We start from the raw sequence: 72,089 nt of genomic DNA on the forward strand, positions 1-72,089 counted from the left end.
ACAATGATCTAAGGATCTAAATACATAATAATACATTTTCTGATGAGGGTGTTGTAATTGTTAATCTGAAAATTTAGGCTGAATGTCTGAAGAAATAATAATAATAATAATTGCCTAATAATGATTGCCAAATAATAATAGCCAAATAATAATAATAATAATAATAACAATAATAATAACAACAATAATAAGAAGAAGAACCGAATAATAATAATAATAATAATAATAATAATAATAATAACTTAATAATAATAGATGTATGACAAAAGAGCAATCCGGACTACTTTTAGTTTTCTTTCACTATTTTTCTCCAGGCCTATATTGCCTTTATATAATACTCTGTCTTCCTTTATCGGCTGTGTCCTTACTAATAAAACCAAGTAAGTCCGTTATACACAAGCCGTTTTACACTAGGTGCTATAGCCTACTGTAAGCTTCATGTCAAAATAAAGTAACAGAAGCAATAACACGAAAATGAATGCTTTCGAAATGTTGAAATATTCCATTCAACAGGTTAAATTCATTTCTGTGCTCCTGCAGAAAGCCATTCCCTATTTCTTTAGAGATAAATTGTGTTTTATAATAGAAAATAGGCTGTATAGAAATGATGCCCGCCCCTATAGCCCCCGTTGTGTTATCCAGTCTGCTGTGAGAAAATGGCCTATTCTTAAAAAATGAGCTGAACAGTCTTTAATTCGTCAACAGGCGGCCAATTACCAGAAAAAGCCAATACATGTATTTATTCACAAAATGAAATATTTGAAGTGAGTGAAATAATTATGTTGAGGATATTAAAGTTGTAAAATATGAGCTTAATTATTACAAGGGGGAAAAGACCACTTGAGATATGTGAGAGCACTTGAACATCTTAACAAACCATCAGAATAAAAAGCTTAACCTCGAGAATATGTAGCTTTAGTTTCTAATTAAACCAAGTTGCAGCAAAGTAAAAGACGAGGCTCTGCGAAAACCTCTGATGGGAGAATGGAGATGACTCAAAACAGATCTGTAACTTTAACCTCGGAACCTAAGCCGCGTATGAACCAGGCCTACTGACAGACCGTTTTTTATGCTTTAAAAACGAAAGAGAGGCAGACGATCTAATAGCGCACAGATAGAATAAAATCCGCACGACAGCCCTAACACAGGCCTGTCTTGTGTTTGAGGCCATTTATATTTTTAAATGTTGGTATCGTAGAGCCAAAGCTGGACGAACGGCCTAATGTCCTTGTTTGTTATTGTAAGAGTCGACTTGTGATAAATGGACAGATAATCTGATAAAAAAAAATGGCCTACACACCGCAAATCTATTTCCAAAGTCTCTTGCACAAACTCTAGTTTTTTTCAAAACCCATTTCCAAACTCTCATGCACAAACTGTCTCATTTTAAGAACAGACCCATCTGTTTATCGTCATTTAACAAATTGCCCAAGTCCCCAACGAAATATCACAGTAATATTCCTATAAAGACTCGTCTCTCGTGCTTGTGTCTGTGTTGCTTTATAGTGAGTTTATAGTGACTTTATCGCACTTTATGGTATTTTCTTATGATATCACGGTGATATTAACTCTAATATTCCCATAGGAACTTGTAGGGATAGTTTGTGATAGTTGCATATAAGTCTAAAACTTATTTTAGGATTACTATAGTTCTTTTTCAGGTTGAAAATGAGTGATCTGTTTTGTAACAACTCAGACTTATAAGGGAGACCAAAGGTCATCCATCGTCCTTAGATTTCACTGCAGTATATATCCAACTTGGTTTGTATAGTAGTGGAATTTGAGCTTTTATTTCTTTCTAATTCCCTCAGATGTGAGACCCCAGATGTTGGGGTCACTCTGGACATAAAAACTAGCATTGGAGTTCAGTGTAGATTGCTGTTTGGGGACTTTCTCGTGTTTACAGATGCATATTTCGCTCTTCAGTTGTTGACTCTGGCATGAAAGCTCAGTCTCACATTAGAACAGGCAAATAAAATGAATGATTTAATGACTGATGTCATTGCGTGCAATGGGAAAGAGAGTAACCCCCGTGTTTTTTATGCATGCAAAGGGATGAAATAAGGGACCACTTACTCATGAAATATTGTTAGTTTATGAAATAATAATACTAGACTTTTTGAAGCTTTCCCTCGCCCTACATATGGGTACAAGTGATAAATCTTTAGTATAAAAGGTCTAATGATTTAATTGTCAGCAGCTCTCTAAATCACCTTTATGTATGGTGTTAGTTCAAGGCAATCTGTCACAGGATCCTGACGTCTCCCTGGATGGAATTACTGCTATAGACCCACTTAAATATTTAAAAACCATCACATTTACTTTTAAAATGTCTGAAAAAAATACTCTTTAAAGTGACAGTGGTGTGATTTTCTGAACATGTCCTCATCTGAGAATAGCCAGTCCAACTAAGATTTAGTCACATCCTCACACTGTGAATTTCATGGCAAATATGAATAATTTTCAAAGCAGGACTTTACCTTTCAGCAGGACAGCAGGTGAGGAGAGGCATGTGGATCCATCACCTGAGACCTTAAGTCTCTCTAGGTCGAGGCCTAATAAATCAAGCAACAGGTTATTGCTGACCCAGGCCTAGCTATAATGATGCTTTTAATATAACAGATAGTTAATATAATTCTTATGCTCAGTCCTCAGCATCAGAACTGGAAATATGCCCAAAGGGAAGAGCTTCAGCGAGGTAAAAAAAAAAAAGAGCGTGGAGCCATTTTCAAGACAGCACCGCCACCATTGCGCCCCTATAGGAGCGGATGTCGTAAACCATGACAGGCCATCATGCTGAACCCTGGAGGTTGGCATTGACATTCAATCTCCACACAGGTTGGGTGTGTGCTCACCCCCCTCCCATTCTCCAAACTGTAACAGCTGGCTCAATCCCTCCCCTTTCACCCTCTGATATGAAACACTGTATCCGGTCGGACTCTTTACGAGGATGTTAGCCGTTTCAGGTCTCCCAGCCTTGGCTAAATCCCATAGCCCCTTTTATGAAGGGAGGATGGCAGCGTGGGGGAAAGCGGGCTTGTTTCTATGAACGCGGTGATGGAAATGTAACCAAACACCAAAACTAGGGGTAAGGAGCGGAAGGGGAGCATATGTTGACTGACAGGTGCAGAGGTGCTTTGCTAAATAGAGCTTATTGGACGGATGGTCATCTGTGCTTAACGCGAGCGTGTCCACTAAGGCTATAATTGCAACTTAAATCCATACATTAAGTGTATGCTGAGTCAGCACCTACATCTAATGAGGTGTGATAGTGGGCAGTGTGTGTGCAAGTGACTGAAATCTAGAGCATAATCGGAGTGAGGCCTTTACATCAAGTACACAGCCATCCATGCATAATTTATAACGCTTCTAAATTGGGTTTTAAGGGAGTATGGAAAAGGCAAACGAGCTATGGAAAGAGTCTAAACAATCAAGTAAATGATGACAATAAAGACAACAGTGTAATCATGAGACGTTTATTGCCAGAGAACATTTGCCCTTGTGTTTCTTACAGGGGTTAACTATTCTCTTGTTTTGGTGCAGATGAACCGTGTTGAATTAAAGCATTACGCAAATGAATTAAATCCATCAGTGAGTTTGCAGAGTAGCACAATACAATGAGGCCTGTTAGCTATAGATACAGTCAAGTAACATGGACCACGTGAAAGTCAAGCAATGTCATACAATCGTTACAGATACTCAGTACAGTGCCTGAGCTGCTTTTGAATTCGTTCATATTTGTTTTATTTTCATAAACCGACTGACAAACCTTGAATCAACATACTGTTATCTTTCCATTACATAACATCTTAAGGTCCATCGGATGTCCTCCTGTTCTTTAGATCATTCTGCATTTACACAATGCATCAGGTTTGCTTGCAGATTGTGGCCCCTGTGCAGATCCATAGCAGCAATTTACACTGTACAACATTATTTAACATCAGTCATGTACAACATGGACAGGGACTAGCGGGCACCTATATAAATAAATATAGAATATGTACACACATTGAAATGATTACAACCTGATGTAACTCAGGGATTTAATAATTCAGTGTGTTTTCTGTAATCAGCTATTTTCAGCCAAGCCAATTCCAACCCACTCCCTGATCTGCAGTGAGCACCATAGGTTCAACTAAAACACACTCGTACACAGGTCAAATAATGTGTCCATCTCCCACCCTGCAATCACGATACCAGTGGTAGGGGGAGACACTGAAGGAATATCTCCATTAAAATGAGGGTGGGTGTGTCTGGAGGTCTCGGAGGTGTTGGAGGCATCTTATGAATCCAGTTAGCTCTGCAGAGCGATAGGCAGGGAAGCAGCAGGCAGAGCCGGGGCCTCCTGGTCCTTGCGGCCCTTCTTGCAAGTGAGCGCCAGGAGCAGCAGCATGGGCAGGTGCCAGAGGCTGCAGAAGAAGAGCTTGCGGGCGCTGCTGCGGTCTCCCTTGCGGTAGAAGCGGAAGGCCAGGTAGCTGATGTACAGGTTGATGGGGAGGGAGACCATGGGGAAGGTCCAGGTGGTGACGTCCAGCACGGGCCCCAAGGCCGACAGCCCGATCAGGCCCACGCTGTGGCGCAGAGCCACCCTCTTGCACATGCCAGGGTGCGTGACTGACATCATGCGGTAGCCGCCCCGGGAATAGTCCTCCCTCAGGTTCCAGCTTAGGGCGTTGAAGTGGGGGAACTGCCAACTGTACAGGAAACCCCCCAGCAACAAAGCACCTAGAGGGAGAGAAGGAGAAACAGAGAAAAGAATGGAGAAGGGTCATGATTTGGCTAAAACAAAGAGTCACTGAACATCTTAGCCATTTCCTCTCCACCTACAATTTCACAGAGGCATCATGTCATTAGGTAAAAATAAAAATGCCTAATTTGATAGTCCAGTTGAGTCAGAGAACAACAAGTATATAAACTGACAGGAAGCCAAGACACAGCGCTTTGTTTCCAGTGACTGTGGCTTGTGTTTCACATCCTGTGTGGGGGCAACAAACAGGCCTGTGGGCTTGTGCTCATTGCAAGTGCTAATCAGAGTGAGCCAGCACTAGCCGTAACAGGAGACCCCACAACACAGAGCCGCCAGCAGAGCGTCACATACAGGTTTTCTTTTGTCTTACTGTGCTTGTCTTGCATTTAGCAAACATGTGCATAAAATCCCTTAGGGAAACAACAGTGTGGCAAGGCTTTGGCATGGCGCTGCGACTGGAAACCTCAGCATAACCTAAACACAACTGCTCCAAGGAAAAAAAAAAAAATTGAGAGGCCATTGAGAGGACCTGGGAGAGGACAGTCTGCCGAGGGTAGGGTGGTTTAAGAGGGCTTGTATGGATGCATTCACTGTATTCATCTAGGCGAAATCTTTTGATAACCCCCAGTTCATTCAGAGGGCATGCTCCTCTGTCCCAAGGCAGAGGCACAGTACAGGCCAGATTTTTTAGAAAGTGGTATGAATAGCATGAGTTGCTATGGATTCAGCGGCCCTCTAAAAATAAGTGGAAGTTCAATGGCTATAGAGCTGCTTTCATTTCACACATGAAAAGCCCATAGATTCATGATTAACTTTTTGTTGAGAGAGCTCACAAAATATTGGCAGCATAAATGTAAACTTGTGTGTGCATTTCTCAGACATGGCAGTAACATGCTGAAACACATTTCACAGTTGCCATAACAGAACACTTAACATGTCTACCAAACAAGCTGGAGACCCCCCTCAGTCTTCCTTCTCCACTTCTGTCTCCTCGCTAACAGCGCAGCAGGACTCTGGGCCGTATGTAAATAAAGCTTTATGTAGTGCGGGGTCAGGCCTGGTCAGAGGGGTTCTGGTGAACCGAGTGAAGTGCAACACGGCTCACACAAAAATGTTAACTAGAGGTTAGTAAAGAAACAAAACGATGTGATTTGGCTTAAGCCTCATACTGGACTTGTGATCCAGCAGCCTATTGCAGGCATACTGAACTCCGATCGACTTATGAAGTTGTAAAACTGGCCATCAAAGAAAAAAATAATGTTAATTCTGGATTACACATGCAAAAATATTTATCTATGCCTACTGCTGGACTGTAATGGCGATAATACGAATACGAGTTCTGCTTAATAATATCAAACAGCACTTCTGAGCAGTGACCATGCAGCTTTTGATTTGATTACCATACCCAGTGGCTGGCTAGAATATCTTGAGTTGCTGTTGAAATCCAAGTTTATCAGTGTGACTTCACCACAAACCCAAATACCACTGCAGTCTAGGGAGCCAAATATGGATATATGAACCTTCTAACACATTACGGCAGCTCTTTGACCTACAAATGGTCTGAAGACTGGAAAGAAAACATGGGTGCATCAGTGCCTCTGCTGAATTTCCCTGCTAATATGCTGGATTTGTATCACATTATAGACTAACACATTTGAATGGTGAGAACAATGAAACCTGCGATCAAGTGAATCATGATTGTGATAGTGTGCGTGCACGAGGGTGTGTGCATGTAGACCCGAATGTAACTTGTACCTGGGCTCAGAGTGTCTGTGAATGTGATATCTGTGTTTGTGTGTGTATGCATGTGTGCGCTGAGACCCCATGGCCCAGCTGGTGAGTCGTACCTGGATCCAGAGCGCCTGTGGCAGCCGTCCAGCCCATGACGGGGGGTATGGCACCCACCACCGCCCCCACCCAGGTATTGGTGATGCTGAGCCTCTTGAGGGGCGTGTAGCAGCACGTGTAGAGGAGGATGTTGAGGGCGCCCAGGAAGCCCGTCAGGGGGTTGACCACCAGCGTGAGCAGGGCAATCCCAGGAACTCCACAGGCCAGAGCAAAGGACACTGCATGGAGGGGACTGAAGGGGAAGAAAGAGAGACAGAAAAGGAAGAGAGAAAAAACAAAACGAAAAACAGAGGCAGATGGAGAAAGAATGAGAGAAAGAGGGAAAGGGAAAGAAAAAAACAAAGACAAAGGCAAGTGTAAGAGGGGGGACAGATGATAGACATTTTTTAAATAAAATACAAGTTACAATGCACAAATTCAAGCACAGAAAAAAAGTATATCGGCAATCCATCACCAACATGGGAATTATGGTATGATAAACTTATGTGGGCTTGTGCAGAGTACAGATAAGACGATGATAGCTCCACATGCTGAAGACACACACATGCAGCCCCATGGGGGCCGCACACTTAAAGTCAGCAGCCGAGCATGGCTGAGTCTCAAAACGGGAGGCTTAGAGGAAGCTCATCTGATAAGAGTTTGTCAGGGATAAAAGTAGCCCTGCAAGACAAAGAGCATGTGCACACGACGGAGATCAAAACTAGCTGAGGAAAACCACAGCGGCTCAGGCTTTTAGCCGGATGAAGACTTCCTCCTCCTCCTCCTCCCCTCATCTTTTATTGAAAGCAGTGATGGCGAGGTCTGGTTCAAATTCGCCAGTAAATGCTCCATAAATTAAAGAGAGGGGAGATTAAAATCTTGACCAAACGCAGGCCTTTTCTTCAAAAAGCAAACAGGGCTTTTATTTTGGTGGTGTGGCCGGGCAGGGAGATTGGTGCATTAATGTGATTAGTGGTGTTATGTCTGTTTTATGTGGGCTGAGGTGGGGCCGTGCAGGCTGGCTATGGGCTGTCTACAGTCTGACTGTGGCTGACTCAGTGGGGGTCAGAGCGGGGAGTGCGTCACACAGCCTGAGGTGGGGTTACTGTCCTTTGCTTACAGTTTGACACAGCCGCAGTCATAACGTCAGGTGGGTAATGTCAATACAAAAAGCTGAAGATGTGGCCATCTGGTTAAGCCACAATCAATGCCAGGACTCTAAAATGTAAAACATGAGGGATTTACCCATTATGTTAAAGAAACAGAATTAATCTACTGAAAACTTAGTTACCTGTGAAATACCCAAGTGGTCAGAGAGGGCAAGGTGACAGGAAACTGTGGGAAACAACTACCAGAACTTTACAAATTTGTGCATCAAGATATCAATGCCAAAGGAATGTCCCACATGGATTGAAACACAATGGTTTCGGGGGCTGGTCGGTGTTGGGAGAATAAAAATGATCAACTGCTCTTATTTTATTACCAAGTTCAGAACTATCCAGTATCATCACATGCTGCGACCTCAAACTATGTTCAACATCCTACCACAACAAAGAACGAGTTCCTGTCATCCAGATTTCACCAAAAGCTTGTCTGCATTGCCTTAATCAAAAGACAGTAAAGATGGAAGAGATGATACTCTGTCCTGCTGATACGTGATTATAATCCATTTCCGATGCTGACATCATACAAGGCAGATAGACTCCCTCCATCAGTAAGGACAGACTTGGCTGAGGAACATCATTTAGCCTACACAAAGACTCATCCTGGAGAAGATATGGAGAATGTGTAGAATGTGGGCTTCTGATGGCTTGTTTGACAGGGCAGTCCAGCCTCCCAGCTGCTCTCTGTCTCTACACAGGTTGTGTGTGTGTGTGTGTGAGAGAAAGAGGGAGACAGAGAGAAACAAAGAGCGAGAGAGATAGTGTATCTGTGTCATATCCTTTCACTTACACACACACACACACACACACACAGAGTTCATTCTGTCATGTCAACAGCCAGGGACAGGCTGAACACCAGAGAAAAGAGGCTGTTTAGTCAATGAGAGAACACCCTCAATCACCAACTCAACAGCACCAGTGTCCACTTTTAAACAGCATGTCAATGGAGAATTCCTGAAGCTGGGCAGAGATAGCTGCAGGTCAAGTTCCAGCACCTAGCATCTCTTCAGCATTATGGCATAAGACTTATGGATATTCAGCCCTCAAGCGGCTCCGTTGCTAGCATATGTTGGGACAGTAGGCAACAGAGGCAATACGCTCCTTCTAGTTTAACCTTGTTTGGATTGGATTGATAGTGGAAGACATTCCATCCTATTCTATCAACAAATCATTTGCCTTTGTTCATCCAAGATAAAAACGAAAGGAGAGATAAGGAGCTTAGGTGACCCTTTTTCCGGTAAGAATGAAGTGCAAAGGAGGTGGTTTCCTGGTACTGACAATGGGTGGAGAGGATGTGTGGTTGGTGTGCATGTGCTCATGAATATTTGTGTGTCTGCCTGGCGCTCAAGGGTGGCAGTCTTCCACAGGGGCAGGTAGAAACGAGCATATCCAGTTACTGAGTCAGATTTAGAGGAGCGTGGCAATGCAAGCAGTTCACTGAGCGCCAATAGAGAGGTTATCAGTCATCTAAACAGTGGAGTTAGCAGAGTAGAGGAGGTCAGGTACACTACACACACACCCCCACCCCACCCCTCATTGGTCCATACCCTCCTTCCTCCCAACCTGGCAACAAGCTCGCATTACACCTGACAGGTGTGGAGGGGAGGATCAGCCCTGCTGGCATGCTATTTCTGTTATTGGCAGCTGTGACTTCCCTCGCTGCCTCTACTCTAAATACACAGCTATTGGTCTGTTCACCATAATAACTAATGGTGGAATGGAGTGTAAATTGATCTGGGATGTGTGCTCAGCACTACTGTTTTATTTACGGTGTACTCTTCATTATAATATCACCTGCAAATACGCATAGGCTGTTATTACAGAGTGGTTAGCTCATGTTTCACCACTGGAAAAATGTCCCTCAGCAAGACTAGATAAGGATAAGGACAGTTGGCAAGACAACAGTAGAGAACTTATTCACTCATTCCTCCAGGCTACTTCGGTAGCCTAGTGTCTCTGTCATGTAGTGTGCTGTGCTGGCAATACCATGTTGCTGCTTCTGCATGGAGTTGAACCCCAGCTCATGCTGTGCTGTTGCATCTCTCTCCTCCTGTGTTCTCTCCAGTCATTCTTCATTGTCTCCATAAACTAATAAAAGTGCTGAAGGTACATTGTCAACTCTTCTTTCGTAAACAGAGCTGCATGAGAAAAAGGGGCAGATGTTAAATAAGCAGAAAGACAGCAAACTGTACCTGATCTGTCCTCTGACGAGTGGACGGTTCTTTGTGCGGTTCATGTTGGAGTCAAAGGGCACCTCGAAGTACTGTGGAGACAGACGGAAGAGTTTGTTACTGCAAGAGGCACACAGACACGAATACAATGACACGCATAGTCACAGAGACACAGACACAAGAGGCAATCAGACAAAAACAAGGAAAGACACTGTTTCTCTCTCTCGCCATGCACACACACACACGCACATAGTCTCATCTTCAAAGCCGGAGGCGGCCAGGGCAAGTCAGCTCTGTAACCAATAATCCTGTCAGCCGGCCATCATTCCCAGAGTCTCCTCTCTCAACCCTTCTCGCAGACACAGAGCCACACAACCCAACACTGCCTCTACTGCTGCTCACTGTCACTTTCAGAATGAAGCATAAAGCTGAGGCATGACATCTCCATATCAAAGTCTTGTAAGATAATATCCCCACATACTGTTGGCAGCAGTGAGAATTCATCACGATGGGTTTTCATGCAGTATTTATGTAGACATGCAGCATCACTATAGTTTAAGTCTCACTTTTTCATGCGTATTCCCGCACTGCTACTCACAGGCACAGAGGTGGTTTGGAAACTTCAAATTTCGTCTTTTATTTTGAGCCATTTTAAGGTACAAAGAATGAACTGACATTGAGTTAGACAGACTAGTATAGACTAGTAGACAGATTAGTAGAGTTTTGTGTTACAATATTTTGACAGAGCTGTCTGAAGATACAAATAGCAAGGAAGGTGTGAGTGAGGGAAAAAATAAAAAACACCACACTACTCAAGTAATTTTAGATTGCCAATGAACAAACGTTATGACCTATTTTGCATATTTCCTAACCTGTATGGTCTATGATGTTAGTCCTGTCAACCTCTACGCATTTGGCTTATCAGAAATGGTAAGAATTAATAACAAGACTGATAGCATCACTAGTGAGGTAGTTGTACCCTGAAAGTGCCCATGGGGTTACAGGCCTTGTATTAATTGGATGCATCTATAATGGCCACAACAGTACAAAATGAAGGCTATATGCATGGTAGATGCATATAGATGGGGGACTTCTATAATAGCTGCTTCGTCTTCCTATGCAAAATCTGGAGAGAGACAACGTGAGGGGAGCAACTCGGAGACTGAAGTGGTGCAGGGTGAGCAGAGATTTGCTATGGCCATGCCTTGCCATAGCAAATCTCCGCTCACCCTGCACTTGTGGAGTAAGTGGACTGGAAGTGGAAGGTGGGGGCAGTGAGGAGTGGGCTGGAAGGTGGTGGTGGGGGTGTTCTGGGTTACAACTATGTGAAAAACTACTTATTCTCCTGTTTTATGATCTGCTCTGGAGGAGTATGCTTCAAAGTGCCCCCATGAGATTGGCAATGTGTGACTAAAATGCAAACACATGGGGTGCTTAAACGCAGGAACCGGCTAATCTGGGAGTGTGTGTGTGTGTGTGTGTGTGTGTGTGTGAGTGAGTATGTATGTAGAGACATGTGTGTATCTGTTTGCCTGCATAAGAGCCTTTGACTAATGAAGAAAACAGATAAAGCACTCAGACTGGAGAATATCAAGATCCATAACTCCTGATATATAGCACACATAAAATATCTAATAAACAGATAATCCACTTCTCTCTTCTTCAACCCCCACTTTCCGAATTTACTGCCCACTTGACATCGGAAAGCCTTCATATTAAAAAAAAAACAAAAAAAAAAACCTTGCGGATGGTAATACATTTAATATTGTATCCATTTATATTTTGAAGAACCTTGGGGAGTGGGCTGTACCACTAAGTTGCACTGCGGGGGAGTCAGTCTCAGCATTAAGTGTGACTGTGGTGTGAGCCTTGTTTGCCTGAGCCATTGGTGAGCCCCCGCAGGGAACCTGGCCTGAAATGGATCAGAGTGACCGCTACGGCTACTTAGGAAAGCTAAAACCGCCTTGAAAATGTCTTCAGTCAAAGTACAGTTGTGTAACAGTGCAAAGTTCACCTGTGGTCATTTTGAGAACGGCACAGCTTTCCAAAAAAAAATCCCATTCTACTAGTCTGAATATAACATTAGCATTAGAAAAGAGAGAGAGAGGAAGAGGGCCTCTTTGATAGTCATGCCTACAGCACCTAGAAATACGGGTAAATATGATGTCTCCTCATTTGGTTCCAGTTACTTCTGGGATTGTAGTGGAACTAAAACCCCCAAACCACCCAAAGTGATAAAAGTTGGCGGTGGAATAAGCTCTCTCCATGTGCTCAAAAGAAATTCCTCCGCTTCCCCTTTCCTCCTTAGCTCCAGCCGTAGTGGAGCGCTAGCTAGCTGGGTCTGACCTGACTGGGCCAGGCTGATGCACAGCTGTGTCTGCGGCTGTGGGACCCCGAGGCCCGGGCTGAGGTGTTAATTCTATTTCCTGGGTCAGGAAACGCGTCAGGAGGTCAGGGGCCGCGGGAGAGAGAAATGCAGTTTGTGGCCAGGCCAGAGCAGAGCCACGTTGAACCAGGCCTCAGGCAGGGCCAGGGCGAAGCTCGCTGCACCACTGGTCACATAAAAAACAAGAATCCACTTAGTTTCCAATAACACTATCCTGCACGTGAAAAAAAAAAACGATACTGTGCATAGCAGTGCTCTGTGCACTTTGCCCCTGCAGACCTATAAGGTACCACTACAGGGGGTAAATAAGAGAGAGAGCAAAGAAGAGAGCTGAGCAGGGAAGAGAGAGTGCCTCAGCACACACAATCTGCAGTGTTCATCTCCCAGACTGTTTGGACTGGGCCTGTCCCGTGTGTACCTTTGATTTGATGTGGCTGTCACAGTCACTCAGCGAACCCACGGCGTGTGCTGTGTCGTCATTTCACAGTTTGTCCGGTTCTGCTCTCTTTCCTCCCTCTCCCCCTTTTAAGTCAGTGAGTGCCTCATCTGGTTTGCATCAGCGGCCCTCTCAGCCCATGTCATTATTTCCGCCCAACACTACCATGTGTTGCAATGATGGCATTAAAATGATTGGGCCATTTGTATGTGTGTGTGTGTGTGTGTGTGTGTGTGTGTGTGTGTGTGTGTGTGTGTGTGTGTGTGTGTGTGTGTGTGTGTGTTACCACAGGTAGGTCTACAGGTTGCCATGGTTCAGAGTGCATATGGTTATTAAACTGATGGAGTGCCACATCAGCTCTTTAGAGCAAACCTTCACTAGAAGATACTAGTCTTACAGTCCTGCAATTGAGATCTGACAATCTGGTTTCCACTGTGGGCAGCAGGGTCCAACAGGGCCAGCCAAGGTTAACTCATTATTCATGTTACTCAATTTCCCACATTTTTGAGCAAGGCTACAGTTTCAACTAAACAAATGATGCTTTCAATATTGTGTTATTACCATGATGAGTTGGCCCTATGTTGGGAAAATGGCTCATGTAGAAACTTAAGACCACAGATTGTCCACTTCCTGTCTTCCTCCAAGAAAGAATGCAGGCAAGAATGGAAGCTAGAGAATCCCACTACTAAATCCTGGCTTGACAGGTAAACTAGTTATATCAGTCAAATTGTGACAAAAATTAACTGCCAAATTCTTCATAAAGCAAAGATGAGAGCTGCATATTTGACAGAGTTACTGCAGATAGTGTAAATATTCTGAGGTGTTGCTGTCAATATTCATACCCACAGCCTTTTGTGCTCAAGAAGGCCACTAAATATATTCTTAAACTTTCAACTCAAAAAGCCTGAAATCTAACCAAAGTAAAAACTCCAGCGTGAAAAAATTATACACATCCCCAAATGTATTAAATGCTAATACATTTCAATGTCAGAAGCTTCATCAGTCACATTTTCCTATTTTTTAGTATAATAGTATTCAGTAGTACGTCACAATCTACAAAACAATAATGGCTAATGATCCAAGCTGGTGGAGCGCTTCGTTGAACATCGCTACCGAAAACCGGAAGTAATGGAGAGGCTGGCTGCTGCTTTCAATTATGAACACAAACACACACACACAAAACCCATAACTGTAGGGACAATTATCTGCCAGATGATGAGGACGGAAAACAGGCGAGACCAAAGTGAGAAGCAGAGGAGGGGGGGGGTACAGCTGCCAGATCCTCAGGGCTATCAAAGACAGAACGTGATCCACCAGCCAACCACCAGAGCTCAATTGATAACAGGCTGCAGGCAGGCATTTCCTGTTCCTGTGTGGAAGCTGAGGAAGATAACTGGGCTTTGTACCATGATATAATTTATAGTGATGTGAAACTACACAGAATGTGTCTGTTAGACAGTTTTAATATTAAACGCAGAGGCTGTAGGATTTAACTGCAGTGCCGTTATGATGACAAAGTGTGTAAAATGTTTAATGCAGCTGAGTAGCTGTCATGACTCTTTGAGGAGCTGGCCTGTACAACCATTTTAGTAAGGAGAATGGACAAGAATATGACTCCTCCATGTGCACAGACATCCCATTTCAATTCAACAAAACACTGTAAAGAAGGGACGGGCCCCTCCCTTTTCTTTGGTACAGTGTTGAGTATCCAACCTCATACTTGTGTTTCATTGCGCACCAGTCGCTCCTTGCACTCCCCTTGGGAAAAGGGTTGCCCTACCAACCCCACATGACAAACACACCTCCAGGCCGCCTGCACAAACAATAATGGGAAGGCAGTGAAGGTCGGAGGAGAAGAGCGATACGGTAACTATACACCCGCCATTTACTGTGTTTACTCGAGAGGCAAGAGTGTGCCTACATACAAGCACAAGAACACACACAGCTGAGCAGCTGTACGGCTTTGGCTCACAGGACATCAGCTGGCCTAAACATCGTGTCTCTCTCGCTCTGCCGAGGGAAACCCAGGTGCATGGCTAAACCCAACAAAAAGACCAAGTCATCACTTGTCAGAATGTCACCTGTTTGCACACTGGAGCTGAATGGCAGGCTCAAACATCCACAGTGGTGGGCGGTGCTCCCATGCATGCTAGCCAGGTCTACTTAAGAAAGCACACGAGAGCTCTCAAAAGCCCGCTTCAAAACCGACTGAACTCTCTCTGATCAACACAAACAACCAAAGATTTACATAGATTAAGCTTTCCGCAGTCAATTCAATGGCTCTGGCAAACGTACAAGACGTTCTGAAGCCAAATGAAAGAAAAGAAATGGGGAAAAAAACAGCCCAGACATGCAACGTGACGAGTCACGACACTAAACCACTGATGAGACAGATCAAGGTTATATCAAGGTGTTCCTAGTGCAGAAATCCAGTTGCTGCGCTGTCATAGACGGGCTGTTGATGTCTTTTGAGTCAAGTGAATAGTCTTGGAGCTATGTGAGCAATGCTGTGGTTTTACACTACTGCCTTGAAGAACCTGTTTACCAGTCTTCCAAAGTGCTTATTAAACTGTGAACAAGTAGCGGGGGCGGGGGGCGGGGGGCAGGGGTTGTCAATCGCGAGGTGTTTAATACAAAACCAAGAGAGCACCCAAGGAAATGTGAGAAACAGAGGTGTGGAGAGTAAAGGGATAGGGGAGAACGTGAGAAAGGATGGAAGAAGGAAGAGATAAAAGGAGAGAGAGTAAGTAACAGAGGAGATACGGGCGAAGTAGGAAGAACGGACATGGGAAGGAAAAAGGAGGAAGAACAGGTGAGAGGGCAGAAGAGATGAAGGGAAAGGAGGGTGCAGAGAGGGGAGGCAGGGAGGTTGGATGCAGACAAAGACTGTGCAGTGTGATATGAAACACCTCTAGGGCCTTTAGCATCATCCTGGCAAGCTGACATTTGGACAGGGAGAGTGTATATCGCCCGCTTGCAGCTCACACAAACACACAGTGCAAACTTCAACATGGTATCTGCAAGCTAAAACATCTGAGAAATACTAAACTGATATTTTAACTTACCCTACTTGTTCTCATTGATCTAGGTTTTTCCAATGAACTGTCATAGTCCTTCATAAATATGCCTGGAAACTCAAATCTGACATTGAGGTAGTTAGAGAAAGAGTGTTGATTACATCTCCCTCACTTCATCCCTGTCGCTGAGAAAAGGACAATATTTATTTCACACTATCTGCAGTCGGGGGGTGAGAGATAAAACAGGAGACAGGCGTCTGGGTCTGGAATGCTGCATGTGGACAGCTGGCAGATGTTTCGGTGGTTCCTAGTCCAGCCCCTCTGATCCTGAGACGTGATGAAATGATAGGGGATCACTTGGTGTGATCCGGACATGAAAAGCCTGAGTTGTTTGCACCCTGGGCTACATAGGAGAACTCTAGAGAAAAGGGGACCAACAAAACCACATAACCTTTGAACCAGACATCTCTCCCCCTATTTTCAGAGGTCCTCACGGCAACACATGCATGTAGTGAACCATTTTATGTTTAGCCTCAGACCCCCAAACAGATGTAGCTAGCCAAGTTGCAATCTCTCCTGGTCTACTAAATCCCTCAACCATGGAAGTGCATTATACTGCTGCTGTGCACTAAGGTCTCATTTGGGTGTTCCTAGGCACCACTGTTCAAGACTGCAGTACTTTGTCTAGCCAAAGAGTGGATCACGTCTCCCTTTCGGCTGTGCGTGCTGGGCTATACCCACACCTCTTCCCTCTTTATAGTGCTCTGTTTAGAGCTGTTGGCAGTAGTTCAGCTGGCACAGCCACTCTCTTGATTAATGGCCTGAGTGTGGGACAGTGAAGTGCTAAACTGTCTTCATGTTAATCAGCCAATTAATGCTGAGCAGAGCTGCATTACCTCTGCCCTGCCGATAATCAGTCCCTTTGGCTGTGATGATATGGGCAGGATCTGGGAAAGCTTACTGCAGGGCAGAGGCATGCTGTACCCTCGCTGCAGGGACCCAGGAGAGAGGGAAGGAGTAATGGGACAAGGGGATAAAGCTAGAAATGGAAGAGAAAAGAGAAACAGCTATAATTAAGTGGAAGATTTCTTGCTGGTTTTTTTCTAACCCTTCTGATCACAGAAGGCTTCACAGCATCTGCTGTAACTCCACAGACAAAGGATATTTTTTGTGGTACGTGACTAGATGAGTGTTGTCTATTTTGGATCTGCGTAGGAGACTGTCTTAAGCTGCTATGGCAGGGGGCCTGGGGGAATATGTGTCCTGTATTGAGGAGCGACGCACTAGTTCATCATACATGCCTTGTGTGTCATATCATATCACTATGCTCATCGTTTATGCAGTGCCGTGACCAGGCCACAGCGCCTCCTACTGTGAGGGAGGGCTCAGGTTACAGGCTAAACTCTCAGTGGATGGCACTGGGGACGATTATTACAGCAAATCTCTAGGATCTAGAGATCCCTCTATCTCAGAGGGAGGTATTTCATTACAGGTCATGTTTGTTTAATGTCACAAAAAGAGTACTTACACCTTCCACTTATGACCCCAGACCTTCATTCATAAATTCCCCACTCAAGTCAAAATATGCATCCTACTGTTAAACTGTTATAATCGAATCTGGGACATTTGGACTTGGACTTCAGTGGAATGATTCAATTTTAACAAATTTTAAGCGTTTCAAATCTTTATTTTGACTTCTACGAAGTGGTTTGGTACCATTCGCCACATAACTCCTTTAAACACTATGAACCACTTCCTCCCTTTAGACTGCAGCCAAACTAACCAGAAAACTAAACATCGGGCCATGCTGGCTGACACATTTATTTTCACTCCTCTGTAAACACATCAGTTGTACTAATAGGACAAATTCCTTTGTTTGAGTGCTAGCCAGCCATATCTCTAGTCTCAGCCTGATAAGTTAACATTCTTACTAACGAGGGCATTTCACTCCAGCTCCTGATAACTGTTAACTGTCCACACTGGACTGGACTCTATTCAGCCTTACACAGGGTGGGAATAGTGGGCCGATACAACAGTGAGGGATGAATACATAACTTAGGCTGTGTGTGGTCAAGATACTTGTTTAAAGGGAAATAAACAGTCTTTTCCGCCATCATTGGGCATTTGCAAATAACTGAGGGTGTGAGAGACGTGACATGCAGTTTGAAAGCCTCTCAACAGTTTGGTGCGGTTGAAAAAGAGGCATGTGCATGACTGTGTGTATGTTTGAGAGAATGCGAGTGTTTAGATTATATTCTTCTTCCACAGCTGTGTCTGACCATGAAGAGACTGTACGAAGGGCTCGGCCTAAATACCACTCCGATATGGTTTGCCCCAAAGGTCTTGAGGACCCCCCATCCCCACCCCCTTGGGGATTAGAAGTGATTAGCAGTGGACGAAGGAGGCAGCGCGTGTCAAACATGTGAAGGCCCTCACTGTTCTCTCAAAAACGTGACAGGAGCCATCAGCACCTCTGGCAGGTTTGTGTTGAAGCCGTGGGCACCGGTGACCCACGGGCAAATCCACTCCTCCATCTGGACAGGCTCATTCATCAAGCCTTTCAAATCAGGATGATGAGGACCTCTGAGAAGACTGCATCACAGAGACAACTCTAATTCGCTGTATGTGGTTTTTTTCCTCGATCACTCATGGCGTTCCCTTTTAAGGGTCTTGACTTTAAATTCTGATTTCACAAGGGAACTGGATGAGGTCAAATTGCTATTACTCAAACCAGTCAACCTGACAGCAAAACAATTCAGCTAAGCTATATCGTGAGGAATACCAAAAGATGCCTGTCATGACATGTACAGAGCACATTAGTCAACAGTAATTTTCAGTGCTTGTGTTTGTGACCGCTGGCAATGAAAAGAAATAATCATCCGTTTCTCTTCCTACAGATACTCAAGAGTGGAGGCAAAGGGTCGTTTGGTTAAGATAATCCACCTGATTCCTCCATCTATGAGAAACACATACTGTACATGCATTCTGTTCTTTTCCCCACATTTGTAAGCAAAGCAAATGAAAAACTGCTTAAATTTTCCCATTTCTTAACTTTGTTCTTTTTTATCTCTGGCTTGCGGTAAGCACTTCGGCATGCTGGGACATGGGTCACAGGCCTCTTACAGGCCTCTGCTTTTTCTCCAAGGTAAGGCTGCTTCTGAAAACAGCCTCGCGATCCAACAAAGAGACCTGACACAACCTGTACATTCCACAATCAGGACAACCTTTCTTCTCCCTCTCTTGGCCAGCATGTTCTGTAAACTAGACTTCTGATAACACACATGCAGCTCAACTCGGTAGAGTGCAGAACGGGTAGGCTCAGGGACAAGGCAGAGGGAAAACCAGAAAAACTACAACGTTCTCCCAAAAAAGTAATACAAATACGAAAATATTTTCAGTGTACAAGATTTACAGGCTGCTTATTTTCTGCAAAGAACGGAAATTTTTAAAACTGAAATGCAACACACTCTACTTTTTGCTGTCTACATATCCTATAGGCCTTCACAGCCACCTCCTTCTTGATCCAAACAGGAAAAGACAGTGTAGTAAAGCATGGTGCCAGAGAGCACATGGTTAATATCAGGGGGCTGCTCTGAACTGGCCTGGAAGAGTGGGAGGGAGCACTCTTCAACCATCACATGGGGCTGGAGATGAATTTTAAAAAAAATGGCCTCCCACTATTGGATCTCTAATTATAAACCAGAAAAAATATGTGGTTTTCAGCCATATGTGGGGGCTAAAGGACAGCACTTCTAGCCCACTAACCCCCTTTATTAGTTTCACGCTTTTGAGTGACAGGAAACAGAATGAGGAAAAGATTCAATTTATGCTTGCATTGGGGGGGAGGGGGGGGGGTATATTTGCTGGTAAACCCAACACACAGAACCAGACAGTGAGCTGTGGCAAAAAAAAAAAAAACAGGAATAAATAATTTATCCATGAGTTTCAATCCTGTTTGCTGGAGCAAATGGGAGAAGACTGTGTGAATAGGGTAACAAAGTTCCTGTCAGAGTCTGCCCCGCTCCACTGCCAGGAGCTGCGTCCCCGAGACCCATCCTTCCCTCTGCCATATTCTCTGTATTCCCTCGCTTCTCACTGTCCCCTCAAGTGGAAAGGCATCCAGTTAGCTTCTTGACAGGTTCTAGGAGTGAGTTGTCAACCATCTGTCCCCTGAATGTAACAAAAATGCTTTCTGTCAGGACGTGGCACGTCACCGCTTCCATGTGGCTGGATGGGGGAGAGTGATTGCACTGGAGCAGTTCTGAGAGGACACCAGGGGGAAATCGCAGCAATGGCCACCAAACCAAGATTTTAAGTCTACATTAATAACAGGCCACTGGAAAATGTACACAGTGGTAAAATCTTCCAACTGAATAACTGACAAACACGTCCAAAATAATGTAATTAGGTTATCACATATATATAGGGTAAAAGAATGTAGAAGGTGAGCACGCTGTTTGAAAATTCTGGACAGCAGCAATTCTGTCAGCTTTCTTGAAGCAAACAACATAAAAACGGAGGGATACATTTCCTTATCTACAGTACAGGGTAATACCATGATTCTGCTATCATTTCCTATAAAATAGCATAGGTTGTACCTTTTAAACAAAGGAAGTGATTTCAGAGTGGTAAAGTGCCATTAACACTGTGGGCTGGTGAAATTGGAGCCACTTTTCCCCTACCCACCATGTCTCTCGTTAAGCAATTATTGCAGGAGGAGGTTTCATATAAAAGGTCTGCAGGCAAGAAAGACGGCAAGAAAGACAGCAAAAGCGCAGACCCCGACCCCCCCCCCACACACATACACACACCGTCTGATAGGCAGATAGTGGAAATGGTTAACCCCCAGGATTTGGGTAACTGAGACAAACAAGTTCCAAGTAACACACACACACACACACACACACACACACACACACACACGCACACACACACACGCACACACACAAAGCAGTGCTATTCTGAAACTGGCTACAGTTGTGTGGGTGGAAAATGAATGGGAACAGAATAGTGGTTACTTCCTTCTATTTGAATGAATGACTGTGCAGCAACATTAATGGTGGTCAGGGTAAAAGCAGGTATGTGTGTGTTGGGGTGGAGGCCTTTTTTGTGTAATCATGGCAGTTAGAGGCATGTAGTTAGGCAGATAATGCCAGCAAGGATGAGAGGAGCATGACTCGCTGCTGAATTGGACCCGCTTGATTATAGAAGAGGTCTTTTATCACATGCCAAAGGTTCATGAGGAGAAAAAAAGCTGCAGTGCATGTTTAGCCACTAGTTTACTCATTGTATAAAACACCACAAGCTTAATAATAGAAGCCCCTTCAAAGCAGAGTAAAGTGCTGTGGCCACACTTCCAGTAGATAAGTCTGTGTTGTTCTGGGTTGACAAGTGCGGCAAAGTTTCAAAGAGCTGGCTTGCAGGTGAGCCATGGAAATGAGAGAAAACAGTTATTAAGTAGTACTGTATGGAGGGCTAATGTAATTTTATGCTGTAGGCATGAAGAAAGAAGGAAAACAAAGTGTGGTATTACACTCCCTTTGTACCCTCCAGGTGGGGTTAGCCACGGAGCAAAATGCATTCCCTACCATAAGGAGTAGGACAGGGTACATACATACAGCTGAAGACATCAGAACATGAGCAAGCATGCATGCACACATGCCACACGCAGGTACATAAACATACACACTCTGGTCTGTCATGTGAACAGTAATCAATAGTTACTACATGATAGCCTCTGACAGACTGCCAAGGCATCACACAGCTGTAGATCCAACAGTGGATTCCTTCAGACCACCTGCAGTGTGTCCAGAGAAATACAGACTGAGCCAGACATGGGGCCCCGGTCCACACCCAACCCAGCAGGTAGGTCTGCCCCAGCTGAGAGAAAGAAGACTGGAGGAGGAGAACGGATGGACTAACAAGAAGACAGAAAACAATCAATGCTATGCCCAGCCAGATACAGACAGTGTCGGCTAGCTATATTCCTGCTTTTAGAAAATAACTACTACTGGCCAAATCAAAAAGCCTTGGCCATGCAAAGTATACCCTTTAAGGTATGCTAAATGTCACCTGTAGCTTTTTAGACTGTTAAGGATATGTGGTGCAATTACATATGGAGGGACTGAGAACTTGGGTGGCAACAGGATTTAGGAAATACAGTTTGAATAACAGTCATTGGAGTCCTGAAAAATAGATGCCTTTTCATATTTCAAGTATTAAAGAGCATAAGCTGAAAGTATTGATAGAGTTTCTCAAACCACACAGTGGTGACAAATGACTGAGTGTAATTCCCTATGGTGCCAGGTAATAACATGATGTCTTCATGGCGCTCGCCCGATACAGAGCACTTTACAAGAATTCAGCAAAAAGATCTCTAGGGAATTTTTGTCAACAGACTAAGTGCAATGTAATGCTTACTTGTCCAGAGCAGCCCTTTATTTTGCTGCTCCTGAAGGGGCTTAAAAAAACAAAGTGATGGAGGAAGACATGTTTCAAATCAATCAATGTTATAAAAAAGAGAAAAAGCCTGTAACATGCCCTTTACATGTCAAAATGGTGTCAGGAACAGTTCACCACATAAATGCTAATATGGGCTTACTTAATACTGGCACTAGCAAACTTCAAACAAATACATGCCTCTAAGGGTTTTTACCAAATGGCAAGGAAAGCCATTTGGTAAAAACCATTAAACAAAAATTTTGTGAGTCAAGTTATAACAGGTCTATCTCTTACCATCTGCTGTAATAAATAAATAAATGAACACCCCATAATGGCTTTTGTTTCAAGAGAACCTGTTAACATAGACACTGCCTAATAGCCAGATGACATTGCTAAACCAAGATTCAGAGGGCATGAGGTGCAACCAAGGCTTGGGGACAGCCTTGGTGCATGTTGGTAACCATCGTTTTCCAACAGCGATGCCCTTGCCCCGAAAGCTTCTCGGTTTGAATCAAATTAGCATGCAGCGTTGGCTCGCGGGCATGCCATAAACAGGGCTGCTTTTGTTAATTATCCACGGATCTCAGCATTAAATAGAGTGTTCCTGCTTGCCTTTGGCTGTGTTACCTTCAAATAGAGAGAGCAAACTTGAGATTCAGGGGGAAAAAATATCAACTGTACACAAATACTAAAAGAGAGATCTCTTAAAGAAGTAGATGGCCTAGATACAGGGACTAAACACAATCAGTTTTCCATTTGCTCCTTTTTGATCGCTACCGAACCCAGAAACTTCCACATACAAAAATGTCAGGTTTATGATTCTCAAGCAGAACAAGGTTTAATTAATTTTTTCTGCCTTCGGGCCATACGAAAAAAAATTAGTATTATTATGCCTATAAATAATGTGTCAAATATTATACTACAATACAAAATCAAGCTTACATTAAGCCTAGCTCGATCTGATGAAGCTACATGCTCACTCTTTGAGCATGTAGCTTACAATGCTTGGTAGAGGAAAGCTTTAATTTTGCAGATATGCCAGACAACCCGGTGAATTAATCTGATAACTAACCCAAAAGGAAGGCCAAAGAAGAAAATAGCTAAATAAATAATAATCCTTCAACTCTAAGAGAAAACATTAAGTCATTTTATGAATTTCTTATCCTCTTTTCCATCACTGATGGTGCCGCACATGAAACACATATGTATTCATCTGGGCTCACCCTAGTATGATAATAGAAAGTTCTGCATCAGTGGTCAAGTTATTATTTTTTTCTGTCATTTCATTGCACAACAGGGTAATTTTAGGCTGCTCAACAAAAAAAGCCCAAACATTTGGGCTAAGGCTTGGCTTGGGCTGATTTACTGGAGGAATGTTTCATAGTTGAACAATGAGGGTCTACTTTGCTCTGATATAAATTACAAATGCAGACAGACAAAAAGCTATTTTATGAACACAAATAGTCTTACCACATTTACAGCAGGCCACCTTCAACACTGACATTGGCAATAAACGCCTAATCACATAAGACGGTCCAAGTCATGACTTTCAATAATGCTACAACCTTCAGATAGCGGCTGGTCAGTAAATGAAATTCACTAAAATGTAAAGCCTCTTAATACACAGTGATATCTGTCCATTAAATAGGCATGTGAACCTCTGGCCTCAATCTGTTAATGTTCAGCAGTGCAAAGGGTTGATGACAAGGAGAGAGGGCCACTTCTAAAATGAGTGCATCTTCAGCAACCCATTATCACAGTCCGCAATCTGGTTCAGTGTGACACAAGTGCCAGAGGAACAGTCTGTCCTCTAGACATACAGGGGCCTCTTCACTGACTGCCTTCATTAACTGATACCTCCCCAATGCATCTTGGTGGTGCTGACATGCCATTATCTGTTTCAGTGGGCAAGGGGGTTCAGAATGGACACGGAAGAAACTGAAATTGAGACACTGACGGCACAGACACAGTTTACTAAATAGAGTTCAAGAAACTGCTTTCAGTGCAGGTATTTAAGGTGGCTGTTCAGATACTCGTTGAGAGCAATCTGGTCATACCCTGCTGAATCTTTGTAATCGGTCAGACTCCAGTTTTAATTTGCTGAAAACAGCACAGGGGTGCAACGAGGGGTAATAGGAAAAAGAGAACATTGATATAGCAGATGGAGTGTGCTGGTTGCTGTAGTTGTATTTACTTTGCTTGCACACAGTCGGCCAGGCAAACCGCAGTGGGAGGTGGAGAAGGATTCCCTGATGACAGACACTGTTGTAGTGGGTGGTTTCCCCCTCTGACTCAGGTCTCAGGTCTTGATGGTGTCTACCACTCATCTTGTTGGTCACTGAAGCCCGTAATCACAGCATTTTGTCAAAACCCAAAGGAGGAGCAAGGAGGTGGAGAGGAAGGGTTACACCTGCCCATCAGTCAGTCATGTTCTTCTCCACAGATGACAGCAACTCTATTGTGGTGAGGTGTGTTTGCTCAAACAAGCCGCGGCCCCGCGAGACACCTCGCGTGTGAGTAGAGGTGCGTCTGTGAGGATGATTTCAGGTCACAAAAGATGACGTGTTGTGGGCAACTCCCATGAGAGGCCATGTTTTCCTCTTCTTTTCAATGAAGGCATCTTCAGCTGACTGACACATTTTTGAAGTACGCCTATTACTGATTATTACTCAAGTCACGCACACTTCATTCTCCTATCAGATAGAGACAGTCACCTGTCTTTGCTTGCCACCATTTGGCTTAATAGGATCAAAGAGAAAAAAGGGCTGTCGAGGCTGTGAAGAAAAAAAGTCTTCATATGTTGAAATCAACCATTTGAGGCAAAATATAAACTGCTCCTGGGCTTAATATATGTATTATATAAAAGTAGTTGGCCTCTGAGGCACAGAACCAGAAATAATTGGAATTTGTTTCGTGAGAGTGTGCCTCTTTATATCCTGCTGCCTGCTAACTAAGTAATGATGATTTAATCAATGAGCACACATGCATGCAGTTTGATGGACAATACTAGAGTTCTCCTTGCTCAGACTAACATTGCCCAGACATGAAACATGTTCTAATCACGAAGGCTGCATTTTGCCCGCAATTCCCCTTCACCAGAAGAAAAATCAACATTTCACATCTACGATGGATTCATATATTTAATTCATTAAGCATAAAAAAAACGTATTCCTGTATTGATTTCAATGGACTTGTACGCTGGACTGCCTCACTGTATTTATTCTACAACTGACAGTAATGCAAGTACATTAAGTCTACTGGTTGGTGAGTAGGTCAAATAACATGCACCGAGTGTACATTTTGTAGAGATTCCTTTTAGGTGCAAACTAGGGCTGGGTATTGTTAAAATATAAAATTATTAATATCACTTGCTGATGCCAATAATTATCTATATTTTCAGTGACACTCTACTAAACTGATGTAACAGAGTGTGACTGTAAGGTAAAGATCATTTCCACCCATCACTAGCTATCTTTAATACATTTGTGATTTCAGAAATCATGTTTTTCTTTTCAGCCTCTTATCAAGCATATAGGTGTGTTTGCTAATCAGGTCCGTTACACTAGGCTATAAAGGAAATGCCTGAGAAAGTTAGTTCTTAACAAATTCAAATAGATTAGACAGTAAAGAACCAATAGCAGTACCGTCTGCCCAGGTGCTTATCAATGTTTCAGTTATACCGATCAAAAACCAGTACTTAAATTGATGCATCTCTATTATAAAATGGCCAAATATTTTCTAAAAAAAAAAAAAAAAAAAAAAGCCAAGTTCTTTTAAAAGAATGAGACTATCATTTTGCTATCATTTTGCTTTCGTATTTGTTCTTACTCCCCCTCAGGCATTTTTCTTGGGGAAATATAAGGTGGAGTTATCCTTCATCATATTATTAGAGGACAGCATCTGTCTCCTGTCTGAGGCTACAAGAGATCCACTCGTACAGTTTGAAATGGATTGGCACCCTGTGGTTGACAGAGACAAAGACTTTAAGGAAATTAACTATTAAACAGGGCTGTCTAGTTAAAAATTCATTTTAATCCAGCACCGAATGAAAGACACCCATCGAGTCACTCTCGTGCCATCTTGCCAGGCGATTAACAGAATTTCCATCCCTTCTCCCTGGGTCAACTGACAGCTTGGTGGAAAACGGCAATGCAAACATCTAAAGCTACCGATGGCAAAGGTCAGCTTGCTGTTTTGTTTTAACAAAGCTGCTGGAAAACAAGATCTTAGGAGCAGCATCTGTGCTGAGGAAGGGATCAAGTTCGTGTTAAATCACTCCTTTGGCCAGGCTTCTGATGTGTTAGACCTTTACCTCCAAAAAGCGCCCCACAAAAACACCCGAAACACTATCCTGTGACAGACAAAACACTCTTAAACAGTCAATTACACAGTCATAGTGGAACTAATATGACTAGTTCTGATGGATTGATTCCTACTACTAGCACTCCATCTGTCTTATGATCTCTTTGAAGCCTTTCACGCAAAATGGATATTCAAGAAAAACAAATACAGTATGACCTCAGCATGGGGGTTATTTTGAAACTATTTGATGCAATTCTTCAAGTGGACTGTGGTATGAAGGAGGTGGGGGGCAATTTTCAAACAGAACAAAAATAAATTGCACAGAAAGGGTAGCGATGTCATCATGCTAGAGGTATTCTACGGTGCCCGTTTGAAACCATATCTTCTGTTACTACCTCTCAGCAGGGGACAGACACAAATCCAGGGTGGAGGGGTGTCATTGTCTTTGAAGATGCAGTGGTTGGTGGGGCTTTAACCGAGCGGCTACGAGGTCTTGTTACAGCTAATGATCCTCTCAAGGAGGTACAGTGTTATGTGAGGTACCCCAAACTACAACGACAGGAGCCAAATTCTGGAAAATTGTTGGGGCAACCTTGAGAGTTGGGGCCCAGTGGTGATGCAGCCAGCCCAGCCTGGGGAGGTTACTACTACCTATTACACTGTTGATGGAGCACTACACCCTGCATTGAGTTTGTATCACTGCAGTCAACGGCAACTATCCTGAAACTGTATGGAGTCTATTATCAAATGTAGAACAGTGTAGTATAATAACCTACAGGGTCAAATTACTTCTTGTATTTGTTGTATACAGGACTGGCACAGGGCTGATTTATCACCTTCCACCTCCCAAAAAAGTAATTTCCATATTTGTATAATTATGTGACTTTACCAGGCATCTTGGTGGAAATTTATTAGCCATGTAGAAAAACTGAAAAGATTAATTTCAATTTTAATGAGCAACACATTCACACACCCAGAGCAAAATGAATGACTGTCCTAAAAGAGCCTGTACTTGCTCAGTCTTCCCTACACACTCACTTTGCGTCTCAGTACATTGCCTCTGATGATGCTCCCTATGCATGTAAATGGCGTCTTTAAAACTGCACTGGAACGTACGGGGACACAACCCTCATTCTGTACCTACCTAACAGGTGACAAGAGAGGAGGGAGTCCCATAAGTGTTTCAAGGAAAAACCTAATCGGTGGCTTAATGTTATCCAATTATGGTTGACTACTTCAATAGTTTGGATCATACTCTGCTCCAAAGATATTTAGAAGGTCAAGCTGCACTTTGGAGGGGTTTGGAAAGGGTTTTGAAAGCGTTTATTAACAGGTTCAATATAATGGCTTCATGAAAAAGGAAATGTATAGGTCACATTACACTGAAATAGTAAAAATGAGAAGCACAAACATAGAGTAGATGTAAAATTTGCACAAATGTTGTTCTTTGAAGTAGGCAGCCTATGTAATAGAATTATTAGACAATTCTACTATGGTGATGTTACCCAAATTACGCAAATGTGATTTATCAAATCACATTGACTTACATTGGGAGAAGCTTTTAAATTTGCATCAGTGTGGCTTGAAAACACACACAGATTCATGCATTGTGAGTGATAAGCCTCAAGGGGGGGTTCAATATGTCTGATCATGATGGAGGGAAATTCCAGGCTCACTTCAGAGCACATTCCAGCTGGAAGCACACCAATCTGACCTCCAAATGTTTGGATAAATATGATTAACAAGATGATTGACGCCACTATAAATAGCCTATAATGTTGGTAGCTGAGAGATAAAAAGCTCAACTATGAGAACATGCCTGCCTCTTAATAGTATGGGCCTGAAATAATATACATTGGTGCCACTAGATTATGATGGACATTACAATGTTCGTAAAGATAAAAGCATGTGCTTCCACTAGAAGAAGTAGGTCTACTATAAGATGACAATCCTTTGTGGATACTAATTAAAAAAAATGTCCTGGTAAAAAACTTGCATTATGTGGAATCATGGTTAGGATATGCTCTCCCATCAGTTAGACCTGCATCATTGTCCCATTGTTCTGCTGATTACAAAGCAGCTCTATGTGGCTTTAGAAAGAATTTGAATCAGTGATGTAAAAAAAGTTCTTGATATAGCTTTTGTACTGAATAAATAAAGTGTCCTAAAAGAATAAATGGAGCACTGATGCTAGAAAGTAATTGCTCAGCTGCTGTGGTCCTAACCCCCCACCACAGTTTCAATAATTGTTTTGATTTCCAAATGATTCTGATTTTTGTTTTACCAAAACTACATGATGCAGCTTTTAAAGTGGTTTAAAAACGTAAAACAAACACGCCATCGTAACATGTGTAACCCTGAGCTGGCACAGTTGTCTGCATAACCTATTCCCCATGTTAAGCCATGTCCCCATACGCTTGAAGAAGCTCACCAAGATGCACACAGAAGGAGGTAGGAGGGTAAATAATACATGCCTCCACAGGACAAGCGCAAAAGGGCGTAGCTTGGAGTGGTAGGAGTGGATGGGCCAGGGGCTTGTGGGGGCTCGCTTGTGCGTGCCAGCCTCAGACAGCTCACCGCAGGAGACACACAGACACAAAAGAAGACTCACTGTCATGGTCACGAAAGCAGAAATGACACTAGACAGCCGCAAAACAAGCCAACTTGTATTTTCATCAAAACAAACACGCATGCCGACATGGTGTGACTTACATTATAGCCACTGTCAAAATAGTCCAACAATCCTATTTTGACAGTAAAAGGCCATATCAGGTCTTGTGTGCACTGCTGGGGACCTCAGATTGCCCCTGGGTCTTTTAGGCTCCAGCTTGAAACTCTCTTCTGACCCAATTATCCAATTAGTTGAAGTAGTGGCAAGACTGGAGGGTGATGACGGCTGGAACACCCGGGGAGGTGGTGCCTGGTGTGAGGCCCAGGGGGTTGGAAGGCCAGACCACCTCCAGGACTTACTCTGCTAACCCTGTTGGAGGCTCTGGCTAACTCTGGCTGTTGGAGGCAGAGGGAGCACTTAGAGAAACACCTGAGCCTGCCCAATGTCTCACCTGTCCCACCATGGACAAGACACCTCACCATAGAGTAGGTTCTCTATAGAATACTACTGCCACCTGGTTAATAAACTCCTTAAAGCCAGCTTCAGTGGATTTACAAGCAGCAAAATGGAGGTCCAAGCAAGACATGACATGAAATGTTAAACTGTGTCCAAGTATACAAATAGGAGTCCAGAATTGCCAACCCATGAGACCTAGTTGAATTGGAAACTCAAATAATTACAGCCCTCCGCTACTGGAGCTGGCTGTCTTCTCTGAATGCAATAAGATAGACATGACAGCAATAAGTCTTTTGACTGTGGTGAGAAACTCCAGATGGTGACATGCCATTGTTACGTGACTCCAAGTGCTTACACCCTTCCGTCAGCTTCCTAAATGGGGTAACATTTTAAAAAGAAACCACAACATTTCTGTGTGCCCTACGGGCACTTCCCGATGGGACAAAGAGCAGCCTTGGCTTTTGACAGCACTACTGAAGGTCTGGCTGCCACTTCCAAGAGCCAAAGTATTTTTCTCTCCCTCGAGACATTTTCTCCCTTTCCTCAAGGTAATTCAACAGTTGTGTGGTCACATACTTGCACACCCCTCTGCCTCTTCAGATGCCAAGCATTAAGGGATTAGGGCGGACCAGAAGAATCCATAGGAAGTGCTCTTGACTAGGATCTTTCTCTGCTTTGATTTGTTTGTCAAGCTTTTGTTTGATTATTCATATAAAAAGCCCCCCTAGCTTTGATCACACCTAACCACACTGATGCTATAGCAACGCTTTTTCAAGATGAAAGGGAGTAAAAAGAGACATAGAAAAAAGCTGGCACCACATCTAAAGGTATGATTTTTTTTCCTCTCCGTTTCCCATTTTTTTCTTTTCAGTATTATGAAAACCAAATGGATGACCAAAGTGTTGAGATCAATTACACACAGGTGAGGGTGTGCCTCTTTTAAAAGACAAAGAGCCGACAAAGGATCCTGAGTCTGTCAAGACGATGCAACGAGGCACAGTGTGTCGCAGAGGCAGTGCAACGGGTGATTATGTGTCACACATGACATCCCCTGTGCTTCTGTGTGTATAATTACACTGACGAAAATTACATTCTCCTCCAAACAAAGCAAAACCAACAACTACTAGCACATCGTATGTACAGGGGTATGTAACCAGACAACTGGAGGGAGACACCACCAACTACAAATGAGTTTGCTTTTCTAATGTTGCGTATCCTTTTAACCATCTTGTAACTGAAAAAATACAAATTAATTCTGTCAAAGTATTTAAAAGAAAAACAATCTGGAACCGTTGGTCGTCTTTGTCCGATATCCTACTTCAAAGCCGGTCTCACTTGAAGACAGGTGGCCGTTTTATTTAATCCAATCTCCCCCTCTTGCCAATTAAGACTATGATGACATGCACACAGATCTGTCACCACAGAGGGACATAGAGAACAAGGGACATGGCAGCAGAATGAATCTGACTTGTGTGGAGTGAAGCCTTGGGCCCACATGCCAACTACTAGCCACAAAAAAGGGAGCCCCTGGCCTCAAAAAGATTCTGTTCTCAAATACAGTGTAAGCACTGATGAATCTCAGGCTTTGCTTTTATAAAGCCTAAGAAACACAAGGCCATCCGTGTGAGGAGAGAGAAATGTTGAAGTAATATTCCACCAGGATCTCTTTGCAGTTCACTCTATGTTTACTTACAGAAACCATTTGAGGCATTCCAACAATACCTTGGATTCTGACACTTTTCATCCACATCTCTAATACAAAAACTTAACAAAGCCTCCTGGATATCATTACAATATGCTATTTTGCCTGCTTACAGACATTTGACCTGCCTCTTGCTTTGTATATCTTTACAGAATAAATGTGAGCTGAAGTGCACCACCAACCTTTAAGGTTTCTAACCATTAAGACTTCAAAGCAAAAGCACTTCAAACACAACAAATCAACAGGATGCCCATTTGTCCTTCTTCACTGTAATACTACCTCATCACCTCATCACTAGTGTTTGGTCTAAATGTTCAACATTGCCTGTCTCAAAACTGACTGCACCCACCCAAAGCCCTACTTTAAACAACCAGCTTAGATGTCAACCCAACAGTAAGCCTCTCTGGACCAGTAAATTCAAATACTTTTTTAAAGTTTGTTTAGGCTAATCCTTCTTAGGTGACGGGAGGGTGGCCTTTGCTACATAGTGCAATACAATGAATGCCAGAAAGTTTAGACAATCACAGAAAAGTGTTTCAAAGTCAACTTTACAAAATTTTCTGTGACAGACAACATAGCTGACACTATCAAAATTGTCTTGGGGTTGTGACAGATAATCCCACCCATTTGGTACTCCCAGCAGGTTTAAACAAATACTTGTCTCATTTGCAACTACCGTTTGACCCACGTCTGCTCTGAACTTCACCTTTGCCCAAGCTATCCCTTCACCCTAAGTTTGAAACTAGACCTGGCTAGGGGAGGCCAAAAGAGAGATGTTGAAAGGCAAATGACATTGTCTCAGTGAAATATGAAGCCATATTGTATCCTAGCCTCAGGCTGAGTCAGTGGAGAAAATGAAGACTGACAGGACTGACATGAGGGTGGGCCCATAGATAAAGGGACACCCAGGGTAGGAACAGTGGCTGCCGCCTCTCACATCTCTCAACACTCTGAACTTCTTGGAGCTGGAGTCTGGGCTACCCTCTATTGCCTGAGGAGAGGGGGACATTTTTCACATACCTGAAGGATATTTACACACCTGCTCCAGTGTGAGGTACAGGTACACAGAGAAGGAGCACAACTCAGTTCCCTGCCACTGAGGAGACAATGCAATTTGAACCCAAGAGATGGATTGATTGACACTATTCAAACCTGACCACAAAAACAAAACTATGAAAACATTTGTACAATCATATCCATAGACGTCACCCCTTGAGATGACACACAGGGGAAAATAACTACATGACTGAATGTAAGTTCAGGTCCAAGAAGATGAGTGTTGGAACAAACTAAGTTTGTTTGACCTGGTTGAGTACTCCATTCTAGTTTTGAACAAGGGAGGCGGTCCTTGGAATTTGGCTGTTGAGGGCTGGCTGGGGGGCTGCTTTTTGGCCCTGAGGGCAGGAACCTGCAGTGTAATCAGGGCCCTTGCCAAATTACAGGCCAAAGACGCCGCTAAGTGGAGTTCAATCCAGGGCTGAGGGAGAGGTCACCCATTAAACTAATATTCTTAAGTCACGGAGCGAATTCCTACGCACAACGTCAACACTAGGCAACAGAGGGAGGCCCTGATTATTCCAAGCATTCTAAGTGTCCAGGCGCACTAGCTCTTCTTTATTTATAGTTACGAAAAAAGCTTTCAGCAGGGAAATAATAACAGCATTACAGTCCTCTCTTAATGCATTTTTGAGATGCGTAGCAAAAGAGGAATGTAGTGCAGGTCAAACAAGAGGCTGTGCTGGCTCCTTCAGTATTTTCTACAACAACATGGGCAGCACTGAGTGGGACAACACTGGATGCGGGTGTCTGTCAACATGCAAGTTCATGTTTGTATAACATGCAACAAAAAATCTATTATGCATTACAAGACCATCAGACATCTTGCCAGCTCTAAGATGAGTCCTCATTTTCCTTCCAAAAGGAAAATTGTACATAACAAAAAAATAAACAGATTAAAGGCCAATTGCTGCATTCAAACGGTGGAATAAGCCAAGTTAAAAACTAGAATAATTGCAACATCTGTACTGTTTATTGCAATTCTTGAAACAATTACCAAGGCCATGTGTTTAATATTTTTGGTTTATTAAGATCTTTGTAGTTTATGATTAAATGAGCTGTGGTTAATCATTCATTTTATATCTCCATTTAAATTTGAATTGAAAAGTACTAGGCCTAGATTTTAGCCATTTTGCTGATGCACTTATTCAGAAGTACTTAGAAAATCCCTATGGGACTAGTATTATGTGACGACTTCAAGGGTTAGGATTGGGGGATGGGGGGTTGTTGTACAACAAGCTTTTTGAGGTGCCCTGAGACTGAACTTGACATGCCCCTACTTTTGACTGTTATGATGCAACTTTGATGTAGGAAATCAAAATAGTTCACCAGCACTAAAAACAAAACTTCTGCAATGTCATAAAAATTATTGCAATGACAAAGGTGAGCTATCATAAATATAAAATGCTACCTGTTGTTAAAACAAGAGGCACAGAAGCTGCCTGATGCCCCCTCATTTTTCCTCATCAATATACAGATTTATTGAGCAAAATTTTATCAGATCATCTCCGCTATACCTGTGGTGTAAGTATGAAGGTTCTATCATGTATTGTTCTTGAGTTATTGTGTTCACAATGGGTCTACACACAGACACACACACACACCACAACATAATGTCCTGCATGCCATGTACCATGGTGGCGGGACATAAAAACAAAGTTTGATTGATGCAAAACTCTCCTCCCAGCTATTGGTACCATCTGTAATTGCACATCTATTAGATTAAAGTGAAAATTTGAAAGAACTAATGTTGCTTAGAATATATAAGTATGACATGTACTGTATATGAAGCTATGTAAAAAGCCCTTTGAGACATGCTTGTGATAAAGGGCTATATAAATAAAAACAAGACTAGACTAGAGATGATATCACCTAGTGTGATTCCTAAGCTGCAATGAATGGCATTAATAATCAGGTTTTATCAAGTTCTATCTTGGAATGACTTGTGCTGTGAGTAGATGTGGTGTGCAAATGAACAAAGCCAAAATCAAAACACATTCAAACAGACACAGAACAGTTTGACCTAGTTCTGACGTAACCGACCTGGTTGATTGAATTGGCAGTACAAGAAGCTAGCCCAGTTCCCAGAGAAGACACGAAGAACATGGCTGGGTCAAAGGGGACTGGAGCCATTGCATAGCCAGCTGCTGCAGTCACAACCACCAGTGCTGAAACCACCAGAAAAAAACGATAGTTAGAACAAAACAAGACATAGAATTTCATGACTACTAGTATGATTTTTGACAAAGTAAAAAGAACCTAAAAGTACCTGTATTACCTATATTTGGCTGACCATAATTGGCTTTCCCCCTTAAAATTTATTAACGTATTGAACAGAATATGTGCAATAGGTGTGTAATAACCCATTGCACAACGTAAAGCACTGTCACCTTATACGGTTTGGGACATTAGTCCAATATCAAAACTATGACGGCAGAAAACGTGAGGTTATCTACCAGAGTTTGATTTAGGCAAGTCTGTCATTACACTACACTTATCAATATCACACACCAAACATCAACATCAATTTCTTACACCAAGCAATCCTTTGATGTCAGCAGCCTCAACAAACTAGTAAAAAGGCTAGCTCCGTCATCAGGATGAGACAGGACAGTGACAGAGGGGAGGATGAGGTACAACTTGAACTCTATCTTGGACAATGCTTTCCACCCTCTCTATGATGAGCTGATGCAGCCATGAAGCACTTTCAGCCTCCGATCATCTGGATCTGTAAATGTTTCATCTTATCCAATATAATCTAAGATATTCGCTGAGGCCCCTTATGTACTCTACCTGTGAGTTTGATTTTGGCGAGTCTGGCGTAGACATCCGGTAACTCAGCTAAATCAACCTTCAGCTCCTTCCACAGTCTGTCCAGACGTGCCTCCCTGGCCTCATTAGTCTCCACGTGCACATGGGGAGTCTCATCCGAGGTCGCAACGACATTAGACACAGACTTTGTCTGTAATACAGTCTTTCCTGGAGTGGGCTTTAGGGTGGATATCGCAGGTTGTGCCACTGCTTCACTGGTGACATCCTCTGGCTGTGGCATGGGGTCTGTGACCACAGCATCAATAGTTGGTACTTGCTGCACCTGCCTCACCACACTGTCATCTCTCTCATCCACGATGGTCAGGACAGGTGCCCGTTTAGGGATGGCTCTTTGGTGAAGCTCACTGTTGCTCTTTCCTACATACTGGAAAGAAAATAGGTTGAAAAGGTGATGAATGGAAAGACACACGGAATAATTTACTGTTGTCACAATAAAACTGTTTGCAGGAATGTACACAGCATAGAATCATTAGACCTTGTGAATCAAGCAAGATGCAGTTGTGGAGAATACATTAGTAATAAGCGATAACAAGTTTTCAATTGCAAATAAGAAAATTGTTAATAAGCATTTTGCATGCATGCTACAGATATAAATGCCAAGTATTTCTGTGTTTTCAACCATCAAAGCACACAGAAATGTTCATATACTGAGACCCATGAATGGTACCTGGCGTTTCAGGAAGTTCAGATGCTGGTAGGTGATCCAGTTTGATGGATCTCTCCTGTACAGCTGGATAAGGCTGCGAGTGCTCTGGTTACTTCTAGGGACATTTCTCACTAATTTCTGGTTCACACTGGCACCAACCAGACCTAAAATAAACATAAAAGAAAATACTAAGTCAGTAAAATAAGTACTATGATAACAAGTGCTGTAGGAGGAATGTAAACCTTATGTAGGTTACGAAATAAGTATTCACCGAGTCATATGACTAATACACTATACACATCACACGTTGTATGTAGAGATTATAACACAAAGATGTAACTTATGTGGTGGGCTATCGATAGCATCCTCATGATGCTGAACTTACACGTATTTCCTACCAATGTGACACAAACATTACGTAGTAAGCTAGCTTTTCGGTGTCGTTTGATTACAAACGGTTGACAATAAAAGAATGAACAATTACACAGGCTGTGGTGACAGTCAAATCACTTGCTAACTGAGGGTGCTCTGTGCAGATGCAGTTGACTCCTGTCTAAGGTCACTGCTAGCCAGCTGCCAAACACTTCTCATATGACTGAGCTAGCTGGCTATATGCTAAGTTAGCTAGCCGCCGCGTTAGCTTGACGGGGTGTTTTCAGCAGGCGCACATTAAAAATGACTTTAAAATACAACAGCATGTCAAACGAAATCACATATTGTCTCTGCTGTTACCCGACAGTCTGCAGCATGGCGTTTTAAACATGTTCTTGAAGCATAAAGCCGGTTGCCGTTTCGTCCCCTTCACATGCAGCGAGCCGCCATTCTGACCTCGTTAGGTAAAGAAAATCACTTCCGGGGCACAGATTGTGAAACGTCAACTCCCTCGAGAGCGTTGACTAGAGCTACGTGTCTAGAAACACACAACCTGCATAATGCACGGTCGTGTGACAGGTGCTATTATAACCAGCACGTAAATAATCATTTGTTTTTCTCTTGTCTTTTTATAATTTTTTGTCGACATATCAAGTCTCATGTAGTGTAATCCCTAACTAAAAATAACTACAGTGATGCTCTGGTAAATTTTAGAAGGATATTACACGAATATCACAGCAAAACTATAAACTGTACATAATATTATATAGAAATATTATAGGAATAATATAGAGATGCCACATGCCAGGTGATAAATAGTTCCATAAAGTATGATAAGATCACGATACCACACACACTTTATAAATCCCTATAGAAATATTAGGATATTGTATTAGGTGAATATAATAGTAGCTAATACCATGGGAGAAAAAAAAAACGTATAAAGTACGTAAAAAGTATGATGAAATCACCATAAACTCACTACGGAGTAGCATAGACACACTATAAGTCCCTATAGGCCCATAGGAATATTATAGTGATTTTTCACTAGGGTTTACTTTCATAAGGCTGTCCAGTTTCCTGACAAAACACTGCAATATTTCACATAAATGACGTGGGTTAATAATATCTGCATAACATCTTCATGATGAAACTGTTATCTCATTTTCTCTATTCTCATTCTAATTATATATGCACCCTGCTACTCATTTTATTTGCCTCCTTCTGCTGCCCTCTTGTCTTTTTGGTTATGGCAAGCAAAGACATTTGTAAAAGGTTGCACTTGTTAAAGGGACATTGTTCAAAATAGAGAAATAGCCTACAACCATGTATAGGGCCTGTGACTCTGAGGGCTTAATTAATTGAATCCGGTCTGGCAGGTATAATAGTGAATGTTTGTTCACAAATGAACATTTAACTGTTCTCAGCTACAGGGAAAAAACAGACTACTGAATATAGTGTTCTGTGTCAGTGGATCATTCCATTCTATCTGTCTTGTATGATTGATGCTGTCTGTAGCAGTTTGTCACTGGGATGATTAAAGGAATGATCTTATAGTTTCAAAAAGAAGCAACTGAGTATTTCAAGTCTATTTTTCTAATAGCATTGTGTGGTGACATGCCATCAATCTTCACTTTTTGCTCCATGGAAAGCGTTTAGTAACTGCAAGGCTCCACTGTGCATAAATTCGTCATTGTGCCTAAAGAACATATCCTCACTCAGTCCAGCTGATATGAAATATCATGTTAAGTTAGAGTAACAAACATCAGTTGGATTTTCATTTTGTCGGAAGTCAGGTTACCAGGAAAACCACTGTCGTTGACCAATAAATCTGAGTTGCAGATGGGATTCATTTAACTCTAAATTGCCTTCTAATTCAATGTCTGGCCTTTTGCCTCCTGCCCTTGTGTGTCCTCTGCCTAGCCCCGCTGTTTGGCCTGTTATTTATGTGTGTGATCATCTTGATGGCCCTGGCTGCCAGTGGGACCTTCTGATTAATACCCTCTCCCCTGCTTTCACTCTGCAGCCTCACTTCACTACTCAAACAAAGATGGTTGAAAACAAAAACAATACAATTGGTTGCTTTCTGTTATGATAATGAGGAGAATTTTCAATGCAGCGTTCCATTTGCTGGAAAGATTAAATTTTACTGACCCATGAGTGGGGCTATAAGCTCATATTGGTCTGATTGTAGAGGTCATATTCTGAATAAAGAAAAAAAATCTTTCTGTAATCAATAATTAGAGATGTGAATATTCAAGGCAATCTAATTTTGTTTGTTTTTGTATTGTAAACATGTGTTGTTCATATAGGATATAGTACACACAGAATCAGCTGACATGTGTATGACATGTTCCATGAATGGCTGTGAGCGATGCAGATATCCTTTCTAATCGCAGGTGCTGTCAATGAACACAAATCCCACTGCGATCCACAAGCCGGGCATCCCATTCTCCTGATTCATCTCATTCATTCCAGCCCACTGCCAGCCGTCCTTCCCTGGCAAGATTACATGGTGTAATCTTCTTGCTCCATCAAGATGCAGGGCTGATGAATGCCAACAATACACACAAGGCCATCCCAGAGCCAGCACAAGAGCACCTTTATTGCAGGAGATAACCATTATGTGCTGTTCTACAAGATTTCATTCCGCAGTGACCCGGTCAACCTCTTTGTGTCAGTTTTTTGATGTCAGTGCTAAAAAGGGGGTTTATTGCTTTGTTTTACCCGATACCTTCTATTTCTAGAGTGCTGTTGTGGAATTTCAATATTCTTTTTTTTTCATATTGCGTCTCCAGGATTGCAGGAATGCAGTTGTTGAGGGGGGGATCAAATCTGCCAAGTTTATGGATGTATAGCGCGCTGCTTCAAACCATAATCTCCTGTATAGCAATCTGTAAGCTACCATACTGCAGATGACTGACAGCCCCAACAGAACGTCAGGGCCTCGCATATTAACAAACAGACTCATTCATGAGTATGCTGCCGCCCCGCCTCCTCCAGAACGGGATGGAATAATATTTGTTTATAGCATTAAGGAATAGTTCATCCTCTGCCAGTGAATGGGAGTCGGACTACCTCAGGGGAATGAATTCCAGGGAATCAGCTCTCCTTATCCCTCTGCCTGACCATTAAGCAGGCAGCCTTGTGGTTTAGGTCTGATGTATTTAGGCTACTATATAATTTGGTGTTAGTCCTATTATGCATGTGTGGATGACTAGTATATCATTTTTTTCTTTTTAGGCAGAAAATAATGTTTGTTATTGAAGGTTTGCTGTGAATTAAACCAACATCTTTTTATTCAACCTCTGCTCTTTAGGTTTTTGTTAAATTCTTCTCCTGAAATCAGGTAGCTCCCCTTGTGATATATGATCCAATGAGTAAAGACAGAAGCAGTGTGGAGGTCACAAACCCAGACATGCCTTTAATTCCTTCTGTCCATAAGGTGGACAAAAAGACAGGAGCTGAGGAACAGATGGACAAAATGGGGTGGAGTGGCTCAGTAACAATAGGAGGAGTTGGTGAGGTCTGTTCAACCCTAGGGGTTTTTCAAAAGCCCTTTACAGTTTTTCTATCTCTGGTGGTGGTCCCGGTATGAGGGCCTTTTATCACACTGCTTTCGCTGCATCTTGACAAAATAAAAAAGGCTGTAAACATCCTCTCCAGAGAGAAACAAAGACACAAAAGGAGTCAGAGCATGTATTGTTGCAGGGCGATGACGTATAGTTTACAAGAGTATGCAGGTTGGTGTCAGCAAGGGAATGTTAGATTTTAAAGAGAAAATGCAGTACAGCTAGTGCAAACACTGAAAGGTTATGCTCCTGTTGCAGAATGAGTTTAGTTTAGTTGAGTTTGTGTATTTGGAATAACAATGGAATGTGAATTACAGGGAAAACCCATAGAAAAAAAACATGTCAATTTAGATGCTAAACTAAATACTGCTCCTTCTGCCTCACAACTACTCATTCATCTCTTTTTTTTTTTTACATTGACTAACTATTAAAATAATTTGCATAGGTTTGGAATAATTTTGGCAAGTAACATTGAAATAGATATTTTTTTTTACATTTATTGAATAATATTGCAACACTATCTGCGCAGCATGCTAAATAAACACTGGAGACAATAGTAATACCTAGATACAGATATGTTTTTACAAAAGAACAAGAAGTAGTTATTTTGTAAAAACATATCCATATCTAGGTATTACTATGTGATAGATCTTGGCCAAATGTTTTCACTTTTATATAAAACACAAATGCATAATTTGGATTCAAGGTGAACAAACACAATTTATTCTAAAGGGGAAAGCAGACGTTAGAAAGATTGATGGGCTAGCACAGTGTTAGGGTCTCTCAGGCTGTCTAGTTTACTGTGGCAAGAGGAAAGGGGGTCTCTTTAGCAATTTCAAGGGGCCAGGAATTTACTCCATTCGCTATTTTAAACACAGATCCCTGGCGCTTGCTGGTGAAAAGGTGACATGTTGAATCAATTGAAGGTAACATGGGCTCCAGGTTGTGTAAGCAAAGTGCTGAAGGGTCATTAATAGACATTAATAAGAAAGGCCCTCTTACTCCATACAGACAGCATGCTGCCCGCATAGGGCCCTCACCAAATGGCCAAATCATTTTTTATTCTTGTTTTACATGTCCCACACTGGGGAAAGCACTAAACGCCTATAATGAGACACCCCCTCCCAAGAAGCCCCAATAAATGGCCTAGTCAAATAACAGAGGCCTCCCAGACCTGTCATCGCCCCAGTTCATCCGCTCTGATTTACAAGCACTGTCCCAGAGGCTTTAGTGCCATCACTAATCCCACAGGGATGGCCATTTGAATGGCTGAGGAGTCAGACCTCCCAAAAAAAAAAGAAAGAGAAGGACAGACACTGCTGCATAACTCCAAGCAGAAACAGATGCAGAGACGCTCTCCTGTTTATAATTGATTTTCAAGGGCAGCGTCTTGTTGTCAGAGTTTGTCTAACAAGCCCCTGGCTGGCGCCCTGTTGCTCGTCAACCACAGGGTGTCAGATGGAACAGCCATTGGCCACCCCCCCGCACACACACACACACACACACACACGCACACACTGCCTCCGCTGGGATGGCAGTGGCACCATACTGGAATACTGAGATCACCCATGGAATTAGCCTGTGGGACAGACTCTTGTTCTCCTCTAAAACACAAGCCGACTTCTGTTTGAAGGCATTTTGAGTTGGTGAAGCATCTGAAGCCTCCAGAGTGGAGCTGGTGTTGTCCTCCCCAGCTGGCGGCCTGAGGCATGCCCTCTATCCATGGACAACAGGTATTCTCAGGCCCTATGGCCGCCAATGTTTATGTCTGAGATCATGGTGTCTTTGTGGGCCTCCAAGGCTAAGCCTCTAATTGGCCATGGCTCATCAATCTCACAGAGCAACCCCTTTCACCCAAGTCTCATCCAAACAGCTAAGAGGAATGAGACCCGTGGAATGGACTCTATGCCTCCCAAAGGCCTAAAAGTAGGCCTTGGGAGGGGCAAGCGGTTTGTGAGAAAACCACACTTATTCCAAGTTGATGTCAACCAATGTGTCCATCTGTTCTTTGTCTCTCCTGACATGATAGTCCCCCCCCCAACCCTAAAATGTATAGGAGATGTGTCACCCCAGTTTTTCCCATTAGACGCATGGGAGATATCATTAAGGAGCAAGACAGTGGAGAATGGACAGTTGTTTAGCAGCGCTCAAGAGGCTCAGACTGCGCTACATTCTGTCTTATCCATATACTAAATGTAATTTCGCCATCTAGATTGAATGTCATAACATCCGTTAAATGGCAGTTCAAGGAAAATGAATTGCCATCTGTCTTCAATCTGTTCCTTATTTGCTGTTTTCACTTGAACTTGAACTCTGTGATTTATTGGCTGGGTGAGAATGAGAGCATTTCTTTCATTTCACTTTATTATCTTGGTTTGGTGGCAGCGCCTGGCAAGTGGGCGGGAGGGCCATTTCATGTGGCATGGGACAAGGTGACAGTCTGCAAGGCTGCTGGTTCAGTGAGTCCAGGACCATAATCCAGAAGCATGGCCCAGACCGGGTCGAAGGGGTCATTACAACTCCACAGCCATTGTACAGCCTTTATTTGGTTTGGCTGAACTCTCAAAGTCCAGGGTTTGGCCACAGCAAAACGCAGAGCCCACAAATTTGTCAAAAGGAATAAGGAAAAGTCCACAGCACATGCGGTTTCTGGGGTCACAGCAAAGTCTCCACATTTCTTCACATCCAGAGACAGCATGTGCAACCCTCAATGTGGTTTTTCCATTAGTCTGGATGTGTTATTTATTTATTCACTCATTTATTTATTTATTTATTCACCACAACAAGTCCAAGCCGGCCGGTATTTGTCCATGGGAAAATTTGGTGCTGGAGGGCATTGGAGGTTTGGTTGAGATCACGTCACTTGTCTCATGAGGAGGAGAGAACCCCAAACAAAGCAGGGTGAGTACGGTTCCAGTTGCCCCGTGAAAAAGACACACACACACACACATGCGCACATGCACACACAAAACAAAGCTGAATCCAGTCCGTGTCCAATTCTCTTCAGTAACCGAGAGTAATCAGCTGTGTCATCCTTGTCATAAATCTCAAAGAGCGGCAGTGGCTCCCAGCCCAGATGGGAATAGGCCTTGTTCAGTCGCACTTGCCTCTATGTCATAAATCCATGGCCGTCTTCGGAGAATCGGTTTCCTGCTTTGTGTATCTCTCCCAGCAGAGGAGTACATGGGGGAGGCGAGGATATTGCAAGACCGCAGTCTCCTGAAAGAGTCAATTTGCAAAATGGACTGTCTCTTCCTCCCCGCTGAAATAATGTTGGGTTTTGAAGCAATTTTTTACCATCGAATACAGATTTGTAGCTCGGTCACTGTAGCTGGAATCATAGCTCTATGAATTAATGGGAACAACATGCAAGCCCAAGGTCAATTAATGCTTGGATTTTATATTTTGAAGCTAAAAGTCTTGAAATGAAGTAGTTGTGTGTAAACAAAGCTAAATTGTTTTGATTGCAGGGCTGAACAATTTCTCTACCGCGGTTGTAAACTTAATAACAACTGAAGCTTTCAGTCAAGTACAGTACATGGAAAACGCAGAGGCGTGCCTGTCCTCTCTGGCCCCCTTAGGCAAGAGAAACAGAATGTGCAGACATGGTGAATGCACGGACACAAAAACAGACCCTGTTGTAAAATGTCATTTTTATTGAGGAGTTATCCCCAGTTTGTCTGACATTTATTGGTTCAAGAAGGAGATAATTTCCCGTTGACCCAATCATAAACCATAACCTAATCCTACTCTATACAGTTTGGATTCACTGTAACCCCGTTTCACGTTCCCAGGATGGAATCTAAATTCCCTTTTATGACAAAACATAATACAACTGATTGTTTAAATAAGTTGCAAAATAAAACTGAACTTCATTTTATAATATCTGTTACGAGGTATTGATTGGACTCCTAACACTGGCAGTGTTGATTTGAACACTTTCAGAGTTAAATTAACATTGACAATTTTACTATGTACAGTTACAAGACATCAGAGTTGTCAAATTTCAGTATGTGTGGTCCAGAGATAGAATCCAATTGAAATGCTCCTGGCAATAGAAGTACGAAAAGATTTTGGGTCAATTGTACACTTGACACTGTAGTCTTTATATCCTCCCCAGAATTGCTATTGCACCCTTTATTGAAAGATACCTGCAACTTGATTATAGTCTCTTTGCTGTATAAATTGGTCTGAACCTGTTTAACCTTTAATATCTCTGTGTTATACACTTGCTGTAATGACTGCGAACAACCCCTTACTCTCTAAGAAAATGTTCCATAATCCCGATGGAGAGCAGCTCGTTTTCCACACGGCGCTGTGCGATCGCCTGCGGGCCGGAGCGCCTCTCCCGCCTGCAGGTCAGTGTGCATGGCTGGTCGTATGACAGAGTCTTGGCAGCTGCGGTCCAAAGGGTCCTGTAAGGCGGACAGATATGGAACATTCCTGGATGCTGCTCTTATCTGTGGGGACAAAGCTGTTCCACACATTACCCCCGACAGTCTGGGCCGCCTGTGCCGGTGGTCTGCTCCCATCTACATCATCTACCCAACCCCCACCCGCCCACACCCAGTCCACCCACTCACCCACACACACACCCATACAGAGTGGAGGAGTAACGAATCACATGTGATGGCATTAATAGAATGTGACTACAAAAAAACAGTAACAAATGGTTTGTTACTGTATAAACACAAATGACGACAACGATGATGATGATGATGATGATGATGATGATGATGATGATGATAACACTATTCAAACCTATACATATTGGAATAAGTTGTTAGTGGAACTGCCTATTTCGTAAACTGCCTATGTTGGAGAGAAAGTAAACCAAAAGTAACTGAATTAAATCAGATTACACCCCATTGAGTATCCCATTGAGTATCCCATTGAATTACGTTACTGATTGCAATTTGAAGCAGGTAATCCACAGTCTTTCAAGGAATTACATTTTGAAAGTAAGTGCTCCCGTCGTTACAGCAGCCCCCCGACTCCGACCCCCCTCCTGTGCAAAGTGCCAGAATGACAAAGTGCATAAGAGAAGCACGGTGGCAGAAAACGAGGGAATCCTATCAGTGCATGAATTTAATTACCACTCAGATGGCTCCACGTAATGAGGAAAAGGTGGATATGTGAGAGACTTGCATAATTCATTCCGCTTTTCTCATTTAAACTTCCCCCTCGCCTCCTCACCGCTCCTCTGTCTTTCCTGTATGGCACCACATTTCTCTGAACTACGGTCAATAATTTCTTTTTAACCAAAAACATTTGCATAGTGGGAATTATCTGTGCACCATGTGTCACTGAGGAAGAATGTGCACGGCGGACGAGGGTACAGGTGGTTGAAATCAGCTTTCATGTTGTGCTCTCTCTCCCTCTCCGCCTAATTTTTCTTCTCCTGCTGTAATAAATGGCAGAGCAGCGCCGCAGTCTGCCCTCCAGATTCAAGACTTCAAGGGGAATACCATTTCTGCGCCATAGGACAGTTCAGCTGGTACTAGTGGGCATTCACCACAGTCTCCTAATACCGAAAAAGAGGGACAGAGGTTTATGTCCCACCCCTTAATCAGCGATGTCATAGTGATGAATCAAAAAAGATGGAAAAGGTGACTGTGAAAGTAGCAAGGGAGATTTTCTGGGGAACAGTAGCATCATTTTCTGGACCGATCAGTTATCAAATCTATAAAATGACGCTTATTTTGTTGCAATAGATCAAGCAAATATTCTGAGTTCATAAATTCAGCTTTTATTTATTGTCAGTGACATTTTCACAACACCACAGATTTGAGTCTTGGTTCTGTGATTTCTGGCTTTCAGAAAGAGTTGTTTGTGTTGACAAAATGTGTTGAACTGTCCCTGTCTTAGGTTAGGGCAATAGCAGATGTGAATTCTTTAAAATGGTATTTGCCCTTGAGTGATATTTCCCTTCACTGTCCCATGAAGTGGACAATTTAAGGTCTGTGATACTTTTAGACTGAAAGGGCTTGATTGAATCCAAGAACACATTTACAATAGTTGCAGATAGGATTATGGTGAAAGACCTACCGTATCTGTACTATTGGGAAATTAATCTTAGAGTGGAAAAATACACTCAACTACTTTTCTGGGCAAAATAGCCGAACGACCTCCCAGCAACAGGCAACACAGTGAGACACAGGCTCACAAATCTATTCAGACAAGATGATCAACAAGATCCGTGCACACACTTAAGGAATCGGTTGCTGGAAGTCCATTCGTTTTCCATGAGCAGTCCATGCATCTGTTAATCTTGACCATGGTCACCTTATCTCCTCACTTGTCAGTGCAGAAAAGTTGAAGCTGAACTTTGGGGAGATATCCTGCATCAGCAGCCAAACACGTACTACCCAAAAGGCCATGTGTGTCTGCATTCTCTATATCCGCTGTGATATATCATTAGCTGGTCAGCCAGAGGCGGTGTCAGTGGTCCGTCTCCCTGCTGGTCTTTGTCTTTCAAAAGACCTTTGGGTTCATTTCACCTCATTTACAGAGCCTTAAAGCTTTCATTAGACCGGATTCCTGCGCTTTTACAATAAACTATCAATTGCCTGGCGTTCTTGGGCGCTTGTCTCCACACTACAGACATTTTACACACATTTTTAAGTGGCGTGTGTGTTTTGTGTGAATGCATTTGTGTGTCCATGAATGTGTGTACATGTGCATGCGTGTATGTGCATGCATGTGTGTGTGTGTGTGTGTGTGTGGGATGAGGTGGTTGTTTGAAACTTGACCCTGGGGCCGGTTGGATCCATGAAGGGCCTCTTTCATGTCGCCTCCCCATCCAGAGTCCGGAGACTTGAATCGTCCCGGCTGAATCAAGTGCTTCCTTATGCCAAGTGTTTACTCGGGTACTTAAGAATATTAAACGAGCCTTTCAGTGGGCAAGTGTTGGGGCGAAAACATTGACGGTGTGTGAGCATGTATGTACTAAGGTGTCAGTCAAACGCCTGCGGCTTTGGATGGAAAATAGCCACTCTGTCATCTTGTTTTTCTCCTTCCTTTACCCAAATCACCCCCTCCTGACCGCGTTGCCCTCTCTGCTCAGACACATCACTTACCAGAACTCAAGACAGATCCATATGAAGCCTCTTAAGGCGTGTATATATGCGATGTCAGTCTCAGCAGAACTGATCGCACTGATTTGTTTTTTTTCTTTCCCATACTTGATTCTGTTTCTTTTTAGCACAAGCGTGCCAGGTGGAATAGTCATTATCTGGTGCTCGCCGGACAGCTACTTGGACGGGAGGCAGACGAGAGGAGTAGATGGACATTCCGTACCGAGGAATGCCAGGATATTTTATAGGACCTGAGAGCTGCTGTGACAGTCTCCTGCGCGGTGAATATACGTTTAGCCGCCGTCAGTATCCCCGCAAGGATGACACGCCGCATCTGTTTGTCTCAGAAATAGATGCTCTCCTAAAGCTGCTGGAGCAAGTAGGGGAAGGATGTCTACAATTCCAGCTGGGGAGAAGAGGCATTCTTCTTCTTTTACAAATTACAGTATGTCATCACGACACAGGAAGGAGATGACCTATGCACACGTACTGTATGTCATATAATGTGTGTGTGTGTGTGCGCGGATGTGTATCTGTGAGTGTCTAAGTGAATCTGCGTCAGGGCCTAGAAAGTCAGTGAACGCATCACATCTACAGCATGTGATAGAATGCGCTGTGAATGTATGAGTGTGTTAGTGTCTGTGTGTGTAACTAGGTGGGTGTTTAGGTTAAGAATGTCTGCTGTCCAGATTGAGGCGTGTGCACACTTTGAAGAGCCTGTAAAATGTGCCGGGCTAATTCGATTTGAACTGAAATGGAAACATGTTCTGACCCCTGAATTAAAAACGGCTGTGCTGGACCTGGTAGCCAGGTTGAGCAGCCATCTTTTTTTTTTTTTTTTTTTTTTTTTAACAATGACACATCATCGCCAGCTGGTTACCTTTTAGCAAGATACAGGCACTTTTGGTAGTCTGGGGCTTTTGTTACACTTGCTGAGCATCAGGCTCAGTTTGAAAAATCGCTAGCAGGTTGGGAACACCTGCGTTTCCCCGGGCTTTGCTTCTCTCGCTGCTCCCTTTTTAATGAACAAAAATGTAGCTGCGGTTTATGATGGATTCCTCTTATGCCCTCCTTTATTTTGTGCGTCATTTTGTTGCCGTGTAAAATTCTACACCCTTTCGATTTGACATGTTGAGAAAGAATAATGTTGGAGATTTTTCTTCATCTTTGTTCTTCTTGTGGGCCGTTTTCCCGCAAAAAAGGAGAATGATAAATGATCAATTGATGATTACCAGTCAAGCAGTCAACCCCTGCTGTGTGTTCACTGTTTAAAAATGCAACACAGGAGCTCATACAGGATGCACTGCTGCTACCTCACGCCTTCCCAAAGCACTGCAGCATCCCAAGGGCTTGAAAATAGCGGTACATTTTAGCTGTGGCATGTAAACTCCACTTGCCGCTGTGGCAGGTAGCCAACCTGTGTTCAGTCATTCCAGTCTAATCTGAAAGCTACTTTTGCTACTAAGAAATTCAATTTGCTGATGAAATTCTGAGTCCACCATGGCCAAACTTGTCCGTCTTCTGCATATGTACAATCTCCTGGGACGCATCATAGGGAGTGTGGGAAACTGTGCCCCAAGGACTTTTTATTGGCCTGTACACAAACCCTCTGGGAATGATGGAGCCAACCACAGACAATCATTCATATTTTGTGCAGTACTATTTTAACCTCTGCTGTCTGTGTGAGGGATATCAGTCAACCACCTTGAGGTTGACTGATATTGACCTTTTTTTTTTTCTCTCTTGACAAACCAAGTGTGTTTTCTAGTCACACCAGAGCATCACTTGTTGTTTTTTAATGTAACCCAGCAGAAAATGCATGAGAAATCACTGATTTGTTCATGTTTTGTCTTGTTTTTTTTGTTTTGTTTTTTTCATTCAAAGAAGCAAGATAAGATGTAATGGAAGTCTGTTGACAATCTTGTGCGTACAGTAACTGCACTTTTTGCTTGTCCATTCATTACATAGTCTTTACATAGTCTTTACAGAAAGACTTCCTGGCTTGAAGTGGGTCCCATGCCTGGACACACTGCTTCCAAGAGATTTTCATAAACAAAGTGTTTACTGGCAGCGTTTCCAGCTCAAAACGCCCAGAGGAAAAATTACCCCAAGGTCACACCTCTTACTCTGGAGGACAGAGCGGGGAGAGATTACATGTGGTATCTCACAGAAAGACAGTGAAACAAAACAGCCTTCATATAAGCATCGGTTACCAGGACCGCATAATATCCTGTTTCGGACGTTTTTGCCAACTAACCGTGCGTTCAGGAACAATAATGGATGGAGATCGTGAATAGACAAGGTCCGACTGAGGGCAAACTTCCTCATGAATGAGTATCTTTGGCGCTAAACAGCTTAGTGTTTTTAATTGGGCAGTGCACTCTTTGACTGCAGCTGGAATTCCAGTGCAGCGAGTTCCGGAAACACTCCCATCATTAGGTGTCGGAGGATTCTCTGCCAGTGGCTTGGATCCCGCTCAGATGGAGGACTGGAGAGGTTCAGTCGAGGAAACAGGGATTTTGGGGGGAGAGAGTTTCGTTTAAGTTAGGAATGAGAGTTGGTGGTCACTGAGCCTCCCACCCAAGAGCCTCATAAACTCTCCCTCTCCCTTCCGATCAGTTATTGTACCCTTACTTGCACTGAGAGCCTCCTTTAGGCAGGAAAGCATCTTTAAATATAATACAAGTGGGTTTTTTTTTTTAAGTTTGTGCCAATCATCTCGGTTTCCCCTCTCCTTTACATTATTCCTAGTGTTGTCTGCACACAGTCTGTAGAAGTTGAAGAGATATCAGGCTCCCTTTCCTCAGAAGAAGTCACTTGCTGCCACTGATTTTTGTACAGTATGAAACTTGGCAGGCTTGAACATTTCCCGAGCTCGACAATCCATCACAGTAATCATGAAGCCTTAATTTGGTTCTGGCAAAGTTTCTGTTTTATCGTTATTTCATTGTACCCGAGTTGAGTGTTTTCATATCAGTGTCCCCATTACAATACTGTCAATCAAATACAATACACCCACAGGAAGCAGCGGAAGTCTCTGCCAGGAAATAATCCCTCAAAAACATGTCGCCTCTAAAACTTTATTGTCACATCGATGTCTCCTCATTTGAGATATCTTTGTTAGCTGGGACAGCAGTTAATTTCAAGCTAGGTTTGACACGATGAAGTTTGTATTTTAATAACGATGCAAACAAGTGAAAAAATTCTAATTACATACAGCATGCATTGCAAAATGATTGGGGAAAATGTCAACTAGACATAGACAGTAATGAATGGGCTATACATCTAAATAACACTGGTATTCTTCTTTAAAACAAAATGAAGACCCAGCATCATCAGTGATAGCCCTATATGGCCACTCAGCCACACTCAACTCATTCTCACATCTGATCTCAAAGCCATTGGATTGATACTGAAATAGCTCTGTTACTGTGAGAGACACTTCAGCTGTTACGATACAGGATTGCTGCCAGTAAAAAGAAGTTCATCTGTCAGAAAAGGCAGCTAGTATATAGCATACCTCATAGGCAGAGGGGTATTTTTCAACTCAGAAAGGCAGACAGTGCTGCACATATTTCTCTGAAATCTACAATCAAGGGGAGTGAATGCACAACGGGAGGCATTCATGCTGAAATCTCTCCCCGGTCCTTGGGGGGAAGATAGCCGCGCCCGTAGCTTCTTTCCAGCCAGCAAGCTCTTCTCACACAGGAGGAGCGGACGCCATTTGAGATTTCACAAGATTTCACACCACATGCCCGGGATGCGTGCGTCTGCTTTTTGAGCTGACTGTGTCAAATATCGATTATGCTGTTAAGCCATCGCATGCTAAACACTCAGCACATCTCCAGCCAGCGAGTGTCAGCCTCTTAGTTGTTCCATCCGGCTCATGAATAACTGAACCGCTTTTCTCATGTTTAATTCAGTCTCAGGAAAGTTGTTGACACGTGCTTTATGCTTTTATGACACTTTTATTACCTCTTTTGAGAGAAAATTAAGCGTTTGCTGTTTAACACGTGGCCATAACCAAACAACTCCGTCAGCAACGAATATTCCTACCTGCAGTCTGAATGCTATCTGTCTTGGCACATTGGAATCATATCTTGGATCTAATTATCAAACTGGTGTGTGTGTGTGTGTGTGTGTGTGTGTGTGTGTGTGAGCTATATGTTCTTCTACATTTACTCTTGTTCTTGTATTCCTATCGACTGTAAATGTCCTGAAGAGGAGATAAAGATGAGGGAAATCCTACAAAAAGGACATTTTGCCTGGTTTTGTTTTAAAAAGAAGCAAGGTTAGGTGATAGGGTTAGTCTTTGTGTGTCTGTGTGTGTGTGTTTGTGTGTGTGTGTGTGTGTGTGTGTGTGCTTGCGTGTGTGTAGCCACAGCAGTGGAGACACGGCTAATGTAAAGATATTGTTCTGCTTGGGTGGGCCGTGGACCTCGAGGTAATCTCTGTCACGCAGCTGCCACCAGCGGCGGACAAACTAGCGCTGGTTAAACAATGGTTGAACCCTTCTGCAGGGGGGGGGGGGGGGGGCATTTCCCTGACACAGGTGTCATATTTAATACCCCTCATATATCAATAATTGGCTGGAAATAAAGGGGAAGGGTGCCATATGTGCAGGCGGGGGCCCAGGCGGAGCCTTGAAGATAATCTTTGTGTTCATTTGAAAGCCCATTTAGCTCTGGTCAATTGGTCCTCTTTGAGGCCACAATAAAATGTCCAATGTTACTGTGCACCCCCACTGCCTTTAAACAGGGAGCAACTTTGCTCACCATGAGGTCAATGAGATTATTTATTGCTCCGTGACCTTTAACCTAACAGGAAAATGAAGGTGATTGGGGATAATGGAAAGAATATCGCAGACAAGATCCTCCTAAATAGATGTGCTTCTTCTATATATATATATATATCCCTTCTGTGTACAAGTGTTTACAGTGATGGAATACTGTGTATCTGACATGTCTGCTCGTTGTATTTGATTCAATGACAGATATGGAAAAATGAAAAAGAAATGGAACTGTAAGCTCCTTGCAGCTGTTTATCAGTAATGACCTTAAGGAGTCAGGAGGGGGAGGGAACAGTGGAGAAGGTCAGCTGAGTGGGAAGGAAATCGTCTCTTGTCAATTCTTTTGATCTGGTATCACGGTGAATTCAATACTAGCAGGTTCCAATGGTGTCTTATGGAAACACACACTGTATTTTCTGTTTTATGGGAAAACACGGAGGAGTCTGGACACCACGTTGCTATCACTCAGAGGCTAATTAGACTTTCTCTTCCCCTGCCACTTCTCCTCCTTTTCCTCCTCCTCCTCCTCCTCCTCCTCCTCCTCTCCCAGCGTTTTCTTTTCCAAACCACACATCCATCTCCTCTCTCACAGGCAGCTGTATGCACACACACACACCCTCACATGTGGACACACACACACGCACACGCAGCGTTAAACACACTGTCTTATTTTCCTTATCTGTCTTCTGTGCTGTAGCCACCAGCGCCTCCCCAGCCTCAGTCAGATGTCTGGCTGCCTCGGTCGGCCCGGCCATTTCCCTCACTAATTTAAAGCTACTGTATGGATTCTCTCAATGTCCTCGGGCAGACTTCCCTCTTCTCACCCTCCGCCATGAATCAATCACTCTTAATTGCTCAATTACTCTGGTGAGAAACTAAGGAAGGAGAGAAGGGGGAAAAATGTCAAAGAAAAACAGTCGCCCTGACATTTTTCAGCCTGGATTGGTTAGTCTCCTTTGGTAAACAGACAGAGGCTAGAGTGATAAAGCGCGTCCTCCTAGAGGACATCAGGGGATGAGATCCCCTAATTAATCCAAACATTTGGCAAGCGGGGGCTTCCCACATGCATCAAACTCACATAAACACTCTCTCTCTCTCACCGTCGTGCAGACGTGCCGTACAGCAGACTTACTTACAGTCGCTGCACCAGATCTCAAGGCATTAGACAGAAATTCACATGCAACAATTCACATGTTATTTCTGTGACCTTATCGCTGAATATGACCAATTCACCCTCCAAGCTAGATTCAAGAAGCAAGGCTCTAATCGGTGATGTCATCAAGATCTATTGTCTGGAGACGCTCCACTGGCAATAAATTGTGAGATACACATTGTGGAGCTTTTGAACTTTTCCCCCCCATTACCAAGCTAATTGTTCTAAACCGGAGAAAGAGCTCATACTCAGAAAGCCATCAATGGCTTCATCATTTCCAGCTAATTCTCTCTGGAACTGTATTGAGCAAACTTGCCTTTCTTTTTAAAGGACCAATACAAATTGAACTGTCCTCAGGGAAACAAATATTTGGAAACTGAGCAGTACTCCCCCACAGCTTTTATGTTTATTCCTCCAAATTGACATTAGATATAGAAACGTTGTCACAGGGAGAGTGCATTGAGAAACAGCTGAGAAGGCTAAGTGGCCGGGACTCTCCCTGAGTGTTAGCCCGGCGCGTCGGGGCTGAGTCCTCCCGCAGTTTGATGACCCTGTTAGTTCTTGTGCATGGCCGCCCTCACTCTGTTGAGCTGGCACTGGGACTGCGAGTCTAATGAGACACTGGCACTTGCCTTTATTAATGGCCGCATCCCCTCGCTCATAAAAGTGACACTTCCAAGATAAGCATCCCCCGTGGCAGCGAGGTCATTCGACTCATCAGTGACACAGTGTGTAACTCTTTGCATGTGTGCGTGTGTGTGTGTGTGTGTATGTGTGTGTGCGCGTGTGTGCCTGTGGCTGTGTTAGCCTGTTTGTCGTTCTGTACTAAGTGTTACGAAGTTCTGTACTGCAGTGCATTACACACTGTTCTGCTCTGCTTATTTAATCAGTAATTCCCTCATTTGCATACAACACACATTCATTTGTCATATTACAATTAAAAAACAAAAACATGAGCATTTCCCAACAGAAGCACCATTGATGGGTAAATCTCAGGAAGTATCCATGTCCTTGGCTCTTGTTCTCAACTAGACAGGGCCACATTAATCTGCTGGGTGTGTATGATTTATCTCCTGTCCGTCCTTCACTATACAGTAAGTGACAGGCACATTTGGACAGAGAATATAGGCTTTTAGCCGACTTTTTCCTCAAACGTCCTTCTCCCTCAAGTCCCTCGTTCCCCAGCCTGTTCTCCTGGGCCAAGCAAAACAAAGACAAGGAGGAGTAGATTGGAGAGGAGCGGCGGTAGGAAGAGGAGACAGTATGAGGCGTTCGGGGGATTGAACGCACCGTGTAAGACGAGCCAGCCGAGAAAAACAACCATTGATTAGATCATCCGGGTGGAAGGGGCCGGGGAAACATTTTTTGGTATAACCTGGTGTTCAACCAGCATGCAAGACAGTGTGTCTATTCAACAGACTGACACAGGAAAAACCAACATGGCGGACTATGAGGAGAGTATAATTCTTGTCCGTTCAGGAACAAATTAAGTGGCTTGGACGGTGTCCAGGAGTCTTCCTGCACTCCGCGATTGCAGCGCTTGCTAATTGATTTTCAGCCGGGCACAACGTCAAGAAAACATTACGCAACAGGATTAGGGCCAACGAGAGGCCCGGGGGCGCCTGCGGTTGTAGGTGGGGAGACCTCCAATTAAATCTCTTCTCGGCAGAGTGGAGTTCGCCGGTTATAGTTAATAATATTCAATCCTATTCCAGTCTGCACTTTTCATATGCATCGCTGGCGTACGCCTGAGGATACGGCTAAGAAGTTTGCAAGTATATGAACAAAGTTACTGGGAAGATCCAGCAGCGGTGGCTGGTTTATCGGCTTCTCTCAACAGCATGAAACTTTACTCCCCTGCCTCATGTAAGCCTGTTCTAACCCCCATGCTGTATATTTTGCCACCTAGCCCGCACCGCTCTCCTCCCCTCCCCAATAAAAGGCTTTATTCTCCTCAGCGGCTGATTAAGGGAGACCTGCCAGGCCGAGCGGTGTTTGCCCCATCCATTGCAGAGCCGTAAACATGTTAGGGGTTAGGATGGAGGGAGGGAGAGAGAGACAGGGAGAGGGGGAAGAGAGAGGGGAAAAGTGAAAGTGAGAAGCGGATGAGCTATGAGATGTCTTTAATCTGGCTGCTATTATCATCATCTGTCCTGTGGTCATTACCGTCCTGGGAGTCTGCTGGCCGGACCAAACCGCTGATGGAGGAGGCCAGAGGGGCAGCTGGAGACAGAACTCATCCCACCTCCGCAAGCTGTCACTAATCAACAGGAGGAGCAGAGGGAAGAGGAGGAGGAGGAGGAAGAGGAGGAGGAGTCAGTGTGATGTCAAGAACAGGAGCCCACTGTATTTTCACTCATCACACCTACGCAAGCTGTCGGTAGCCAGCAGGAGGAGGAGGAAGGTGGAAATGAGGAGTCAAATTGGAGGAAGAGGGGAGGGAGGAAAAAGAGAGGAAGGAAATTATATTAAGATGATGGGTCCACAGTAATTGAACTCATCACACCTACGCAGGCTTTTAGTAACCAACAAGAGGAACAGGAGGAGAATGGAGACAAAAGGGAAGAGACGAAGCGGAGGAGGAGAGAAGACAAAATGAAAGAGTAGGAGGAGGAAGAAGGCTGAGGAAGATAATTTGTCCGAGGTGTTTTTTTTTGTTGTTATTTTAGTACTCCTGTCTTCTAGATACTCAATCAGGGATCTCTCCTCTGCTGAAGTCATCATGAGTGTAAGATTACAGTACAATGCCCAGGATGAGGGAAACAGGCAGCCTGATGATCCTGGATCTGTTTGCTTCAACACAAAAAATACAAAATACAAATCACACCAACCTACTGTGATCAAAGTCTATGCTTCCAATCATTTTGACAAAACACACAATTGCCCTGTCTGAATTGCAGTAAGCTGTTTCAGTATAATTTCAAATGGTTTTGGTTGACAGATTTTTCTCCATCAGCATAGTGAAAATGCCAGGATGTTGTACTGCTTTCGGGTTTGATTGACTGTATATTGGCAGGTTCTAAGAGGAAGTAATTAAGTATTACTGGTCAAGTTAACTAATCACGGAGAACAACAATGTGATGTTAGACATGTGTGAGTCTTTGGGCCTCAGTATGGCTGGAATCTAGTATGTTAAAATTGCCATGTAGCATGTTGAGAGTGTTCACATGCAGCATGCTACATTGTGCAGTGCAGTAACTGTAGTGTTAGGGTTTGCGAATCCTCTGTTCAAGGTCAAGGTCTCTCGACTGGGTAAATATATAGGAGTCGTGGCAGAAAACAAGTGTGCTTTCATTGGCCCCCTCTGTTTTCTCTTTCCATTAGCAGGAAATTTATGGAACAGACGCAGACAGTTGCTCAAAGTGCAGCGACGGACCTCTGGAGGCGCCACTTCAACTCAACGAGTTCAGCGACTTTAATGTATCTCCAAGACACACAGCTCGGGATTGTTTTCTTTATATAAGCTGGAGGAAAATCTGAGAAAAATAGCTTGGATTCTGCTGTGAAATAGAGTGCTGATGTTGGCAGTCTTCCCTCATAGGATACTCTCTCTCTCTCTCTCTCTCGCTCTTTTTCTCTCTCTGTCTCCGGTTTCCCTTTCTCAACCAATCTCTTTCTGTGCCTAATATGTTCACTGTCTCCTTGATTGTATTTCACTGTAAGAGGATCACTTCCCCCATTTTTTCCCCTGGTCTACCCACCAAACTACTCCGAGGCCTCTAACACAGCTCATCTTCTCATTTCTGTGTGGAAGAAGCCTATATCCACTGTGCTGCTACATATTTATCACCTGCAGTATTGTAATGTAATCTCAAGGTGTCAAACCCACAACTCAAATGAAGTCCAAACACATTAATGAAGAAAAGTAAATCAACTTTGAATAACTGTAGAATTAACCTTACAGCCAGGATTAGAGTGAAACTGACCACCCAACTTTAATAAAACAACAATGTAGTAGCAATGCAGGCAGACTGATGTCAAAACCGCATCAGTGGTCTTAATGGTGGTAATTATCCTCTCCAACTGCAGACCACTGACAGATAATTGTGTTTGGACCTCCAACAGTCGGTCTTGTTTGACGGCGATGCCTCGGAATACACTGGGAATATTTTGACATTTGGAATTCAGTTGGTTATTTCTCTTCATCAGAACCATGTCACATTAGGAGCAAATTACATTACATTTTTTACATTTGTACCTCTGTTTCTTTGAAATAGCATTTGAAATGCTTACATTCTTCATTAAAACCAAGGGCCACAGGTAGCTGAACAATGCTAATACGCCTTTGAAAAAACTGAGCAGATGTATACACATTTCCCCACCATGTGAAACGTGTCTGATGAGGAAAACCAACCCACAGTAATTGCAAACATCAAAGTATTCCCTCATATTAACTCAAATTGAAGAACCAACGTCCCCCTTTGAGCTGATATGTCTGTTCTCTTTTCACCATCCATCATGTTCCCAGGCCACATGTCAAGGACAAAATAATACAGCGCTTTATGGGAAACCCTTGAAATAGCAGTGCCATTCTGACACATCCAGCTGAACTGTCATGCACTTAAGCTGCTTGGAGTTGCTAAAACACCATTATGGGCAATTTCATGTCAATTTCCTGAGAGTAATTCATCATTGTTTGGGGTATCCACCTCTTCACTCGCTCTATTTTTACAGGTTGGACTGTGGAATTAATTGGGGCTTTGGAGGTGTTTTTTTTTTTTGCAGGTAAATGAACGGACTCCAGTGATGCAAGGCGAGGCAGGCACTCAAAAGATTGTTTCTTAGTGGTACACATCATTTAACAACTGGTACAATATGTAAGCAGACGTGGTCATAGAGGTCATGCTTTTTACATGCTTGCAGCCCCACTGCACTATTCCAGCCTCAGAGGAACTAGAAGTGAAAATCCTGCAATACTAAAGCAACATACATGCAGGGAATGGGGATTTATTTTAAAGGCAGTTTACATATTTTCTCATTTGTTTTCAGTGAAACAGAGCCAGACCTGGGTCAAATGGTATTTATAATAATTCTTACCATTTCATCAAGACATCAAGACAATTCAGATAGCGTAATTGTTAGTCACAGAAAAGTACACTACATAGACTTTCAAATAGTCTAAACTTTTTGTAATTTCCTATGCGGCAAACACCACTCATCTGGTGCTACAAGCTGTTACAAACAAACACTAAAAATACTATTTGACCCAGGTCTGGAGCCCATATGGTTTCCTGCTGCACTCGTATCCCACCAAATCAGAGCTCCCCTACCCGGCTCCATTCACTAGATGGCATCAGCTGGCGTGGAGCATAAAGCCGACGGACACGAGCACAATGCTGGTACAGCGCTGCGGTGCTCAGGCAAAGCCACGTGGCACGGAGCCTAATAGAGACATCGTAGGGGCCTATTAGCACAGATGGTTGTCATATGTATGCAAATAAGGAGCAAAGTGAATCACGTAGCCCCATCAGCACCACCTGTCTGCCTCACACAGCTCCACCAGAATCCCCCTGCGCATTCTGTTCACACACACACAAACACACTACCTACCCTCCAAATCCCTTTGGAGGGACGAGTCTGTACTTTCTAATCTACAGCTGTATATTAATTAGAGTAAACACATTAATCATCATTTTGTTCTTTTTGAAGAGCAGACCTGAGAGGGGGAGATTGGCAGAGGTGGAAGATAGACAGATATGGACAAAATGAAGAAGACAGGGGGTGTATCAGCTGGCCTTTGTCTTTGTTGAGGGTGTGTGCTTACCAGGCCGAGGTGTTAAGTGTGGGTGTTATGGTCAAGGAGCATCGGGCCCATGGGAGTTGGCATATTGCCCAGTTCTGTAGTGTTTGTGTGTGTGTGTGTGTGTGCCATGTCCCCCCCTGTGTTTGCATATGTAAGGTGACTCAAGGGGTTCAGTTAAGAAGAAGAAGCGATATTCAAATGCCCCCCATGGCTTTATTTGCATGCCTGTCTGCTCACTTTCAACAGCCGCTGCCGTCGCAACTTAAAAGGAAAGGATATCTCAACGGTATTATATATGAAATAAGAGATATCATATGACACACATTACAGCATCAAGACTGCATGTGTTTTTTAGCATGGGTGGCTCCAGTGGGAATGGAACCCCAAAACCTGGCAGTATTAGAGATTTTGGCAAAATTATTTTAATGATTGGCAAGGCAGGTTTGCAGGTTGCAGTACATCCTCAGTGAATGATGTCCATTTTTCCTCTTCTCCACTCTGTTGAGGATTAGTAATGACTGGGGATTATCCCATGAGACCATTGTTTTGATAACACCATTTTGCTGGTATTTCTGAGGGAATGCCAGCCAGGCATTGCCCGCAGATGCCTTAGCATAATATTTAGACTGTGGTCTCCCACACTCTGCTGCAGCTAGTAGTATTTGAGTTGACACTTTGTAGCACATTTTTATTTTGGAAAGTGCCTGTGTGAGATTTTTTTTTTTTTTTTTTTATTCCCACACATTCCTTCCATTTTTGCTGCTGTTCTGTGATGGAAGTGACTCTGTGGTGAGACCTTGAACAGAGAGAATTTCCATTGGAGAATAATTACAGACAGCTAAAATATTTTGCACTTTCTGCGTTTTTCGACAAATTCCTGGTTGGTTGTCTTACATGACAGTCGAGGAACTGGAATCACAGGAATGCAGTGTCATCTTTTGTGAGAACAAACCAGTGAGGGGAAAAAAGCTTCTTCTGTGAAGCATACAACTAGAAAGACATGGGTTGTGTCCTCATTTTGACAAGAGGAAATGTGACCAAAAATATGAATTAAAATATTTATACAAGGCAGAAATAATTAGTCTCTAATTAAGTCTCTTTTATCTGTTTCTTTTAATTTATAAAAGGACGGATCTATGGATCTTAGATCCAGTTAAATCTTTTAGACAAGACAAAAGCAAAGTCTAATGTTGCATATCAGTGTGAATGAAGTCAAAGTAAACTTTGTAATCCAAAGGGTTTAGCAACTTCACACCCACTTTAATCCCATGTTATACTAACAAGGAGCTTGTTCTCCTAAACCTCCACAAGGCACAAACTAAGCAAGGATTAGAGCAGAGAAAGAGGATTTAAGTGCTGTTAATACAGAGCTTAGAAGTTTTTAAGTTGTGTACTCAATGCTAACATCCCATTGAGGTGCTAAATGTAATATAGCTATCCTTATGTTCAATGGTGCTCAAACTTTATTGACAAGTAGATAAACACATGGCTTTACTTTGCATGCATTTAAATGAGAAAGAGTGGTCTGCTACTAAATTGCCCTCTATCCCAGATGGCATATTTAGCTCAACTTTGCAGTCTTCTCACTCGGGCCCAAAACATCTCCCATGGGTGCTCTTCATTTCCTGCTACAAAACACACTTCAACACTAAAATCCCTTTCCAGGGAATCAATCGGAGAAGCATATGTATCAAAGAATTGCATAGCTAGCGATGCACTCTTAACCCCTACACACACATACACACACACTCTTACACAGATTACAAGATGATGAGGGAGTCTGGGAGCAAGTGTGCATCTGTAAGTGGTTTCGAAAGGGCATGCAGTGAGAGCAGCCTGTCTGTGATGAGCCTTGGGAAGCCCTTTACGTCCCCTGCTCCACCACATCAAACCCCTGCAGACCCAAGAGCCTTTTTACAGCCTCTGTGGACCCGCCGCCACACAGCTAACTCCTGCTCTCCCCAGAGATTTCAGCTCACAAGGCCATCATAAGGAGAGTTTTAGTGCCACCAATGGAGGTATAGCTCAAACCACCGAGTTATACGGCAACAAGAAAGGGCCACCCGTTGATGAGTCACCACCTCCATTACGTTACTTACTACGCAGAGGTCCCACCACCACTGGGCAGGTACAGCGGTCCACAGCTGGAGACAGCATCAAGGGGGACGTTAGGAGAACTTCATGGTTACCATATGGATTCAATATGAGCCCATACCGCAATGCATTGTCTGATTTATTGCAGTTCATTATAGGATATATGTCTGCTGCTTGGATATCTATACTCTTTCTCTCTCTTTCTCTCCTGTTTTTCCTTTCTCTCTTCCTTAGCTTATAGGTCTTCCCTCACAAAACCATTGGGGCTGTATACAGTAGCTGAGATAATTAAAACTGCTCATATGACAAATTCAGGGTCAGGGGCAAGTTTGAACAAGTCTGATTTGTGCATGAGAATCAAAAACACTACACCTAATTTCCTCATTAATACACTGTTGTGGTATTACATGTGATGACACATTTTAATGCTAGCAAAACAGCAGTGCAACTGCCTTTACACACAGTAGCCCCAATCTGCTCTGTGCTTTCATTTTGCTCAATTTCTTGAGCACAAATCTGACAAGTCCTCTACAGTCGATTGGTAAGTTATGCATCAGAAACAGCAGGGAGGAGAAATAATGAAATATGCCGATAGAAAGCAGCTCAAGTGAGCTGTACAGCCTGGCAGTAATGGTTCTTATCACAATTCGCAATAATGATGCAAGCTTTAGAAATCATGAGTACAAATATAAACTTTCTGGTAATCTCGCCCAAACAGATCATCGTTGAAAGATTTTGTGCAAACCTCTTAACACAACAGCACAAGTTGTAGAGTGTAATGGAGTTCTTTATACTCTATAAAGCTTTTAAAAAAAAAATCAACCATTCAAGACAATCCTTAAAGGTCGCATTCTCACTATCACAGGTGGGATTCCTCTCCGCTCAGAGTTTACTTTGTAGAAATATTCTGGAGGCCACAGCTGAAACAACACATCAAAAACATAATGAATTGAGTGTTTCACGGGCATGTGACAGCACTGCATTTGCGCAGGCTACAACTGTTGACTGGGTTATCACAAGCGGCACTCGGGTTTGACCCTGTGGATTCGGTCCCTAGCAGTTGTGGAATCGGTCCCCTTTGACAGCTATCCATCATTTCAGCCATGCCAAAAAATGACCTTATTTTGACTCCACGCTCGTATCGGTCTCCTTCAGCGGAGACAAAGCAGCACATTGTCGAGATACCTATGTAATCACGAGAGTCTCTGGCGCCTCTTGCCCTTTGACCTTAGTTGTATTATCCACTCCACTCCCTCTCTGTCTTATCCCAAGTGTGGCCTGAGGAGGAGCGTCAGCTAAAGGTACAGGCACTGCAGAGAGATGGAGAGAAGCATGACATAATGACCATGTAAAAATGACCTTGGCAGGACATTCCACTCTTAACACGCAACACCTACACTATGCAGTGAGACACATCATTTAACATTTGAGGTAATTTTCAGCAGGGGTAGAAAAATCATGATGCATAGCAGACCATATGTGCTCATTCTATTCCGCTAATTGCCATTTCTAATTTTTCCCCGTGTAACTTTTGCTGTTTAACCCAAACAAAGCAATAACATGGATACAGCACAAATCCAGCCTGTGGACTTTTCAAGGCTGCGTCCTTTATTTGTCAAAGAGCCGTGGCAGTTGTTTGGCATTGGGAGTTGAGTTGGAGGTTGATTAGTCTCATACCTCTCTCTGTAACGCCTCCAACATTACAACAGGAGTCCCACAGACTTAATAAAAGAGCTGGGAGCCTTCATGTGAGCGGCCGTGTGGATGAACGACGTCTCGCCGCAATATAATGGTGCCTTTGTGAGGCAGTGGCAGCAAAATGGAACTTCATCGCTCTGACATGTCTGCTGGGGCCAAATTAACTTTGTCATCCAGTCTTTGTAAGGTGCTCACTACATTCATCACTTAATAACGGCGTCATGCATATACGCCAAACTGCTGTTTGCATATGGGTGTTTTACTGAGTGTGTGCGTGTGTGTGTGTGTGTGTGTGTGTGCATGGGTTTGTGTGTGTGTGTGGCTGCATGTCTACATGTGCGTGAGAGAAAGACAGCTATTGAGATATTGAGCAGAATCATCACATTAGTTTATTTGGCTCATCTAAAACCACAGGGCGATTTCCCCTATATGTTTCCCTGTCTGCAGAGTTTTCCAGTCAGAGCTCCGCTTCCACCACTTACTGCAAATACTTTACAAATGTATTCAGCAAGTATCCCACCTTGCCAGAAAATATTTAACAATGAGCCAAAATCAGTAGAAAGAAAATCCAATTTCTGGCTACTTCATTGTATCTGGTCTCCTCATAGAAACGAGTAAGCCTTTCGAATACATTTCAGTGAACGGACTCGATAAGGTAAATAGTCCTGGAAGTGCAAGTGACGGCGTCGCTCTGTCATTCGTTGTCAAATCACGGCACGTCACAGATACTGCCGCCAGTTATTGATAAGTCATTAACACACATTTCTCCGGCACAGTTGACAGGCTGTCGTAACCTGTTGTCTCTGTAATGAAAAATGACAATCGTGCACATCCCTTTGATTGATTAGCGCATGCAATTACTGTCTGGGCCATACGAGCCGCATGAAAAACAACTCTGCCGCAGCCCCCGTTCGCTACTCTGCGTGACATTTTAATCTACCGGCAGATTAATGGGAGACTGGCAGAGTGGAGAATATTCCTCTATTGATTTTTTCCTGATGAATCAAATGCCTCCTTTTTAGTGACAGGTTTACCATATATCTAGTCAAGTCAAGTCTGTGTGTGTACGTGTTTATGTGTGTGTGTGTGTGTGTGTGTGTGTGTGAGAGAGAGAGAGAGACAGAGAGACAGAGAGTACAGTGCATGTGAATAATTGTAGATGTGTACATTCATATGCAAGTTTGTTTAAGTTTGTGACTGGGTGTATCTGTTTATGCATGCATGTGTGTGTGTGTACAGTAGTGCATGTAAATGATCATTATTGTATGCATGCATAAGCCTGTACACTATGGTTTGATTGTGTTTACCATGCATGCGTCGGGTAGTGTGTTTATCATGCATGCATCAGTGTTTGTGTGTGTGTGTGTGTGTCTGTGTGTGTGTGTGTGTGCATGAGCATGACACACTAAGCCATGATGAGACACCCACAGTGGCGTCTCTGCTCAGTAAACAGCCTCATCAGACAGCTCCTATTCTCTGCCTTATTGGTTTTAAAGGGGACCTGTTCACATATTGGCTTGTGGCTCGAGGGAGCGCTAAATATTGCCTGAGGTGCTTGCAAAAAAAAAGAAAAGAAAAAGAATAACGAAGTGTTGCTTGGCCCCACTGATTTACTGCCAGACTTTAATTGGGTTGTAAAATCAAATCCAGAGTTGTTTCAGGAATGCCAAAATGTGATTCCTGGCTTGTTTACAGGAGGAGCCCAGCAGTCAAGGACACAGAGATAGTGAGAGAGAGAGTAAGATAGTGGAGAGAGGAGGGGAGAAAGTGACAGTGGGAAAGCGAGAACGAGCGAACGAAAGGCATTGTTAAAAGAGAGAGAAAGGGGAAAAAGGAATGGGGTAGAGACAGATGGAAGAGAGGCAAAGCAGGGAGAGGAGTAGGGTGAGGGGAAGTTGAACTAAGTTTGGCCCATCGTTTATAGACCTGGCCTGCGCTGCTTCACTCTGATTAAAACCGCCTGTGATTTATTTCAACCTGGCTTCACTCGGGTTCTGCTTGCCTAGGAACAACCAGCGGCTGTGATGTGCGAGACAGAGAGGGGGAGGCCCACACAGACACCAATACAGCAGCGTGCAGCCACTGTACAAACCCAGCTTCAGGATACATGTAGCAAAACAGACACACAGTCATAGAGCGGGAGCCGCTACACGAATCAATGTTGGGCCTGGAATTAACGGACTAGAGAAGAGGGTTTACAACCCAAACACCGAGGGCCTTAAACACATCCGCAAACACAAACAGAGCGTATTTTCCTCTGGTGTAGTGAAAATAAACGATTGGACGGCGAGGCAGGAGTTTCCAGCGGCTGCAGCTCGCACACGAGCCCCGTTCCCCGGGCCGGACAGACCGGGGAAGCCGAAGGGATTTGAGGATTTTATCGGCGACGAGGGGCTAATTTGCACATGATTAAGAAAACACACAGTGCAAAGTCTCTCTGCGCCGCGGGAGATTCTGAGAGGAGTCCAGGCACTGGAGAGGTCGAAACAGAAAGGGAATGGGAGAGAGAGAGAGAGAGAGAGAGAGGGAGAGAGGAAGGGGGGCAGATATGGAGACAACAAACCTGCACTAAAAGACTTTAAGAGAAGTACCTTAATGCAGCTATTACTTCCATTATGGGTGATTACAGTGACGTAATAGGTGACAGAGACGCTCACAGAAGTCCCAGAATTCCTGTGTGTCTGATTTTAAAAAAAACAACAAAAAAAAAACACACAGTTAACATGGAGAAGTAGATCAGGGCAAATATTTATCTTCATCTAATCTTAGAATCGTTAAAACATCATTACGCAAGAATACAGTATAGAAAATCAATAGCAGAGCCATTGTTCATTTGGAATGGCACTGCGGTATAAGCACGAAGCCATTTTTATTTTCTAATGCTCCTGCTGAACTCCTGAACCCTCATTATCCCTTTCCACTCCATCCAAATATCATTCTTCCCTCTGATCATTTACATATGCATCAGGCTATTATTATTTCTATTACGATTATGAGACCCTCGCCTCACATCGGTTCCACAGTGCACTTAGGTCTAATTAGGGGTGAAGCTTTACAGAAAAAACGCCTTATATGGAGTGATACACATTTGACTTTGCAATATTACACTTGGTTGCATATTGCTGTGGTTTCTCCCCACCCCTCCCCGTCACTGCCTCTGTCTCTCTCCATTTCTCCCCTTCCTACCCCTCCCTTGTTATTTCTCAGTGGGAAAGTACAGTGCATTTCATCGCATCTGCCGATTTAACCTGTCTCCAGTGACTTCTTGTGTTTTAATACTCCCCTCCAGTGTATACAGGCGCCGAGATAAAGGAGGGGAGGAGGAGGAGGAGGAGAGGAAGAGGGAGTGAGCGAGGGAGATTGAGGAAGAGACAAAGAAAGAGAGAGACAAAGAGAGAGAGAGAGAGAGAGAGAAAGCGGGAAAAGATGGATGGTGTAAGTCAAAGAGGGAACAAGAGAGAGAGTTTCTCTCTGAGGAGTGAGAGAGATTCACTGCAGTATTAAATACAGTTGAATGTCTCTATGTAACGCCCATCTCTGATGTCTCCTAATCACCCTATGTAGCTCGCTGGAGAAGAGAATGGCCTAATCTACACCGCTAATCCTTAGACCATTCAACACACTGGGAGAATAGCACTACACAAGCCAAATAAAGCCATAAAGGACGACAACCTCCCTATGCTGTAAAAGTAGGCCGATCATAAGGGCTAATGTCCCTGCACTTTTAGCAAAAATAACACCCGGGGAAGCGTAAGCTGACATTGACGCCGGGCGATGCGCTACAAAATAGTTTACATTAGGAACATGGTGTTTCGTTTAGCCAGATAAGCTGGGTTCAGAGGTCTTTGCGTGGGGCTCAGCCTCCCTTTGCTGTCACTACAAAGTCGAGCCGAGGAGGAGGAGGAGAGGAGGAGGAGAGACGAGAGGAGGGGAGAAAAAAAGGGTAAGACAGCCTCTAATTAGCTATGCAAATCCCATGCGCTGGCGGATTGAGTTTTTGAAATGAAATTGGTCCTTTGGATCTTCTCTGCTTTTTTTTTTTAATCTCCGCCAGTGTGACCAGTTAAGCAGGGGCTGGTTTGAAATGGTGAACAGAGGGGATGGAGAGGTTTCTTATTAGAATCTCGTCCTCCTGACTGAGGCCCTGGTGAGCGGTTACCCATACACTTGCGGCCCGCCCCCCCTCCTCCTCCTCCTCTTTCTTACCCAACATACGGCTAAACACTGGGCTGTCAGGGAACGGAGGTTTCATCAGTTTTCTGTCCATTACGGCTCAGTGTTCCCCTGGGGCTCCTAACCAGAGGTCTGGAACTGTTGCTGCTTGATTCTGCAGGAAAAGCACAAAGACAGAGAGCTATGTATGGAGCAGACCTGCACAGGCAGTTCATACAATCTAAGCATACTTATACTGGAATATGTATGTTTGATATCCTACATTTACGGTTCTATATGTGTGCTAATAACATATTTTCACATGCTAGACTGCTCATATTGCCAAAAAGCCTGGACCTCAAACCTCAAATAAAAAAACTGTGCAGCTATGCGTGCTCAGTAGCTACAATCCAAGCAAACCGATTTTAGAGCGTTAACCAAGGAATAATCTCAGATATTGTACAATACAATGTATAATTCTATTTCATGGACTGCATCTAACAACTTATTTTCACAGACAAGACTGTTCCCCTTGCCAAAATTAACCTCAAACAGTGTGGCTGAAATCTTAGCGGTGACTGTGGTGTGTTTTTAGGGTCCTCAAGGGCCAGGGGTTAGAATTAAAGCATGTTACGGGGCAGTCCGAGCCAACGAGCGGCTGTACATTAAAAACGAAAACTGGCCAACACAATTTTCCCCCCTTATTCCTAATCCCCAATGCTTGAGGAACGCTGTCTGAGAAACAAGCCTCACATTGTAATAAAAAAAGCTTAAATCCCCATGCTTTTCAATGAGCACGTTGTTGCCCTCTCATAAAAGTGGGGCTTTAATTGGACCGGTGCGTGTCCTAACCCCCACAGATCAAAGGTTAGAAAAGCAGGTACTCATTTAGCGTGTCAGGGATTAGCTGGCTCACGACACCGGGCTGGCACGGAATATGTGTCTGGATCAAAGTTATGCTCTAATATTTGACTTGTAATTCAGTTCTTAGGAGCAGATGGTGGCGGAGGAGAGGAGAGAAGAGAAGAGAAGAGAAGAGAAGAGAAGAGAAGAGAAGAGAAGAGAAGAGAAGAGAAGAGAAGAGAAGGGAAGAGAAGAGAAGAGCAGTCTGGCGTGACGCTGATGGGTTGGAGCTGTGCGTGACACAAGGCAGCCCCAGTGGAAAGCCTTCAGGTTTGTTTAGGGAGAACTGACATCTCGAAGTTGCCATATCGCAGCGTTTGGAGAGCTTCCATCTGTTTGCTCCACTGCAAGTTTTTGCAAGTAATAAGCGTTGATATTTTAAATACAAACTATGTTTTGGACCAAGGGCAAGATGTAAACTTTAGCTAAAAAGAAGATGCAGCTGTTCAGTGTATCTCAGTCACACACACACACACAAACAAAGCCATATCTAAAGGCCATCAAAGAACTCATGGGTTTGGATCCCCTAAAAATGCACTGAGGTCATCCAGTGGACATCCGACACCATGCCCCCACTACCACTTTGCATTATCCTCATCCCCTTTAATGATCTAAGCCCGTCCAGCAATCACATATGTATTTAATGTGAGACAGAGTCGACGCCCCACAGCACCAACGGAACAACACATTCCCAAGCAACTGGCGCGGGCTTTCGCTATTGTTTACATTTGCCTTTATTAAACCATGAGGGCGGCTCGTGCTCCGAGGAATTTCCGTCACATAGTGTGGGTGATTTGGTGTGACGCCCTCCCGTGACTTATTAAATAAGTCTTGATTTAAGACCCAGCATATGTGAGAATGCCGAGCGCGTTGGTTGGCCAGGCGTTGCAGAAAACTGTGTTTTGTTGTCTGTGTTGCTCTGACTGATCTCTGTTGCTCTGATACGGCTTGAGTGGATGCGTGGTCAGAACCAGTCATAATCAAAAGTGACTAAAAGCGTCACTGAAGCAGTGTAATTTCAAACTTTGGAAATCCCAAATATAGCGAGAATGGTTTCATGTTTCAAAAAAACATGTGCCTCCATAAAATCAAGTCTTCAACGGTGGTATTGTAAAGAACAGCAAACCCTCACAAGAGAATACAGTGTGGAGAAATTAGATCTTGCAGTGCAGTTTAAAGTTATTTTCACAATCGCCGGTGATACATGACCGTCCTAAAATAAAACCTTTACCCTTCCTTAGCCCTGCTCAGTGTGTATATGGCTGCCCCCATTCTCAAAGACAAGACAGTAAATCAGCTGTGAAGATGGGGACAGCTGAGGATGGGGTGCGTGTGTGTGTGTGTGTGTGTGTGTGTGTGTGTGTGTGTGTGTAGCCTATATATGTACTGCATATGCACATATGTACATACAGACATGCATAGACCTGTGTATGTGGTTGTTTGTGTTGTTTGTGTGTGTGCATGTGTGTCTACATGTATGTGTTCAAATTTGCATGTGTGTGTGTGTGTGTGCGTGTGTGTGTGTGTGTCCCGGGTGTGGTGTCTAAGGCCTAGACTAGACAGGGATTCATCCTGTCTGACAGCGGCTTATCACTGGACTGGCTGTCACCTAATGAGATATCAGCAACCCTACATTTAAAATGTGGAGGACAGAAAACACAGGCACACACAGCAGAATGAATGTAGACTAACCAATGATTTGTCTAGACTAGTTTAAAGTCTCCCCATAACAATGTTTTAGTTATGACTGTCTCACATTGTTTCCTTGTTGATTTGCAGGCTCTGTAGCTGCACTAAGTAGAGTTTATGCAGACAGACAGGCATTGTAACATTGTTATGCTATGCTTCGTTGCCTTATTTGCTTCAGATTTAGCAATAATTTATTTTCAGCACTTGGTACTGGATGGTTCAAAAACAATGGCTGAGATCTATCTAGTCGGCATTACTTTGAGTGCACTCTGAGTTCAGTCATTACAAGGGGAGGAAGCGAGGCTACAAACGTTTGGAATCCAATGAGCCATGTCCTCACACTGATCTCTCTAATGCTCACAATGCCCAGAATGCCCAAACCACAGCGACAATGAGCGACAGTCTACATTCAGGGGATCATCGCCGTTAGCTTTCATTCTGCTGGATGAAGCCTGTGCCCATCTCCCCATTCCTGTGGGAGAAGTGTCTTGAGTTGATAGGCTATGCTAAATGTGATGCATTAGGTGCCCGTGGGTAAAATGGAGACTATTAGCTCTACCAGAAATGTTATTAGTGGCCTGTACAACATAATCTGATGGGGATCCAAATAAAGAATAAAGAATACAACATGTGGGCTGCAGTCTGTGGATCACTCCATGACGTGGTGGGGCATTCTTTCCAAAGGCGAGGGGACTAAGAGGGATACTGCCAACAGCAGTGAAATCCCAGTTGATACAAAGGGCCCTAAACAGTGAAGAGGCCTAATCGGCATTGCTTGAAGAACAGATGAATGCGGATGTGTGTGTGTGTGTGTGTGTGTGTGTTTATGAAGCTGATGTTTTTCCAGCCCATCTGGAGCCTCCCTAGTCCTGTCTGTTGACCTCTGCTGTGAAATGGGTGGCTGTGAGACAATGACAGCAGACATTACTTTTGATTGACAGGGTGGAGTGGAAGCCATGACAAGTAATAACAGAGGCATAGACTTTGGATCATCCCTATTTGGGTTATTTACACTGCCAGTCAGAAGTTTGGACACACACATTTATCTTTATTTTTACTATTTTTCACATTTTAGAATAATAGTAAAGGCATCAAAACTATGAAATAACACAAAATTAATTATGCAGTGACCAAAAAAAGAATTAAACAAATCTAAACTATCTTATATTTTAGATAAAGTAGCCGCCCTTTGCCTTGATGAAAAGGCAAAGGCTTTGGAAAGAAATTCATACATAGGCATCAACTACATTATTTATATTTGTTTAAAAAACACATTTCAAGCATTTAAGCATAAGCCCATCATGTGGCTTTAAAATAATGAAAAACATAGTACATTCAAGGTGTGTCCAAACTTTTGACTGGTAGTGTAAATATAACCATAGTTTAGTCATTGGTTGGATGTTTCATAGAAGAATCACTTGCATTCTGCCGTGACATCATCAGTTTATGTAAATGCAGAAACGACATTAACTCAACCCCTGGCGCTATTACTGAACATGTAAATACAGCTGACAAATCAGACGGCTCCTTGTCTCTCACTGGGATCTGTGTGCCCACCCATTGCCACCATTAATCATGGTTAACAAACAGGTCCCAAGGCACCGGCCGTGCGAGACGCCTATGAAAAGCCTCATCCAAACAGACTCTGACATAAACTCCAGGATTTCCCAGGTGTCTGGGAGGCGATGACATCACTCCGCCTCCGTCCGAACACAATGAGGACTTTGAGAGGTGCCGGCGAGAACAGTCAGCAAAACAAGCTGAGAATCATACATCAACAAAACGGCCCCTTCTAAATAATATGGAAAGTGGAGATGAGAGCCAAAGCAGTTTGCGAGCAGCTGAATCCAGTTAACGCCTGGAAAAAATTATAGAAACACCGGAGGGGGGGGGCACCGACGTCTGACAATTTGGAAGGGTGCGTGTGACGACGGCCGAGGGGGGTACACATATTCAAAGAAACAGCATTCTTTTTCACAGCGTGACACTGTGTAGACACGTACTGCTAGCTTGTCTATTTTTTTGACTCTAGGACGCTGAAAACAACTGGGTGTTTGTGTGTGAGCCGCGAGCTGTCAGCTTTACCTTATTAAAATGTCATTGACTCTTAAACTGCATATTTATGCGCTGCTAACCAGCGCCCGATGGCAGAGCTCGCACACAGTCTCCTTCTGGCTGGCAGGCTGAGTCAGACAGTGACTGTGTCACCCGGAGATAAGCTTTATTACACAATGTATGCATAGGGGCTCTTTGATTGATGCTTCTCCATTATTATTATGTTCTGCCAAGGTAATGTATTCCAGGGTGCCATAAAAGACCAGTTCTAAATTAGTTGTGTCAAATTGCGGCGGTAGAGGTGTTGGCCCTATCTCTCCTATCTGTACATCGAAATGAGGTTGCACTGACATTGTGGGGGGGAAGAGGCGATGTTCAATGCGGCCGCAGCGGCGGGAAGCTCAGCGACCGTTCCCCTGGATTTCTTTCCCATTAAATGATAGCTTTTTTTCATTCTCTATGTAAAATAGACTTTCTCTCCTCACAGTTCTGGGGTATCAATTAAAAAGAGCAGAGGAAACAATTTGCGGGCCGCATCCGTTGGGTGTGTTGGGAGTCCCTCCTGTGCGCCGGCTGATATGGGCAAGGTTATCTCAAAAGACGGGAAAAAGTCAGTTTCGGAAAAGAGAAATGCCCAAAACATCCTTGATAGCCATTTCACTCCTCGTCTCCAGCTACCACAAGTGTCTAAATCATCACGATAATTAGCACTTTCAAAGCTAAGGGAGCAGCCTCGCACATGCATCTGCATTCCCCATTCTCATTACGTGTAAGGGGGAGTTGAACCAACCTTGGCCAGACCTGCGTTTTATCACCCTCTGATATGAGAGGTTATGATACCACACCATCTTTTATTCTCATTTCCCCTCCTTTGGCAGCTCATCAGACTGAGAAGGGATCTCTTCTTTTAGTGGATGGCCAGGCCGAGAGCTTTGTGGTCAGGTGTGTGCGTGGAATGTAACACTTTCACCACGTTGAGAATTAGAAGGGAATTGAGAAA

The 72,089-nt window shown here is 43.4% G+C and overlaps 1 protein-coding gene across 1 annotated transcript; it reads right to left on the bottom strand.

The window, feature by feature from the left end:
• Positions 1-3,472: 3,472 nt before the first annotated feature.
• On the bottom strand, positions 3,473-36,621 carry cox10 (cytochrome c oxidase assembly factor heme A:farnesyltransferase COX10). The gene is made up of 7 exons (XM_071901889.2): positions 36,526-36,621; positions 35,815-35,957; positions 35,109-35,511; positions 34,359-34,483; positions 9,930-10,000; positions 6,595-6,827; positions 3,473-4,725 (listed from the first exon to the last, which is right to left on the bottom strand). The coding sequence occupies exons 1-7, from the start codon at positions 36,554-36,556 to the stop codon at positions 4,295-4,297; spliced, it is 1,437 nt and encodes a 478-aa protein (XP_071757990.1). The 5' UTR covers positions 36,557-36,621; the 3' UTR covers positions 3,473-4,294.
• Between the last annotated feature and the right edge of the window lie 35,468 nt (positions 36,622-72,089).

This window comes from Centroberyx gerrardi, chromosome 20 (assembly GCF_048128805.1).
Source record: "Centroberyx gerrardi isolate f3 chromosome 20, fCenGer3.hap1.cur.20231027, whole genome shotgun sequence".
In the NCBI taxonomy this organism is placed as follows: Eukaryota; Metazoa; Chordata; class Actinopteri; order Beryciformes; family Berycidae; genus Centroberyx; species Centroberyx gerrardi.

Bases quoted from the DNA above. Each gene is read 5' to 3' on its own strand.
- cox10 (XM_071901889.2), bottom strand. From the start codon at position 36,556: ATGTTTAAAACGCCATGCTGCAGACTGTCGG. The intron at 35,958-36,525 runs GTAACAGCAGAG...TGTTTATTTTAG, and splicing joins GCCATGCTGCAGACTGTCGG to GTCTGGTTGGTGCCAGTGTG. The intron at 6,828-9,929 runs GTACAGTTTGCT...CTTCCCCTTCAG, and splicing joins CTCGTCAGAGGACAGATCAG to TCCCCTCCATGCAGTGTCCT.